Source organism: Anguilla anguilla, chromosome 7 (assembly GCF_013347855.1).
Source record: "Anguilla anguilla isolate fAngAng1 chromosome 7, fAngAng1.pri, whole genome shotgun sequence".
Taxonomy (NCBI): Eukaryota; Metazoa; Chordata; class Actinopteri; order Anguilliformes; family Anguillidae; genus Anguilla; species Anguilla anguilla.
In genome coordinates, this window is record NC_049207.1 from 35,322,353 (window position 1) to 35,394,441 (window position 72,089).

The 72,089-nt window shown below is 40.2% G+C and overlaps 2 protein-coding genes across 3 annotated transcripts in view; both read right to left on the reverse strand.

Moving 5' to 3' along the window:
- Window positions 1–1,245: 1,245 nt before the first annotated feature.
- slbp (stem-loop binding protein) lies at window positions 1,246–22,045 on the reverse strand. 2 transcript variants are annotated; one of them, XM_035427692.1, is made up of 8 exons: window positions 21,836–22,044; window positions 20,263–20,409; window positions 14,310–14,414; window positions 12,186–12,248; window positions 10,149–10,280; window positions 8,372–8,521; window positions 6,560–6,677; window positions 1,246–1,810 (listed from the first exon to the last, which is right to left on the reverse strand). In XM_035427692.1, exons 1-8 carry the CDS (start codon window positions 21,889–21,891, stop codon window positions 1,703–1,705), a joined length of 879 nt encoding a protein of 292 aa, XP_035283583.1. In that variant the 5' UTR covers window positions 21,892–22,044; the 3' UTR covers window positions 1,246–1,702. The 2 variants fall into 2 exon arrangements, with proteins under 2 accessions (XP_035283583.1, XP_035283584.1); XM_035427693.1 differs by lacking the exon at window positions 12,186–12,248 and having other exon boundaries at window positions 21,836–22,045.
- A 41,806-nt stretch (window positions 22,046–63,851) lies between these two features.
- Window positions 63,852–72,089, reverse strand: part of tmem129 (transmembrane protein 129, E3 ubiquitin protein ligase) — an 18,239-nt gene continuing 10,001 nt past the window's right edge. The window contains exon 4 of the mRNA XM_035427266.1: window positions 63,852–66,513. Coding sequence (XP_035283157.1) covers window positions 66,259–66,513 — 255 coding nt within the window. The 3' untranslated portion in view covers window positions 63,852–66,258. The remainder of the gene's footprint in view (window positions 66,514–72,089) is intronic.

Here is a 72,089-nt window from a genome sequence, read left to right on the forward strand (position 1 = left end):
ACTTGCGCATCTGTTACCATGGCAATCGGTGTATTGCGCATGCGCAATCGGTTTAGCGTTCTCATGTGGACGGAGATATTTTTTTAAATGACGGTCATGTGGATGGGATTTTTTTTAACGGAGGGGGAAAAGAAAAATCCATATACGTGTGGACAGGGCCTTAGAATAAAGCTATCATATTTAGACCCAGACCATTTTAACATACATTTTGTAATGGCAAGCTCAGCATCACACCATGTGTGTTCATTGAGTGGTATCCTTTTCTGTTCACAAAATCATTCTCATCAGTTTCAGCATCTTGTTTCTGTGTGTGCCATCAGCACAGGAAAGTACATCAGGAAAGCTAGTGAGAACTGCGTTTATTGTTCAGGCCATGAAGGGGACTTCACATATGTCAGTGTAATAACACAACTACTCTTACAGTTCTGCACACAGTACTTCTACACTTGAATTGAGTCACCTGCCAACTTTGAAATTACCCTGTTACAGTATCTCAGTGGCAGACACTTGTGCAGGACTCAGAGTCCCATTTCTTTTGGTATCAGGTTGCAAGTCAACGGCCAGAAGGTAGGTTATTTCCTGCATCTCTGCTCAGCTAATACAAAAGCGTGAGTGCATGTTAATAGACTACATCCCTTTGATATGTATGACTATTGCAGAGAATGCATTGCTGGTGTATACTGCACTGACTTATATGCTCCAGATCCTCTAGCAAGCTTTCCCATCTTTTCAATCAATGTGCCCCATCAACAGCTGATTTAGGAATGACTTTACACCTCGTAGGGAGTATTCTACCTTGTATCTTAACTCTACGTCTGAAATCAGTTGGTGCACCAATTTTTAAGTAAGTTATTGTGTAACTGAATTTTTTTTATTTTCAAACTAGTCTACATTTGAACATAAGTTATACTGGTGGCAACAGGCTGCAGTGGTTCCTGAGCCCTCAGGAAACCAAGTAAGGAAGAGGCTTCAGAGCTGCAATAATCAAAACAATCCTTCCACTTAGTTGCTGCAGCCAACTCACCTGCAATCATATTTTTTTGGATATTTTTTCAAAATTCATGTTGAATTTTGAAAAAAAGTTCTGTCATTTGAACGGACATCATCAGAAAAGCATTTAAGAACATAAAACTGATGTTGTGGCTTGCTGAAAACAAAAGACTGGCATGCTGGCCCCAATTTATCTTGTCATCTCATTTCATAATTTGCAAACAACGTCATACAAACAAAACAATTTATTGCGGCTTAATTTTTTAATACACTTTATTTTCTTTTTCTTTAAACAGAGTGCAGATAAAATTCCTGTCATAATCACAACATGCCCCCAGGGCTAAAAAAAAAAAAAAGAAACAAGGAACATTCACACAGAACACTTTATAGCATTTATGAAAAGTAAAAAGTTACCATTTTAAAAAACTTACATAAAAATGTACACAACCCAGTCAAACTTTTTGTGAAATATGCACTGAACTAATAGGGCATGTAACAAATGTGTTAAGGAACATCTCATCAGAAAAAAAATCTTACTGAAGCATAAAGCAGACGCTAATCTTGCGCGTCTGGTTTCTTGTGTCGTTGTGGAAAAGAATGTCCTTTCAATGGCTAGCTTGTGCTGCCGTCTGCTGGCCATTTTCCCCACCTAAACTCCAGCAGCGGAGGGGCTTCACAGGCCCACCCCATGCACAAAAGTCTTCAAAATTCATCACAAGCTGAGCCATTTGCTTTCACCGTCCCCTTCATTTAGACACATTTCCAGGTCGAAAGACAGCTCAGTTTTCATGACCTTACTGGGGGTCCCTGAGCAGGAGTCCTAAAGCACAAGGAAGTTATTTAAGACGGTTTTCTTTTTGAAAAAAGGTCTGGAATCCAAAGAGAATCATAACTGCAGGATGTGATTAAACCACAAATTAGCAAGACTGCTGTAGCCAGTTCCCTGCTTGATTGATACACAAGTTTTCTGGATCCAATTCTGAATGAAACTGTAAACCAGTAGCAGTTTTCAGGGCAATTAAAATACTTAATGCAGAATTCAAGAACGTTTGAGGTATGTTCATGGACATATTTTACAAAGTTTACCATATTTGTAAAGTGAAGACAACATAGCTAGAGAGAGAGAGACCGCTAGGTAGCTAGCTAGGCTAGCGAGAGAGATAGACATATCATTAGCTAGCAAGCAAGATGGTAGTAACAAATAATAATTATGAGTGTAATGACATAACTAGAAACTCAAGGAATTGGCTATATGGCAAATATACATCTTCATATACATCTAGACCGGATTAGTTCCACTAAGGGAGGTCAGGTAACGTAATTTTTACCTGTGCAATCCTGTAATGTTATTCATGCCCAGAAGACCATGTCAGCAGTTTTCACCACGCAGGCAAATAATTACGGCTGAAAAAACCTACTTTTTCAGCAAACTCTGAGGTCCAATGATAAATCTATTCTACCTAATCTATAGTCAACTATTTTTTGATGGTACATTTTTAGAATACTGGAAATCTGGGAACAGCCAAAGACATGCTCCTTCAGTAATTTTGGGAAGCAATAAAGGGAAAGGCTTTTTCCATGCAGATCTGCCATTGAAACCACTAATGTGCAATGACAAGGCATTTAATACACTGTGTAATGCCATGTGCAATCAAAAATCTGTAGCTGCACAAGACCACAAAGAGAACACAGCTGGAAGCTGATGCCCCTCCCTCAGCCTAGTACACTCAAGTCAACTGAATAGCTCACAGTGTGAATGCAGGGTATTTTTGTAGCAGAAGTCACAAATCTGTATAATGGAATCATGGAAATTGTCCTTCAGACATTTATTATTGCTAAATCTGTAAATAGGTTCACAAACATTTTTCCAACAGATTTGTGAAACCATTTAGATTTACAGATATGTGAATCCATTCTACAGATTTGTGAATCCATTCTACACTTCACTATCATATATGACTGAAGGACAATCTCAATGATTTGCATCAAAATGCATACCATGGCTGAAACTGCATCAGTGACAATGACAAATGGTTGTACTACCCATCTCTGGCTCCAGACAAAAATGTCTATCACTGTATTCATAGCAATTTTGGTTCTCTCCATGCAGTGAATGTACATAAATGTACATCCATAAATCATTTTTAAAACTCCAGAAATTACAGGCAGTAGCACGTTGAATTTTTTGTACAACATCAAGCACTTGTATGTTTTCTGGAATCTGCAGAACCTTGATGTTTTGTTGGAAGGTTCCTTTTTTTCTCTTTTTCTTGTCCAAGATCTAAAGGAGAGTAATGGCTCTGGTAATGGGCCACAACTAGGGTTGCAAAGGGTTGGAATATTTCCGGTAAATTTCCGGAAATTTTGGAAGGGAAATTAAGTTCGGGAATTTTGCACAATTTCAATATAAAAATCTTACCTTCTAATAGTGAACTTATTTGGGGGGGAATGCACATAAAAAGCAACACTAGGTCTTATGGCATGTTTTGGTTAAAAGGATTCCCATTTAATTGAATTGTTACCATGCACTGCATTCAGCAGCGCACTCTTCCATCACATGTACTGATAATTTGCCAGCATCCCTTTAAAGGTGCAGTGTGTAGAATTTAGTGGCATCTAGCGGAACGGACTTGGCAGAAATGTAATGTAATATTCATAAGTATGTTTTAATTAGTGTATAATCCCATGAAAATAAGAATTGTTGCGTTTTCAGTACCAGAGAATGAGCCGTTTATATCTACATAGGGAGCGGGTCCTCTTCCACAGAGGCCGCCATGTTGCACCGCCATGTTTCTACAGTAGCCCAGAACAGACAAACGGCTCTAGAGAGGGTGCATTTGTGATGCCTGGGTACCTTCCAAAATAGCTGTGTGTAATACCACACGTGTTGTTTACGGCGTTGTGGTCGTTTTTAGTACAGTCTGGCTTGACTGACAATCCATTTATTCAGTAGGTGAGAGTAAAAGCTTTCTAACGATGTGTAACATGTCTAAATTTTCTTTTGGAATAGCGTTTCATTGGTCAGCGTAATCGAAAGTTTTGTTATCGCATTCACTTGCGCATTCACTCTGTGGTAGCAGTAAAATATGCTGCACCTAACGAAACGTTGTTAACGCTTTTTCGTAATTTCTTGGAAAATACTATTATTATTGAGGACTTCTGGGCATAGCTAAGCCATATGTTTGATTATGGACAAAGCTGACATCGTTTTCTGGTGTAAGACAGAAGCGGATAGAAATATATCATTGATTTACTCTGTCTCTGTCTCTATCTATTGAAAACAGATAATATTTCATCGTTGCTATGTAAGTATTACTGCTCAAAATATTTAGGTTATATACGTTATTTTTGAAATTGAGTGTCTTTACATAGGTTAGTGGTATTTTATAATGAGGATATTTCACACTGAAATGTAAGTGTTAGTTAGTAGTGTAATAGTTTTTGCGACGCATCATGTCTTTCTATGATTTACCATGCAAAGCTGCTAACGTTAGCAATAAAACGCTACCACAATTCGGAACAATTGACAATCATAATCGCTATCTTACTTGTAAGTTATGACCTATAGTTTTACAGACTAAATAACTAAATACAATTTATAAATCTATCAAGGAACCTCATCACTTGACACTTGGCTACTCGATGCTGTCGTAGACGATGACATCATTTTTAGAACTTACAGGCCTCCGTAGCTTCTCCTACGTCATTGGAAAGGGAGGGGTGAGTATTCAGTTGGTTGCAATCTGCAACCTCACCGCTAGATGCCACTAAATTCTACGCACTGCACCTTTAAATAGGAATTCAGTAAAATTACAACCCTGTGCATGCACTGCATTCTCCCATCATGTGTGCAGCCCACATTACTGCCAACACTACCGCACTGTCTGAGCCAAAGGACTACATGCTTTCAGGTAAGTTTTGATTATATTAATGGAGTGAATATATTTTATATTTTTTATGATATTTCAGTTAACCGGCAGATAGTAGCCTAATGCAAAGTACACAGTTTATACCTTGTTAATACCTTCTGCTAGCTAGCTGTTACCATGTGATGTAGCTTGATTGAGCATGCTAATTGAGGAGTTTTAATTAATCTATTTCCATTCATTCGTTATTGTAAAACATTTATTTTATAAATATTATTAAACCCTAAGGCATATTCTGAATTGTTATTTCATTATGTTTTGTTTTTGTTATGGAAAAAGGGGTCGTAAGGAATATTTTTCGTTGACTAAAATAACGCTGTCTGGTAAGTAGGATATTTTTATCGCTGTGAAGCGGCATGGAGACGTCATATAAATATTGGTACTTTTGGACAAGCAGTTAAGGCCAAATCATGGTCCGGACGTAGCATATGCGGACCGGACTCCGCGCGGTCAAAATGACGAAATAGCGGACCTCAGCGTATGTCCGCCTTGGCATGTCCGCACGAAGCTCAATTTTTGTGACCGCGCGTACCTAGCGTACGCATACCTGTGTAACACAAATCATGGCTCGGTATGAAACTGTTTCACATCGACATGCATTTCATGTGGCACTGGAAACACGCGGTGATGCGGAATACACAAAATAGACATGGAGTGGACATTTGAAGAGAGACTGGCTGAAGAGGTGAGAAGGTACAGGCACCTATGCGATTCATCCCAACGGGATTATAAAGATTTTCAGAAGAACAACAATTCATAGAGAGAAATAAGCACAACGCTGGGCAAGGACGAGTCCATGTTGTTTACAGTCTAACTTCCGGCAGAAAAGGAAAACGACGCGCAAAGATTGTGGGAAATGTAGGGCTTGGGTATGCGGTGGTACGACTGGAGTATGAAAGGGCGAACGACTGCGGACTGTCCGTCCGCACAGCGTATGCGCCCTGTACTTATAGACTGTGTAAAAGCCTTCAGCCTCTCTTCAAAACTTCCCGTCTTTGGTCATGTAGTGTGCTGCCGACGTCACTTGCCACTACTCACGGTATGCTGCTCATCACTAGAACCACCGGGTCAACTGACCCCTTGCGCAGTAAAATGGGATGTATTTTGTTAATGTTTATTCCACATGTCTGTCATTCCTTGACTTTTTCTAAAAACTTGCGCTTCAAATATCTATGTAAATAGAATTCTAAAACAACACTCGGAAGACTGTTTTTGGAGGTTTTTTAGGTGTTAAGAGAAAAGTCTTTTTTTTTTGGAGGGGGGTCATAGGGAATCTTTGCAATTATGTCTGCTTATGATATGGTAAAAGGTTTGTTTCTATTTGCATATGACATGGTAAATGCAGCCTGAGCTAATAGGGCTATATTTCAATTTTATTCCCGTTATTTCCCACTAATTCCCATAAATTCCTGTTAATTCCCATGGAAAGTTTCCATCCTTGAATATTCCCGGAATTTTGCAACCCTAGCCACAACATTAAATGTTTTGGACAGAACTGCTCTTGACAGTCTGGATGCTCGATGAGCACCAAGCCACAGCAAAACAAGGTTAAAGTAAGACCTACAATGAGAATCTTTACTCCCAGAAATGCTGCTACAATGTACATACAAATCTATTAGAAGGTGAAAAGCTGGAATAGTTACCTCTGGAACAGATGCTGAAGTTTTGCAGACTTTAGGTTGCTGAGTATTAGCCCCAGACTCTGAAGGGTTGGTCATCCCAGATTCAGTCTCCATGATGTCATCCAGGTCTATCTCCTCTCTGGAGTAGTTTAAGAAAGAAGGAAAAAAGCCAACCGAATAATTATTACAGGTTCCAGGATTCTGTGGCTGCAAATTTCAGACAACATCGGTGTTTTGTAAAAGCCACATTACATCACACTTAAAAAGACTGCACACTTTCAAGGGAAGCAAAGGACAAACCCACATTTATTCCTAAAAATGAAACAAAATTTAAGTGTTTTATTATATACAGTTGAGGCCAAATGTTTACATGCACCTAGGCTAAAGACATTCAAACTCAATTTTTCACAACTCCACACATTTCATGCATGTCCTGTGTTAAGTCAGTTAGCATATCTACTTTATTTCCATAAGCGGTCATTTCAAAATAATGGCTAAAAGACCGATTTATTTCAGCTTTCATGTACTATATCACATTTTCAGTGGGTCAAAAGTTTACATACACTTTGTTAGTATTTGGTGGCATTGCCTTTTAATTGCTTAACTTAAAATGCTTGGAGTAGCCTTCCACAATCTTCTCCCAATACTTTGCTGGAAGTTTTGCCCATTCCTCCTGACAGAACTGGTGGAACTCAGTCAGGTTTGTGGGCCTCCTTGCTCAGACATGCTTTTTCAGTTCAGTCCAAATTTTCTATGGCATTCAGGTCAGGGCTTTGTGATGGCCACTCCAATACTTTCACTTTTTTGTCACTTGTTTTGTTTTTTCCCTCCATACATAGCTCTGATCATTATGGCCAAACAGTTCCATTTTTGTTTCATATCACCAAAGAACACTCCAAAAGGCTAAGTCTTCGTCCTGGTGATCACCTGCAAACTACATTCTGGCTTTTTAAAAAATGATTTTCTGAACTTTTTGGCCATAATGATCAGCGCTATGTATGGAGGAAAAAGGGTGAGGCGTTTCATCTGAAGAACACCATCCCGACTGTGAAGCATGGGGGTGGCAGCATCATGTTGTGGGGGGTTTTGCTGGAAAAGGGACTGGTGCACTTCAGAAAATAGATGGCATCATGAGGAAGGAGGATTATCTAAAAATACTGAAGCAATACCTCAAGACATCAGCTAGAAAGTTAAAATTTGGTCGCAACTGGGACTTCCAACAGGACAATGATCCTAAGTGTACCTCCAAACTTGTAACAAAATGGTTTAAAGACAACAAATTGAAAGTACAGGAGTGCCAATCACAAAGCCTGGACTGAACTGAAAAAGCATGTCCGATCAAGGTGGCCCACAAACCTGAAGTATTGTGAGGAGCTTGTGGAAGGCTACCCCAAGCATTTGATTCAAGTTAAGCAATTAAAAGGCAATGCCACAAAATACTAACAAAGTGTATGTAAACTTTTGACCCACTGAAAATGTGATATAGTACATAAAAGTTGAAATAAATCTGTCTCTTAGCTATTATTATGAAATAACCTCTTATGGAAATAAAGTTGTGAAAATTGAGTTTGAATGTCTTTAGCCTAGGTGTATGTAAATTTTTGGCCTCAACTGTACAGTACATGCACATATATACATACAAATATCGTTTACACAGAAATGTATGCTCCACATACTCCACAAATGATTTTAATGGAAATGATTGTGAAATACTTCACTGCTTGTAGTGGCATACTATGTTTTTGTATTCCCGATGCACATGATTTCTATACAGAGAATGCAGATGAGCTTTACAGTGCCTAGGCTGCGGGGGTCTGTAAGCGGGGTTCATACATGGCTTGCAGGTCACTGCCTTCCTGGGCCGGGGGGTCCCATGCATGGAGCTTCACCCTCCACAGTTTAATCTGCTGGTCCCAGGACCGCCGGCTGTATTTCTTAAACTTGTTTGGTGTCCTCGGATGTATGCCTGGCTGGCGCAGGTGCCTGAAACAACCACACCAAAAAAAAAAAAAAAAACATTCAACATTGGCGTAACAATCAACTGCAATTTGGATGGCTGGTATGTTATCTCCCAAGTTACATTTGGCGGGGTATGCCCCATACCTATACACCACTCTACAGAGTTTGGCACTTTTCAAGGTTTCCTACAGAAATAACAAGAATGATTCTCAGCCCTCAAGAACATTAACATCTGTACATTCGGACCTCATGTGAACACAGAATTCAGATGCAACTTCACATATCCACACAATGATATTATACAAGTTGTTTTGCAATTTCTCCTTTTTTCCTGCCGATTTTACCATCATGAATGCTCCAGTCCCACAATCAATAATTCTCCAAACTGGACATTTAGCTACACCTACAAACAATGAAATCTCAAAGCAGTCTGATGAAAGTAGCCAATTGTAGGATACTCAGATATTCTGGCAAAATGGGCATATAAGGAAGTGCACATGATGCTAGAACACTTTTTTTTTTAAGTTTGTGGTTGTCATTGTTTTGTGTAAAACTTGCTTTCAAGCTTGCTTGCAAACTAATAATTGACAAAAAATGTAAGCTGTATAATCCTTGTGGGAAACAGTTATATTTTGGAAATGCATTCCCCATCATTTGACATGCAAACCCACATAATATCGTTGCATGGCTGGGTAGGTTTTTTTTAGACTAACTTTTGAACTGGTACGATGTCAACCTTCTTTAAAATAACGAGCAAACGGCAACATTAAAAAACGTCATCTCTTAACAGTTTCGCTTTTGTCATTTTGACCAAGTTTAACATTAGCTAGCTTGCTAACGGTACTTGCTGTCACTAAGTGAGTCGACAGAGCAAGTGTAATGTTAGTGAGGAAGACAGAATCAATAAACCACCAAAATCTATGTTGCAATTTGATCCGGTAGGTAGGCCTACCGGTCATGTGAGAACTGGTGCCATACTGTTACCAGGTTTCACTACCCTACTCATGATCAGACTAGTGACTAGTTAGGCCCTAAAACTTCAGACAACTATTGCAGGGTTTGTCCAGCCACAGGCTTGATCTGCAGGCCTGTAATCTGGGTACTATTGCAGTCCTTTTGTGAAGCGCAGCAATCTAAATGCACAAGCATACAGGCAAGATAAATGACGGTCAATTTGACCATTCATGGCCATTTAGGTAAGTTATCATAACTTAATTTCCTTACACAAGAATGAAATTCAAATTATATCAGAACAAACAACGAAAACTTGTAATGTGGCAGCACTGTTTTCAGCTTAACAGTGAGGATTTATGGTGACTTTTTCCACATGACTGCAAAGAAACCTGTTGATTTTGAGCACTTTAACTTCATAGACTAGCATAAGTCTCATCTGCGTTTAGAGGAGCTGGAGATGCCAGGAATGCAGTGTAAGTATTTATTTTTTTATACATGTGGGCATGTGCTTAACTTGCCATTTGCATTTTCTAAGTTGTGCCTCCCAATATCAGATTGCCAAAAATGTGAGGAGGGATGATGGGACCTGAGGTCCAATGCTTGGACTGTTTTAGGAGCTTCAGAATTCTGCTCATGAATATGCAGGGAAGGTTTTGCCCATAGAGAGCAGCATTTGCAATTCTTTTGTTGTACTCACTTGGGCACTTCCCGGATGTAGCGGTCATAGGCAAGGGTGTTCTTCCCATAGTTAATCTGCTTCTGTCTCCTTAACAAAACCACCTCATCAGTCTCCATTTCAGCAGGGATGGGAGAATCCCTGGAATCCGAGCTGGAGAGAGACACAAAGGAACAGGAAATATAAATGCGCGCACACACACACCATGCACGCACGCACGCACACACACACACAGCAAAAAAACTAAACCTTAAGTACAGCATTATCAACTTGGCTGAATTAAGTAACTCTTAGTTTTCTAATTTTAAGTTAAGTCACTATCTATCGCTGAATTAGGTAACACAATGGTGATTGAGCCCATTATTATATTAATTTATATTATTATTATAATAATTTATGATTAAAGAACTGGGTGTCTGTGGCGACATTCAAGCGGCGCATAGTTAGTGACGCATTTTCCATCACTCATCAGTGGTTGGTCCGCCAGAGAGGGTAGGCGGAGCTAACACAACAGGCTCGCTCTTTAACTCACTTGTGTGTGAGCGGCGTACTGTTTTTTTTCTGGTGTCTGCTAGCGTTACAGAGAAAGGGGGGGAGATTATGGAACCCTAATAAGTTTTTGTGTAACATGAGAGGTCATATTATTTGTTGATGTAGTTTTCGTATTACATTTGATGACAATGTAACATTACTAAATTACATAGCTATTTGCACAGCTAACGCTAGCTACCGGACCATGTCAAGAAAGGCAACATTAGTTTAGACAATGTTGCGCACAGTATCCATCTCTCATATCAGGTAACGTTGCGTTAGCTAGCTAGCTAATGTAATTAACGCAATCTAGTCAGCTAACAATTAGAAAAAACGCTAGCTAACGCTACCGACCGGTACCGACCTCGTAAACCGTCTATCGAATGCAATGCTACCTTGTTGCAACCTTGCAATGTAGCTAACTAAAGGCCAGTTCAGATCAATGATTCGCAACGAGACTGGATGCAACCTGCAAAATTCCAAGACGTCTGATTGTAAACGTTCTAAAACTGCACTTAGCGATTTGACAAGGTGGGTCTTTTGAGACCCCAGGCAACAGCTTCAGACGCTCTGCAACTAACCAGTTCACACCGCTGCAATTTCATCTGCAACATTCTAAAACCGTTTCGTCTCGTTGCGAATCATTGATCTGAACTGGCCTTAACGTTATCGTTATTTACATTGCCATCAAGTTCATCAATATATTGATCGGAATAAAGCCGGGGTATAGGTGGAGCAGAGCGGGTCTGATTTCTGTGTAAAGATGTCAAGCTGGAGAAAACTAAATAAAAGAATATGGCAGTATGGATTAGCTTTATTATTTTATTACGCTTCCTCATACGTTCCTTCAGCCTTGATGCCCTTTTTTGATGAAATCTCCTTTGTTTTTGTTTTATTCTTCTTGTTCTGATTGCTAATTTAACACCCAGCTCAGCTTTATTCTCAAACAGTTTAGCTAGCAAAACCAGAAACAACAAGGCAGTTGTTTCAAAAATATCACACAACAATCATTCACGAAAAAGATTGTTTATTGTGCACGAGATACATAATTGCACGAACCACAGCGAATCCCACAAATTCTTCTCTGCAGTGTAAAGATGTTCATACCGAGCAAAATGTGGATAAAGAACGTTTGTGGAAATTGATCATCACTAATTCTACCCCAGGTCTGCTACAGCATTTTAACCCGGCTCGGCAGTGTAAAGACAGCTTAAGTTAGCCTAATGTTAGACAATGAATGAGTATGTACATAACGTTACTTGTATAACAACCATTTTTTATTAAGTAAATAATAAATGTAATAGTTGGCGTGGCCCAGTTGCCAACTGACTGACGTCACACAGGCGACACTGGTTGGATCCGGTTGGATCTATGGGAAGTGAGGTCCAAAAACACACCTGCAATTACCGCTTCTCGCCATTGGTACCGCCAAAGAGAACGAAACGGAAATCTTCGAGATTGTAACTTTAATATAATGCTGGTTTCATAAGACATATATAGTGTGTGCACATGCACGCAAGCACAAACCTTCCTGATGAAGTTTTTCTTTCTCTTTCATTGAAGTCATTTGCCAAAATTCTCCTCCTGTATCTGAAAAGGGAGAAGCGGAACATTTTTCTCTGACACACCTTCAGACATGTGCATCAGGCCTGGTCTGAGCCAACCCACAATATGGGGCCACAGGAAACTGGACATATGGGGTTTGGGTATTGGTCACTCCCTCACTACTGCTGCTTGGCTTCAGCAAAATTATGTATTTATTTATTTAATCAGCTATGACTGTATGCATACACTTAACACAACATTTAAGAGACTTTCAACCACCACTAAGGGATGTTTACATTGGGGTCTGCAAACTAGTTTTTCAATAAAGATGACAATTAAAATAACATTAATAAGGACTTTAAAATTAACCAAAAACATATTAGTGAATGCAAGTGTATAGACAATGAACTACTCGTAATAAAGAGTACAGTAGTGTAACTGAAAATACTGCAGCGTTTTCAGAAGAAATTTAGCTAATAATGAATTTACTAGAGCCCGACCGATATATCGGTGTGGCCGATATATCGGCCATTATTTGACTTATTTGACAACATCGGGATCGGCAGTTATGCCGCTGATGTGTCCCGATGTTTTAATAAGTATAATAAACAAAAAAACAATGATTATTTATCTGTACTTGTCTGTTCGAACGTCGTAATTGCTATTTACTAGAATTATCCAGTAGAGGGAGCTCTAATACAAGCGTGAACTGCAGCAGCTGACGCGCTACTTCTCTAATAAGAAGTGTCACTCGTGCCTCATCCAATATTCTCCACTGCAAGACTTGTCTGCACAGATTCGATTGCCGCAATAAAGGTATGTATATTTAGTGAAAGTTTTTTAATTAAATGCGTTTATACGACCACTATGTTTATCAATCCTCATTATCAAGCGAGCGAGCTAGCTAACATATTTGGTTCACTTTAGCAAGCTAGCTGGCTAGCAAGCCTTTATGAAGTGGCAGTGAGCACATAAGCAGCGTAGGATCTACATTTCCAGAGGACATCGCTGTATCTCAAATATATAACCAGCCAAAATAAAATGGTGATTGAATGCATCACACATTTGTTTTTTTATGAGATGATATTAGCTACTATATGATGCTGTGTCAATGGCCAATGCGTTATTGCAAGCGAGTGTGTCATCTAGTCACGCGTCATCGTAGTAAGCTAACCAGACAGTAAAAACGCAGATAAAACACTTCTAACATGGATCATTTTAAGCCATGTTATCTCGCTTTGTCGTGATAACATGAGAGAAGGATTGCTGTTGGACAAGTGAATCAACCAACAGTTAGCACGGGTAACCTGCATGAAAGCGCATTGTAGTTTTTTTCACATATTTCATCCAGTCAATTTAATTTCATCTAACGTTACACTTGATTCACTCTTTAGCTCCGCTAGATAGTCTTACTCTTTGAGATCATGTAGTAGGAATAAAATAAGAAAATATAATTAATGTACTGAGAATAGATGCTAAGAAATAATAACAAATTATTATTATTAATAATAATAATAATAATAATAATAACAACAACAATAATATTCATAAAAATACATGTTTGAAACTGGAAAACAGATTTTTTTTAATTAATTTTTTTATAGATGGCTGGAAAAGAAAGGAGTAAAAGCAAGGTGTGGGGTTATTTTGATTTCACACACTTAAAGATGGTGTTAATATATATATATATTTAATTTAATATCATCTTTTACTTTTTTTATCTAAAAAGTTCTTTGTGTGTTTATTTTTATTTTTATTTGTTTGCTTATAAGTTAAATGTTCTTAAATATAGAAACTTTAATAACATATAATAAAAAACGTTTTTCAAATTGATTTGAAAATGTTGCACTTTTTGACAAAATATCGGTCAAAACAGTGGTAATCGGTGGGCTAGGACTCTCCAAAATCGGGATCGGCATCGGACCCAAAAATCTGGCATCGTTCGGGCTCTAGAATTTACTGTGACATACTTCTTGATACTTAGATGAGGATAAATTAGCTTTTGTCCTATCTATTGTCTGTTTGATAATGTACACAAGCTCACAGTCCCGATTTAACATAACAGCAAGCTTTCATGCAAATGGGTAGAATACGACAACTACTAACCTTTGCATGTCACGAAGGACGCCTGAACGCATCTCCTCTTCCTCCACCTCACTGCCCCAGTCAGCACATCTTGACACCGGGCCCCCGCTTTCAGGAGTGGTAAAGCTAAAAGAAGTAACAGATGTAAGAGGTCGAAGGAAAGTAAGGCAGTTTTCAGAGACATGGGGTAGGGGGAGACTTCTGGGAAAAATTTGTATACTTTAGAGGTCCCTGCTAAAAAGTAGTAATAGAGGGCGACATCATATTATAATTTCCACAGGGCAGCCAACTCTCAAGCAATTTGTAAGACCCCCACGTAGGCAGGAGATTGATATGACAAATAACTAACTTTGCAGCTTTAAAATAAACTTGAGCATTACTATTAGTATTAGCACAGCACAGTGTATTGTTGAAGACGTTATGAATGTGATGACAGAACTTTAGGTAAACGATGCTCTTCTGGAGACAAACATTTGTCAAATAAATAACCTGTTAAGTCCATTATGTGCCCTCATCAACCAGCATAAAGTAAATACCTTTTTCTGGCGAAGAACCTAGAATAGGCTTGAAAAATAGCCTAACATTGCAGTCTAAGGCTGTAGCCTAGGATTCGCTATTAGTCTATGCCTATTTAACTTACCACCACATTTGTTACTAATTGGTATTTTGTTATCATTTGAGAAGCCTACTTTATTCTATTTAGCAGACAGATGTTTGAGAATTAATGTCCTGTCCAGGAGTGGGACTTTTAAACATTAACCCCTTGGCGCACATGCCAAATCTTGCCAATCCTTGCCCATTTAGGGGGTACCCTATTTAAAGCCTTATAACTCCAGATATGAACACCACAGAGACTTGAAAAATGGCTTAAATGAATCAAGGCATGTGTACAATTTACAATACTAACGCAGATTAGTTTATATTCATCATTTTGGAAGAAATAAAGTGCCACAAATGCAATTGTCTAGACAAAAAATCAAAAATGAATTTGCACTTTTTTAGTTTGCAATTAAATACTGAGAGATTGCATATATACAGCAGGTTAAACTATACATGTGCTGGATCAAAGACTTCTTGACCACAAGTTCATAAAATCTAAGGGTGGCTATGTAGAACTACTATAGGTTTATGAAGCAAAAACTAAGCAGTGTACCCAGTGTCTCCAAATCTATCCAAAATGTCTAAATTATGCATTGCTGTAAATCACAACATATTCACGTATTTCACTGCAAATCAACTGTTTTGTCTAAAGAAACTCACTGTTGCATCATTTTCAAGTGAGAATTACAAGTTTTCCGTCAGTACAGGGGTATAAAATATCTATGGGTCCAGAAACATATCCAAAATCTCTCCAAAAATGAAGAAAATTATTTTTGTCCATTATAAAGCATATAAACGAGCCCCTTCTGAAGGTTTATGATGGAATATTGCTATGACATTAAAAAATAATGCAAAATTATTGTCACACAATGCGGTACAGTACCTAAATGTGTAATAATTAACTCTTGTATGTATTTATATACTCTGTACTCTCGTATGTTTTCTTGTATGGGGATGGGACTACATGAAAACAATTTTCAACCGTCCACCACGTTTTGGCAATGTTCCAAATCTCACGTCATCACTGTTGCATGCTTCACAAAAATTATTACACTACTAACGCTTACATTACAGTGTGAAATATCCACATTATATAATACCACTAACCGATTTAAAGATACTCAATTACCAAAATAACGTATATAACCAAAGTATTTTGAGCAGTAATACTTACATAGCAATGATGAAATCTTATCTATGTTCAGTAGATGGAGACAGAGACAGTAATATACTGTTCTATTCGCTTCAGTTTTGCTCCAGAAAACAATGTCAGCTAGGTCTATCAGCAAACATATGGCTTAGATATGCCCAGAAGTCCTCAATAATAATTGTATTTTCCGAGAAATTATGAAAAATCATTGACCACGTTTTGTTAGGAGTAGCGTCTTTTACTGCTACCAGAAAGTGAATGCGTAAGTGATAAGAAATTTTTCGGTTACGCTGACCTAAAAAAACGCTATTCCAAAAGAAAAATTAGACATGTTATACATCGTTAGAAAGCTTATACTCCCACCTACTGAATAAACAAATTGTCAATCAAGCCGGACTATACTAAAAAGGGCGACAACGCCATAAACAACACGTGTGGTATTACGCACAGCTATTTTGGAAGATACCCAGGCATCACAAATGCGCGTATATTTCACAAACGGATTGTCGAAGACAATGTATGACCACTCAGTCTCAAAAGGGACATATCTATGCGTAAAACCCACGGTAAGGTTGTATATTTATTCCATATTTAGTCCCAGATATTGACCGTAGAATGACATGGTATCATTTTTTTAAACTTTTTCTCGTTTATTTCGTTATGCAGTGAGCAGCGTTTTCACTGCTGTATTGGTATATCTTAGGACTACTGTCGGGTTTATCTTGTTGCTATGATGGAATACGATTTTTTAGTGGTGAAAGAATATTTTTTTGAATGCCAAGATAGAAAATATTGTCCATTATGTCATGGGTGGGAGGTGTAGTTGTAAATGAGACTGTAGGGAGGGGGGCGTGTTAAATGAACGACCAGAGCGACAATGGTGGTGCTGCGAAACTCCGTATTCGGCATCGTTGTCGTGTATCGTCTACTTATGAAAATAAAACAACGCGTTTCTGTTTTTAACTCGTACTTTATTTGCAGTAGCACTGAATGTCTGAGTTCAGTAATCTGGGCACGCCGTCATGCCGACCACTAGGGGGCTTGCACGAAGGGGTTAAATTGCTGAAAATTTAAAAATACATTTTTTTAAATCGCCAAAGTTAATAAAATAACTTATAACAGTTTGCATTTAGTGTCCTATTCTCACTGTGAATGTCGTAGGCTTGTGTTTTCAAGTATTAATGCTGATCAGGTGTCGGTTTTGACATTTGAGAGGTTGTGATCCGGACATGGGAAAAATGGTCCTTGATCAGCTCTCAAGTGATAACCTAGGCATCTGCTAGCGTGCCCTGCAAAAATCTAATTGACATTCCTTGAAATGATTCGCAAAGAACAGAACAGAAAAGGTGCCATCTGGGCTCACTTTGAACAGACAAGAAAATAAAGTCAAACGCAAACTGCAACACCAAGACAACATACTCCAACAGCACTGGAACGATACAAAATTATGTAAAATCTAAACACTGGACAGTGACTGTGAGTAACGTGCTATTTGCTTGAGGGCAACCGCATCTAATTCTCAGCAAATGTTAATGAGAGCTGTCACTTTGAAGAAGGTGGACAAAACTAGGCAAAAAAAAAAAAAAAACCGTGACTAGCAGTGTTCCTGTTCTTATTAAAGGAAAGCCTCCTTAACTTTTTCTTTGTGGTCACTTAAGTAGGCAGTATACTTCGTAAGAAGTAGAACTTTTTGAGCAAAAAGACGCAATGGGAACAACTGAAGAACAAAAAGACGTGGTGTTGTGGGTTCTCACGGTGCAGTGTGCGACGGCCTCCAGGGAGAACTTTTAGAAAATGTCTTCCTTGTTCTCCGACCTCCCCCTCTCAGCTATTGGTCCAAATATCACATGGTTGGTCACGTCACGGTTCTGAGGGCAGACTTCACGTGCTTATGTACGGAGAGTCAACGCCAATCTCTCTTCTGTAGAGATGGGAATTCTGTAAGTTCTCACGTTTGATGAATGGTGCTACTTGTTTCAGTAAGTCATCAAAACGCCTAGCACACATGCGGAAATAAGAGAAAGTGGACCCCCCTCATCTAAACTTTGCCCAATGTACAGACAAAACTCTCCATTCTCTGTCCTACTCCGATTTAGAGGGCGAATCTCCTTCACCTTTTTTTTCTTCTTTTGCATAGCTAGATAAACTAAAGCCACTTTAAACTTTTTGTTTTGTGTTGTGATCTCACGTAGCCCTTCCCTTTATACATCCATGGCGTAGCCGCGAGACGCAGGTCTGAGCGAGATTCCAGCCCTGGTTAATAGCTGGCTCGTAATTATTCACGCCCCAGCGGCGTGGAGTGACTTTAAACGGTGCGGTGTTCTCACTGAGTATACCGACAACAGTGTTCGTGGACATGTTCGCCGGTGGTTCTCAATCCTAAAGTTCTTTCTTCTTACCGAGTATACCGCCAGCTTGAAATAAAACATTCATTTAAAATTTTGCTTGTTTTTTATTTAGTAGAATTTAGATTCACATTAATGAATAAATATTCAGTAAACCCAATACTTTATCACCATTGTATCCGCAACACATTTGTAGCTGTCCATTCTGTACTAACCATAGTATGGCTGCTTTAATGCAATTTGTAAGTTGTAATTATACAGGCAGGCCGCATTTGCTTTTGAAGTACACTGTGGCTGCTTTTGCAACATTTTAATTAATAGCACATCTTGTCTATAGTCGGGGAGTGCGACAGTTTAAATTGAAATGCAGATTTTAAAAAGTTCCCCCCACCCCCCGAACCTTGTTATTTAAATGTGCAAAAAATTGTGCACTATGTAGCCGCTTAGCAATTTTTGGAGTTTTTCCCCATCCCTAGTCCTGCCCTTTCACTATTTTTTTCATTTTTATTTTGGCTACAGAAAGCTACCAGCTGTCTTTGCACTCAAGTTACACATCTGCCGTTAATAAATGTTGTGACTGAAACACCGGTAGCTAGCTAACGTTATTATATACAGCTGAGTTGGCATCTGGTAATATTTTGATATCAATAATTTTGTATAAAGACAGATTTTCATGACTTGTGTAAAAAAAAAAAAAAAAAAAATTAAATTAAAAAAAATTCACATGTAGTTTATATATTGTAGGGTTTTTAAAAACATTTTTGCTAAAACATACTTATTCCTTCCATTGATACCTGCATTTTTCTGTAGTACTTCTGCAAAACCTACTGTCTTTTGTGTCATTTTAACAGAAAATGTGTATGCAAATTTTGTGAGTATATCAATTTGTAAATAAACTAATTGTAAGTAAATAATTGTAATTGTAAAATTGTAAATAAAAACAAACTTGAAACACAGTATGTATGCTCATCTTATGTGATCATACATGGGATGACCACTGACTAACTTAGCAATCGGAAAGTTGATAAAATAACCATTTCACCCATTTTACTCCAGAGTGATATTAATTTTTGCGTAAAAATCTGCCTAGAGCCACTAAACATTTTCATTGTTCGCACTAGATATTTATGTCTCTGCTGTGCGTGTGCGAGCAAGTCTGCTCTCCCACTCTTAAAGTCTTATAGTGACACTCAGAGACAACATTCTCCGCTAGAAAATTTGGACAAGACCAGCAGTGGGTTGTTCGCAAACAAGTCTGATCTTTGAGCCGGGGTAACTACACACTCTGTGTCCCCTGCACCATTGGCAAACCCCTATTTGGGGTTCCATTGCAACTGTAATGTGTCAACCTCTTACTGAGTACAACACTATCACATGATTGTGCTGGTCTACTTGTTAATGTAATTTATAGGTCAAACTATTGCTATCTATGGCCTATTTTGTAAAACCGGGAACGTTACTGAACAAAGCCATTTGGGAGCCAAAAGAGCCAGCCCCCAGCACTGCAGGCTAATCATGATGGATCATACATCACAGCCTGTTGTTATAGCTAGGCTACATAAGATGAAATGTACAACAGACATTTTTCAGGACGAAATCACCTTGCATAAGGCCTACAGTGCCTGCTCCACCTGTGATTCCCAAGCCTGAGATAATATCAGACTCAGATGATGAGCTTTAACAGTTATTCCTGCTTTAACAGTTATTTGCACATGCTCTGACTACAGTAAATGTGATGGTACAGGAAATTGGCAGAGTTAAATACCCTTTTGTGTGGAGCTGCAGCAAATATTTTGTGCCATCAAATTTTATGCTGTGCTAACAACTGAAAAGGTTACTGCCACAAATATAAATATTTAGGCTGGACCCCAAATTTTACCTTGCAGGCCTGCTATCGGTGCATCTGCGTCCTTTCCCTCTTTTCTCCGCATCATCGAACACTGTGGAGTCCGGGTCACCCTGTGGCCTCAGATTGCCGTCTGCGCCGCGTTTCCGGCAATGGGACCAGCGCGAAGGACCCCTACTCCTGTGAAGCACAGATACAGACCCTGAATCTGGAGGGAGACTGTGAAAAAAAAATGTAATAAATCTAGCAAGCTAGAAATTGGCGCATTAAAAGGCAAAAATACTGGTTACACCAGCTAGAACAGTGGCTCTCAACCTTGGTCTTGGGGGCCCACTGTGTACACTGCTTTTTGTTCCACCCACAATTGCATTTCATGTTTAGATGGATTACTCACCCTCTAAAGCCACATTGCCAGAAATTGCAATGCATGCCATGAAGATTATAATTCCCACTGCATTTGTTGTGTTATCTTGCAAACAATTACACAAATTATATAATTACATTACATTACAGGCATTTAGCAGACGCTCTTATCCAGAGCGACGTACAACAAGTGCATTCGTACAATCGTTTAATAATTACAATCGTGGTTGGAACGAAAACCTGCAGTGGGCCCCAAGACCGAGGTATAGACCCACTGAGCTAGAACTTAAAAGCATAACGTCAGTTAGACTAATGTCAGCCATAACTAAATATCTAAATAAACCAGGAGCGAATATGCTGCTTTTCGGGATACACATACTGCAAGTACAATGGCATAGGTTACAACGTGGTCATTATTATAGCTGGCTAATATTAGCAAGTTCGCATAGCTGACTAGCAAGCAAACAAATGCCACGTTAAGCTTGGTAGCAGCAGCAGAGTCAAAACAATGTTCATTTCACTGATATAGCCAGGTGACCCACTTGTTAACTTACACTAACTACCATTCAAAGTTCGCGCCAAACCGCCATTTTAGACCACACGGATCATAACATCGCTAAGTTTTGAGTAACAAAAACTAGTTTGCTCGCCAATTCTTTTTATTTGCTACCGATTCATTTATAAATCCTAGACGAATGTGATTAACTTGCTCACTTTATGCAGATTAACGTTAATTCACTGCCTACCTAGATCGAACTCCATACCCATTCAGCTGTCAGACGCACATTCGGCTAACGTTAGCACACTAACGTTAACATTTGTTAGCATCAAGAATTTTTGCTAACTAATATTTAGCTAGCCAGCCTACTAGTCTTATCTAGATTGTCGTCTAAACTTAAATTATTGTTCACTGTCAAATCTCCTTAGAATACAACGAACTGCCGAGTTGCAGTAGCACTAGTCTAGCTATCACAGCTAGTCCAAATAGACGAGCTGTAGTGTAGCTAGCCAGTTAAAACCTAAACATTTCGCTCGGTTTACTAGAGTGCCACGGTAAACATAAATGCAAGTTGCAATCTATTGTTTAGCAAAGTAGGCTAGTGGCGATAATGGAAATTCTGGTGAGCAAATTTGAGTTAATGCTAATTCTGACGAAAACGAAACAAAGAAAGAAACCCGCCATCTAGCTAGCTGTAACTAAACTAATCTATAGCTCGCTTCAGATAAAGCCAAGTCACCTCACCTGCTCTCATCTGTCCTCCGATCATCGTAGTGTCTTGAACTGAGTGTAAAAGACATTGTTTTCTGTAAGGTATTGCGATTAAACCTAGTTGAACAGCACCCGGAACAATTCTGTTGGGAGTATCGACTAGGCAGCAACCTGATAACCAATGCGGAGAAACAATTTTAATACAACGCGCCAAGGAGATGGCGTTCGGACAGTACCAATGCAACACGTCACATAGGGGGAGGTCCGAACTATAGACATTTATTATGTCTATGGTCCGAACCCCCATGTCTGATGTCTTGATTGTAAATAGCTCGCTAAGATCCTGTCTAAATTCGTAAGGAGTGTAAAATAAGAGGCGACAACTTTAAACAAGTAACTTATTCACTAAACTTTCCTTGTATGGAAAAGGGAAATTACTGAAAGACGCAAATGGGACAATCGCGATGTTAATTTTCTACCTTCTTGGTGACGGTCATGACTGTTCATTTTTAGAATCTTTGTGATTAAGTGGTATTTTTAAGAAGCGTGAGATAGCTTATTGTTTCACCAAAACTGTTGTTACTGAGATCATCAAATTAATATGAAAAGGATCACCTCAAAGAAAGAGGAACCGGAAGATCGAAATACCACACAAAGATTGTGGATGACGGGACAAAATTTTGCGGAGAACGCTGTTTGCAAATTGTAGTTAGTAGTTATTGGATTTGCATTGAAACCAAATGAGCTACAGATTATTCAGGTAGACTATGAATGATGCAGAAATATTTCACAGGCCTTGCAAAATGGAACTCAATTTATCAAAACGTTTATTTATCATTTATTTCGTTAGAATGATACTATTTTGAATGAAGTTCATCCATAATTATGTCTGATTTATTTTTAAAAACCTTGGCTATTGTTAAAAACGAGACTTGTGTGATTTTTAATTGGCTTAAGTAAACAAACTAACAGTATGCTCGAGCATTGCAGGTGCCAATGTGCAGAAATGGAAAATAAAACGTTGGAGGGTAAAACTATTAGGACTATACTTACCAATGAGCTACCTGTCTTTAACAGGGCTTACTGTAAATGCTTTACCTTGGAGGTATTCTGTACCACAAAAAGTAACATACACCACTGCTCAATGACATTCAGGTTTTATAGGCTATTAGGTATGGCAGGTGAAATTCACACTGACTGAGTAGTTGCCTACTCCATACAGAAAGGTCAGGATTCAAACCCTGGACCTTCTGGACTACGATACAGTGCTACCCACACTCCACAGCATTGCAGTGTCACAAGGGCCTCTTTTTTTTCAACCAGAAAAGGCTTATCAGTTGCAGAAAACAGGCAATTTCACGTCATCTCTGAATGCTGCTGTTCACCTTGAGCAAGACACCTAATCCCTAATTGCTCCCAACGAGCTGATTGGAACCTTGCATGGCAGCCTTTCACCGTTGTGTCTGAATGGGTGAATGAGAGGCATCAATTGTAAAGTGCTACAGTAGATGTCAATAAATATGTTCTAAAGTTTGTTTTGCAGTCAAGTGTCATTTTATTTCATATTTTTAAATGACCTATTGATGTTCACTCTGATGCGGTCGGCACGCGCGCACCACCTAGGTACAACAAAACCCTTTCCCCCCGCTGCTGAAAAAAATCCTGAAGGAAACACTGTTAGGTCCAGCCATATACTAGGTTTTAACCTGGTCTTGTTCCTATGTATGCTCTATGAGTGCAATGCCGTTTTTTTTTGTCTTTAGTTTGCACAGAACACTAATGCAGTAGTTAACAGAGTGGTATACAATTAAAACCAATTTTTCAGAATTTATCATTTAACCTCCCTAACATGATCTGGAGAAAGAAGCTGTGTGTTCACCTGCCAATACATTATTTAGATTGTTGGCACACTTGTTAATCAATTAATGAAACAGTGATCAATTTAAACAATGTTTTAAAGGGATGTAACCCTAGTGTGGTGTCAAAATTGTAACACCGTGAAAAGCCTACATTAATGATTCAGTCATGTCACATCTTTACTCACAAATCTGGGAATTTTACCAGTTCTTTATGTATGTTAATTAGGTGAGTCCAGCAGCACACTGTTTCTTCTAGATTAAGAGAATCTGTTAAATGAATCGAGTGTAAAGATAGGCCAAATGGCCTTCTTTCTACCATCTTTTTGGTAACGTAATAATAATATGTACCACAGCTGAAGAATACAATGGTATGCATTTGACTTTCATTGTTACAACTCCCTCTTTTTTTGTTGAGGCCAAATGCCACAGGTGAATTTGGGGTTTTGGGTTCCATATGTCAATTTTGAGATATTTTGACATTTTACTGCTATTACTACCTTTGTTTCATAAAATGTACAAAATAATAATGAATAATAATTGTAATTTGTTATTTTAAATTATTATTTTCCACCTCTGCTATCTACAGAAAGCACAAAATTATCTTTAACAGCCATTTTCTCGAGATTTTATATTCACCTTATACCAGACAGTTAATCTCAATTTTAAAAATAGGTACAGCCACAAAATCTCACATACAACTTCATAAGAAATATCTGAAAAGTTAAGGTTTTTAAAAAATCATTATATGTGGTATTATATCTGTAAAAAAAGGCAAAAATGCATTTTTGATATGTTTGTATTGGTTTTTGATATTTATGTTAAAAAACTGTAAAATGGTTCTGCAGATTATCAACTATTGAGTTATCACATTAAAACAAGAAAAATAACTCATCCACTCAGTCCAAAATGTGATTGACGTAATGTGCAAATTAACATATATTTAATGATATTGTTCCCAATTTTCTTACCTGATTTATTTGACTTTAAACCAAAAAATCTAATGTCGCAAAATGCAAATAGCTTGTATTTTAGCATACATTCAACTGGCAAAATTTCTTTCTGATAGGACAAAAGGAATTTTTTCCTATTCACTCGTGGTACCTTTCCTTAAATAGGCTAATTTAGGCTGCTTCCAGCGAGTTATTTTGTTTATGATAAATCTGTATTAAGGAACCATGCAAGCAAGGGTGATTTGGAGATGCATGATATTATACCGGTATGAAGAATGGCGGATCCATTTCAAGATTTTATGCCAACTTCTGCTTTCATTTATTTAATGAGCTCAAGCATACCTTGATCTGAAATTTGTGTAAGCACCAGCTACTGCCATAGACTGCAAAGTGTATCTTAAAGTGCTCAAGTGGAGCAAACCATCTTATTTTCTACAGCAGCCACAAAACTAAAATTAAGGTAATTGGTTGGAACAAAAACCAGCAAACAGACCAACTCTCCATGGACTAGAGTTGTGCATCCCTGGACTAGATAATTTGGTTAAATATATTTTCCAATTGTAGCAGTTGCTAACGTTCTAACCTGTTTTTAATCTTTATGTAAATTAAACTACAAATAGAGGGTTCTGTTTTGGCTAGTTCATACAAAGTTAAATTGAAGGGGTCTGGTCTTTGCAATGTAACAGGCAAGGGTATAATTTATGGGTGGGGGGATAGGGGGTCGCAGGCTAATTTATATATAAGCTACTCATCGATAAGGCTGGGTGTTTGTCATGTAAGTTGTAGGTACCACGGATTCTGCAACTTTCCAAATTTTTTTCCATTTCCATAATTTCCACATTTTTAGTGCTTTGCATGATTTTTCAGCAGTTTTGGTTGGTAACTGTCTGTATTTGCATAGGCCTATGCATTTTACATAAGACTCAAACACATTGTACTAAAACAAAATTTCAATAAATAAAAACAGATGGTAGACAAAATCGTGTTTTATTTTAGTAATGCGATTTAAGCTCTAGTTCTAAGAATGTTCTGTTAAATTAAATGCAAAAAAGCATGTTCTTTCTTTTCACGATGGACCGAATTAAGTGAGTAAATGCACCAGATTATCAATGTATTTCACTTGTAGGCTATCCCAAGCAGGTGGCAACTGCCCGTTGATTTATTTGAAACTTCGAGCATTTGTTATTGTCGCTACAGTTGTGCATGTTTTTTAAATCTTTTCCCACTGCTGCGCATGATATCAATTAATTCATGTAATGAATTAATGTTTTTTTAAAACTGTGATTTATGTTTTTTTATTTTTTATTTTTTGTGCTCTGCAACTTCAGCCAATTCTTTCCATGACAAACACAGCAGCCTTACTGTTCAGTAATCTGTAGTATTTTCCCCATAGAATTCACCAGAAATATATATTTTCTATTTAAAAGAACAGTTGTTCTTTTAAAAAAATTCTCCCAAGGGGGCATGCACTCTGACCACCCTAGCCAATTGCCGTTCTCAGGGTCTATGTATTTCAACCCCCCCAATATTCAGACTAAAGTCATGCCCTTGGTCGATACAGAGCTTATAGCTGCACCTGGTGGGCTTATAAACACAATGAAAATACAGCCACAACACTAGACAAATCCTGGTTCAAATTTCATGACAATGCCTTGTTGTTTTCAGAACTATGTCTAGGCAGGTTTACAAAAAGGCAATTTGGCGACTCCAAAAAGACACTTGGCACCCAAATGATATTTATGGGTTTTTATAGGTATAAAATTGTATATATTGTATACTATATACTCATGGAGGAAGTATGCTTAAAAGTAGCATGCTTCATCCCCGCCTGTCACCCTCCCCTCCTTCTCCATCTCCTCCCCCCCTCTCCACTGACCTCTCTTTGCTCTCCTCTTGTAACCTGTGGCAGCAGTAGGTCTTGATAATTGTAGAAAATACATTAGCTATCTAGTTTACTAATCCATTGATTGTGGTCCATTGATTGGGATGGTAGGTATGCCATCCCACCAAATTAGGGCTTGGTGGGGACGGCATGCCACATACCTTTACAGCATTGAGTTTGGCACTCTTCAGGATTGCCTACAGAAATAACCACAATGACCACAGACTCTCAGCCCTTTAAAAAATTAATTTCTGTACCATCTGACCGCATTTCAACAGACAGAATTCACATGACCACACAATAAAGCCCCAAATTTAGCATTTTTCTCCTTCTTTTTCCTGCCTGATTACATTACATCATCACAAATGCTCCAGGCCCACAAAGAATATGTCTCCCAATTGAACATTTAGGTACATCAGCCAATAAAAAACATTGGATACAGACACAAAATGGACACACACACACACACACACACAAGCAAACTTCTAACACATTGCACTGTCTTGCTGAATAATTAAACAATACAACTTTGCGAGATAATAATTTATATTTCTGAAATCCAAATAAAATACACCCACACTTTAGACAGTTCTACTTTTGGCATTTTCAGTGAGTTTAACATAAGCTGCCTTGCTAGCAAGAGGACAGACTGAGTGTATAACGTCAGCACAGATACAGACCTGAAATTAAGATCCAAAATCTGCATTGCTATTCAGTCGGTTAGGTAACGTTACTGGTCGTATAGAAATGGTGCAAGATAATGACTTCTTCATCCCAAGTATATTGATTTTTTTAAAAGTCAAAAATGGTTCACATTCATCACAGCACCTGTAAGGCTAGGCTACTGTAGCTACCCTGCAATGCCACATTTTTAAAATTAATGTTAGCTACCCCTATAGATCTTCTACTGGCATACAAACAATTGTGTACAACGGCCCATTAAAAACACTTCCATTTAAAAAAATTGCACTTTCATTTATTTGTCATTCATGGTAAAGGAAAAATGACTGAATCCATGCCTATGTGTTTCTTTCAGAATGAAGGCAGTGTTTGCATGCATTTACAGTGCCTTTGGAAATTATTCAGACCCCTTCACTTTTTACACATTTTATTGTTACAGTCTTATTCTAAAATTGATTAAATTCATTTTTATTCTCATCAATCTACACACAATACCCCATTATGACAAAGCGAAAACAGGTTTTTAGGAATTTTTGCAAATTTATTAAAAATCAAAAACTGAAATATCACATTTACATAAGTATTCAGACCCTTTGCTATGGCACGCAAAATTGATTGCTATGGCCTGGCCAAACTGAGCAATCAAGGGTAAAGGGCCTTGGTCAGGGAGGTGACCAAGAACCCGATGGCCACTCTGACAAAGGTACAGAGTCCTTCTGTGGAGATGGGAGAACCTTCCAGAAGGACAGCCATCTCTGCAGCACTCCAACAATCAGGCCTTTATGGTAGAGTGGCCAGACAGAAGCCATTCCTCAGTAAAAGGCATATGATTCTCTGGTCTGATTAAACCAAGATTGAACTCTTTAACCACAATGCCAAGCGCCATGTCTGGAGGAAACCAGGCACCGATCTTTACCTGGCCAATACCATCCCTACTGTGAAGCATTGTGGTGGCAGCATCATGCGTCAGCGTCACACGGCGACAAATTGTGTTCTGTTATACCTGTGTTTATTGTGGATATATTATCTTTTGTATGTATGCGTGTTCACTGTTTTATATTTTCAGTTTCTGGACGGCACAATTGAGAGTGATCCCTCACTAGTGTCTAAATGATGAACAGGTGTTTGGAGTTTTCTGATTGGAGGGGCAGGACACTAAATGGTCTATGGAGGATTATTAAGCTGGAGCCATGCCGAACAGAGGGGAGTTTGGGTGCATCGGTTTGGAAGCGAGCTCGGCGAAAGTTGTTTGTTCTGGTTCACGCGAGTGACAAACTACAATAGCACTGTGCTGAGAACTGGTTGCGCATCCTATGTCCATGACAAGGCGAAACGAAGTGGGAAATCGCAAAGAAGGAGAACCTGAGTTGCCGAGAGCTAAGCGACGCCGGTTTCTTGCTGCCCAGTGTGCTGGTTTGTAACATTAGAGGGGCTACGGCGTGGACTGTGAACATTCGCCTCATTTGCTGCAGAGTACTCTTTAAGAAGATTGTGTCTATTTTATTCTACACGTGTGGCCCAGCGGAGGCATCTGAACTCTGTTTCTTTTGGATCCCATTTATTTTAAATGTTGTAAACGGATGTTTGCTAATTAGCATTAATATTTGGGTTGTTTTAGATATTTATCTTACTCACCAGTTTGGGCAGAAGCCCTGGGGGAAACCTCAATACGAAATTGACTGTTTGTCTAAGGGGTGGGGGGTCTGTGGAAATTAACGTGGATCTTGTGGTTGCCTGCTGGTATTGTGTTTTGACTGTTTGGAGTAGCAAGAATGACTGCTGTTATGCCATATGCTACTGTGTGCGAACATTTGTTAACCAGTATCTCGCTTGTTAATTGGACCTTTTTTTTTATACAGGAGGAGTGCACTGTAGAATGTAGGTGCACTCTAGCCTTCAATCTGTTAAATTTTTTTGTGTGTAGGAATTTTGCGGTGTCACTAACTTCTCTTTGGTAGCACTTGTAGCAAGTGGGTGTTCATTCCCATCCCCGTATTTGGTGATTGCCGCCTACATTGATTTTATTTATTTCTTATTGTGTGTGTGTGTGTGTGTTTTATTGTGTAGAGCAGGCTGCCGTAAACGCTTTTTTCCCCTTTGCTCTCTGCCAAATTTTACTGTTTAAAGATTTGTTTCTTTCTTGCCTTCGACATGTTCTACTCAGAGCATAGTTAAAACAGAACAGTCCGCCTGAATTTTATAGACTGTAGGTACTGCCCCCTGGGGAGGAATGTCGATATTTGTGGGGTGTTTTTTTTTCTTTTTTCTTTTAAACATTTGTAATAAACGGTGTGCTTGATTTAATATTCCCATTCTCCTGTGTGGTGGATCTGTCTGGTGTTGGCTCCCCTCCAGTTGTCCAAACCTTCCTATTTGATGGTAGACATTAGGTGTCTGCGGGCAGGGGGTAGCTTGCCCGCTGTCACATCAGAGTGGGGCGACGGTTCACCTCCCAACAGGACAACGACCCTAAGCATACAGCCAAGACAATGCACGAGTGGATTCGGGACAGGGAAGTCTGTGAATGTCCTCAAGTCGCCCAGCCAGAGCCTGGACTTGAACCCGATCAAACATCTCTGAAGAGGCCTGAAAATAGCTGTGCAGCAGCGCTCCCCATCCAACCTGACAGAGCTTGAGCGATTCTGCAGAGAAGAATGGGAGAAATACCCCAAATACGGGTGTGCCAAGCTTGTAGCATCATACCCAAGAAGACTCGAGGCTGTAATCACTGTCAAAGGTGCCTCAACAAAGTACTGAGTACAGGGTCTGAATACTTATTTAATGTGATATTTCAGTACTTTTTTAAATTGCAAAAATTTCTAAACCTGTTTTCACTGTCATTATGGGGTACTATGTGTAGATTGGTGAGAATAAAAATGAATCTAATCCATTTTATAATAAGGCTGTAATGTAACAAAAGAAAAAGTGAAGGGGTCTGAATACTTTCTGAAGGCACTGTATGTGTATGCATGTCTGTTATAGCCTGCATTTATATATGAATTACTATTGCCACTTTACCACTTACTAATAACAAATATAGTACAAAAAGAAATTATGAAAAACACATTTTCAATGCACAAAAATGCCAAGTTACTCACATGTACAAAGCACCATCTATAAGTCATTCATTCAAACTGGAAAAATCTAGGCCTGCCGTTAAAGATATTGATATCAAAATTATGCCAAGTTACAAGAAAAAATATTGGCTTATCTCACACAAATGAAACAATTTGTATTCTAAAGTAATGCTACCCAATGTTTCCTAAATTGTTTCAAGAAACTTAGCATTTTTGTATATTGAAAACGTGTTTTTCATCAAATTGAAGTACACCACCACCACCAACATATCAAAATATTCTCAAAATATATTTTTATTATTCAGTATGTGTACTCCTTATTTACAGTATAAGAGTACTGAATAATAATAAAACAACTTTGAGACTATATTTAGATGCTCAGATATAATGGGATCAAGTCCTTCATTGCCCTCTGCTGTGGACTCAAAGCTGAAACTATCTGTGTACAATTAATGGAGTTCATTGACAGCAAATGGTAAAACCTACATTGTGTTAAGTTTAACCGCACGACTATGGCAGAACTTAAACTCATTTTCAGCAATCTTAATTGATCAAGAGATAAGCTTTGACAAAAACCAGCATACACAATGGGTGTCCCAGGGTTGAGAAATACTTTCCTAAATGACCATGCAGTTCAATCAGATGTGAAAAGCACACCAACAGATGCATCTCTTCATGTTGAGGTAATTGTGTAAATACATATGCTGAAGTGAAAAAAACTATGCCTGCATTTCCCCTAAATTCACCATCAAATAAAAGCTGACCTTGTATGTCAAGCATCATTCTTAAATTGCTGACCCCTGTGAAATTGTGGTTCAAACAGAGTTGGTATGGTTTCTGTCATGGTTCACTGTGGCTTTTTGTGCAGAGCTCACCAAGAGATATACATGAAAGTCATTTTTTGTGAAGCATCATAGAGAAGATTTTTATATATCATTAAGCATTTAATGAAAAGCAAAGCTTACTACTCCTGCAACGGGTCACATGGAAAACAGACAAAGAACAAAAATGTACACAATAAATAGTCGCTATATATTCTCATAGAGTTCCTCAGCTGTTAGCTGCTTCCCTCTCGCCTGTCGGCATTTCTTCTGGCGTGTGCAATGTTGTTTTGCCTGAGTTGGAACAACTACAGAAAAGAAAGAGAATCATTATGAAAGAAGTACAATAATTCTACATATGGCAAAATATCCTATTTGTACATTGAAGGGTCAAGATAAGCATGTTGGCCACTTTCTGAGGCCTCACCATGTTAGCTAATGATGATGGACATGGACATTTCTTTGAACATGCTTAAGAACAGAGTTCACATGTCTGATGTGAGGTTACTCTGTTAAGTTAACTGAAGATGTGAGAATGATGCTTAATGAATGTCGAAGTATGTGGAACTATACACCTTATGTATTAGGAGATGGACAAATTTGAACAAATCAGCATTTGGCTACAGAGAGAGACCCTTTGAACAGAACTTTTGAGTTCAATTTCAAATGATACAGGAATCATACAATGTCCATGCTACTCAGTGCATACATGGAATGCAGTGGAATTCTATGAGGAATTTACAGGTGGCTAGGGGACGCAAACTGCCTCCTCACCTTCTGAACCAACAATCAACCCAGGAAGCTAGAATTACAACCTAGCTGGCAAGCTAGCTGTGTTAAAATCAGAATAATAAGGGAAAATATGGATTTCCTGAATGAAATAGGGTGGGTTAAGAGAGCTAAGGCTATGCATGTGCAAATATGTGTTGGAACTTGGCTCTACTGGGACAAAATGTTATCTGTGAGTTCAATCAACACTGTTAGAGTTGAATGAACACTGCACATTCTAATGCACAACTGTAAATTATATTCAAAACAGAGGCTAATTCTATAAACAGTCAAACTATAACAAGACTAGCTACTCTCTATGCAGTCATTCATGGACATCAAGCTGACACTGTTGCAAGTATGACATTGTAACTGTTGGCTTGCTTGCTCTAAAAAAATTCCAGCGGGATAATGCACCATGTCACAAAGCATGCAACATCTCAAGCTGGTTCCATGAACATAACAGTGACTTCAGCTTACTGGCCTGCACAGTCCCCAGATCCCAATTTAATAGGGCAGCTTTGGGATGGGGTGGAATGGCACATTTGCAGCATGAATGTGTTGTTGAAAAATCTGCAGGCCATGTCTGATGCTATTGGGTCATCATGGGCCAAAATCCTTAAGGAATGTTTCCAACACTTTGTTGAATCCATGCCGCAAAGAATTCAGGCTGTTCTGAAGGCAAAAATGTCTTATCAGATAGATATAACTAATAAAGTGCCACTGAGAGTATAACGTCAGTGCTCCCCATACTTATGAATGTAGTGAACACTTGAAGTTCCTGTAATCTCAGGGTACCAGCCTCAAACCCATGAGGTGAGTTCAGACTTTACCTTGACTCCTATGTGGCTGTTACAGTGACAGGGGGCAAATATTAATACACTGGATGTTCTCCAAATGTGATGTTTTCCACACTATGTGAATAGTAATTGCATTCCCTCAGGGTTTTTAGCTCCAGAAAAGAACAGATGTTAGTCTGGCATAACTAGTCTTGTTAAATGGTAGCAGAAATCAGGAGTTCCTAATGATTGGTGTTATTAACAACACCACCAGATTGCATGTGCTTTTGGAAATTGACTTACACTGGAAAAGTAATAAACCTGCCTGGTAGAGGACACAAGTGCAACTTGTCCCCATTCAGTGAGCTAGATGATTTGGGAATCCACGGCCCACATAAAAAAGCTGCATATTGGGGAAAGAAGTCTCCAGATCTACCATCAGATGCCACATCCATGCCAATAGGCTATTTGGAAGTACCAATGACCAATCAACAAAAATAACCATCTGAAGTTTGCTAAATGACACTGCGGATGTTTGACTGAAAGCAGATGTTATGGTCACAAGTAAATTTAAGCTTATTTTGCCAAGCATGACAGCAGTGGGTTTAGTGTTTGAAGAAAGGTGCTTATATTGAAAGGAACATTATACCTATGGTGAAATAGTTGTGGATTTTGATAATATTGGAAATTTTTTGCATATACTGGTCCTGGGGTTCTAGTTAAAGTCAATGGAATCATAAACTCCAGAAAGTACCAATACATTTTGGCCAAATAAAAAGAGGCAGGAGGGAAACTTGACCATAAATGGATCTTTCAGCAAGAGAGTGATCCTAAGCAAGTCTTAAAACCACAAAATCCCTGACCACAATTGCTGCCATGGCAAAATATGAGTCTCCAGAGTTGAACCCAGTCAAAGGTATAAGCATTGGCAAGCAGTCTCCAAGTGCAGACCAGAGGATCTGAAGGGTGTTTGTGGATGAATTTAAAATACTGTCTTTTCTCTTGTGGAGAATTACAAAGAAGACTTCTTTCAAGGGTATTTCTTTATGTCTAGTGCTTTATGTTAGTTTGCGAGCTGCCCAACATATAGTTTGGGCATGCTGTCAAATATGTAACCACCCATGTACAATCAGTTCCCTTAGAGAAATATTTATTGTTGTTCTTTATCTCTTTGCAAAAGCTGTAAGCTTCTCTGTCTGTCTAGAAGGTATAAAACTTGGTATAAAAGGTATAAAAGCTGAGTAAACTGCCGATCTTCAGAGAACTACACAGAACCTCAGACTCTGTGTTTCTCTCCATGATATCATGTATTAAAGCTTCTCGACCTTGATTGAAGTCTCCGTGTGGAACTGAGTTATTCCTCGACAGTGTTGAGTGATTCTCTATGGAGGAATTGTCATAGCTCCCCTCCTATATTTTCACCAATCTCAAAGACATTATAGAAGATGACTCCATAGATTTATCCTTGTGCAGGAAGGATGCACAATTATGTCATTCTGGTTCATCCATTCGAATGAGGATATTTTTCACATGTTTAAGAATTAAAATATAGTTCTGTACTTGTATTGATTATTTTGGAGTGTTGCTTGTCCATGTTTATCAAGGGTGAGAGGGCACTGCATATGTACGACAAATCAATTTGGTATCAAGTGCGATGGACATACATTAGTGCTGAAAATGTTTGACTCTGAAAAGCCATTTTGAAATAAGTTCCATTGAGTCTGGGTCCTTGTCCAATTCCTGTGCACTCGTGTCGTATTTTATCGATTCTGCCAAGCCCCCTCTACAGGAATTCTTAGTGATGTGACATGCTATTGCCAATCTCTGAACACTAGGTGGAAGCAATGCATAATTTTAAGGAACACAGTAGACAACTGACATACTGTAGGTTTCTACAAAGAATTACAATTATATGCCAGAGCACTTCAGATTTCCCCCATTTCACTAGTAATGTCAGAAACAAGTACTGAGTTGGCTGGAGTAAATTAATTTAAACCACTCTGTTGTTTGCAGTGGCTGCATAGTTCATTATTTTTAGCATCGACCTGGCCATAGTGTTTCTATAATAACATTTGAATGATTATTCGTATATTTGTACTGTAAACAGCAAGGCTTCAAATGGTTATTCTTATTACATACTGTATATAGTATATGGTGCAGTATTGGTGGAATGCGGTCTCTTTAGTTTTTATTTATTTGTTTGTTGACACAAGTCATCTCCTGATTTGTGAAGGTCAAAAACCGTTTGTCTTGTTTTTGACAGTCTTTTGGTTAATGGTTTCATTTCAAATCATATGTGCTGAAGTCCTGAGCCAAAACAACAAAAATTGTGTCACTGCCAAAATATTATGGACTGAACGGTAGTTCCCAAAGATTGAGATGAACATAAAAGTACCATGTTAATGCAAATTTTATTTGATTGTATTTTATAAAATAAAGTCATTATTGGGGGTGTGAATAATTGGAATACATTAGTATATTAAATAAGATTAGTATATTAAATTCAAGATTACAAATACTTACTTTACAAAAGTACAGTTTGCATTTCTGACAGCAATAGTGCTTCAGTGTGTGATTCATGTGATTTTTTACTTTCTTGCATTTTCATTTTTGTGAACAGATTTCAACTGTGGAAATGTTTTTGAATTTACTGTATTAGAAAACAATAGGTAATTTACTGACAGCTGTGATTGTATCAGAATAAGCGCTGTATTGTAGTTCTAACCATAGTATTTCTAAAAAATAAATTTAAACTGTATTTGCAATGCCAATAATAAAACAATAACAATTATTACATACAGACCACATTTATTAAAATAGGGTTAAGACTGTGGTATATCCGTGTATCTGTGCCAAACAAGAAATTATTTTGGTGTAAATAAATGGAGCTACTTAGCTCCAGGGGATACATCATAATCTGTTTTAACCCAATTTTAATAACTATGAAACAGACAGTACAGCAGAGGTCCTCAATCTTTTCCAGAAAGGGCCGGTGTGCGTGCAGGCTTTTGTTCCAACCAAGCAGTAACACACCTGATTCCACTAATCAACCACAAGAATCTCTGCTAAGGATTTTGATTAGTGGAATCAGGTGTGTAACCGCTTGGTTGGAATGAAAGCCTGCATCCACACTGGCCCTTTCTGGATAAGATTGAGGACCCCTGCAGTACAGGAATAAAATTACAAGTAATTCTTATCCATAAGATTCTGCTCAGGCAAACAACTGAAAGAATGTTTTATTGCAAATCTATTAGAATGAAAATGATGACAAGGTTACTCTACTTACCATGTTGAGTCTGAGACTGCTTTTTGAGTTCTCGGCTGTTAATGTACAAATGAAAGCTGACACAGAGACAGATACACACACACACGGACACACATGCCATACACCACATATTCCCATGCCACCGACCCACACACACACACACACACACACACACAATTAGAATATTACATCTCCAAATCACTAAATGACCAGTACAAGAAAAAGGTTTTCATTCATATTTCATAAAGTATTACTCTTGCGGTACGATTACAGTCATTTAAATGTCCAAAAGTAGTACAATAATGCCTTCACCCCATAGCACCTCTCACTCTTGAATATTAAATGAAAACTATCAAATGAAAATATAAAATGAAAGATGTCACTTGGAACTGAAAAAGCAAAGCAATAAATCTAACTGTAAATGTGAGGCACTGGCATGATGTTGAATTATTTGTAAAACCTGAATGTGCAAACCTTCTCTTTCTCTTGAAATTTCCATTTCCACTTCTGTTGGGGTTTTCATCACCTTTGAAAAAGTAGGCTGTGAAGAATGACTTTAAGTGAACATGTACAAAATGGTAAAACTGGTAATGGTAAAACACCCTAATAACACAGCATATGTCAAATAAAATACTAACATAAATTGTACATAACACCAGTATGCAAGAGAAACTCAAAAAGCATTTGGATGATTATATACCAAGCATTTAATATAAGCAAATTTGTATTGACTTGGTTGGACATTCTGAGCATGCCCCATTTACATTTTATGCTTTTATTTTCAAAGCATTTACTGAATCATTCATTAAAGCTTTTAAATTAATTTCACACTCTGATTAGACATACATGTTAAATGATACATGTTGATTTATTCACCATGCTCAGTAAATGACCAATGGGCTTTTTAAATTCTTACAAAGTTGATTTTTCATTCAGTCTCAGTCCGAACATAACTTAAGAGCAGTAGTTGCTAAACATTGTTGCAAGTCTTTTGCAAGGCACAATCTGATGTTGGTTGACTGGAAGTACTCCTGATGTGTTCATTTTTATACAGTGGATTTGTTCCAAGGAGACGTGAGAATTGTAAAAGCCCTATTCGCCCAATGGAACCGATGATTGTAAATAGCATATCAGAGCAGAAACTGTCAACTGTGCTATATTTATTTAACACGTCTTTTAACAGGATGCAAAATAGATACATTTGTTCCCACTCTTGTTTACTTTTTCTCAGTTCTGAATAGTCAACCAGGTTATCAAAATTCTCTTCATAACAGTATATAATTGGTTTCATACCAGTGACTGAATCCATTAGTATTAATCAGCATAATAATTATTATACAATCTGTTCTTGTATTTGAATTTGAAGATGTAGAATCAGAGGTAACAGTCCTTACTGACTGAGTCAGATAACTCTGTTAAATGAAAAAGGTTTCTATATAACCTCATGACATTCTGTTAACTTTAAAAATCTGAAAACACTGAAAGTTTGAAACCACATTGCACGGTAATTGTACAAAAAATGTTTACGCTCTGAAAGTCTTCTGTGCACAGTGACTTGTTATAAAATAAGCAGTAGGAAGCAAACCAAGGGATCACTAACCTCGTTTTACTTTAAGCTTCTTCCGAGCTTCAGCAATGTCCTCCCTGCTCACTTGAAACAGCTTCCTATATAAAATAAAGCAGCCACATGTGTTTAGAATTGCAACATTTTATTCTGCTATGAAACACTCAGCTCATGTGATAAAAAGTTCTCACTAAGAAGCCCTAGTCGTTTTAACACAACATACAGTAACGTAATGAAGAGAACAGGCCATTCAGCCCAAAAATATCCATCCAACTAAGCACACATTTTGCACCACTGTGTATTACCCTTATTGAACACACTGTACAAGAAACTACATTAATTCTGACCTGGCATTCCTCTTTGACTCTTACTGCACACCTAGCAGTTTTAAGGTCTTAACACACACATAAAACTCAAGATATCTGCACACCATAGTCACTCACCTATACACTATTGTCGTAGCAAGATACACAAATGCGTTTAAGCAGGCACATCCTAAGCCTAAGGCACATCCGCGTCAACCAAGATAGCAAGCAATCCATCCAGAGCCACACTACTGGCAGAAATCAGTCTCCTTCTTCTATGTAAAACTGTTAGCACAGTGGAAAGGTTAAAACACAATTTTGGAGTCAGGTATCATTAAATGAATCCCGATCCAGTAGCACCGGGTAAGACTACATGTGCTCCTTCGCCACTCAGATACCTCCACTGTTTGCTGAATCTGAGCGGTTTCTTCCAGTATTGTATAAGATAACTTCCTTTGATTTATACTCAATACTTTTGTATATATATCCCAGCATCCTGTCTGTCTTTTTTTACTGCTACAGTACAGTGCCTAAACCAGAAAAGTTCTGATCAACTGTTACTCCCAAGTCTTTTCAGATTGAGCACATTCTGATTTTGTTCCTTCGATAAAGTAGTCCTGTCTTATGTTTTTATTTCCCACATGTAAAAGTACATTACATTTAGCTATATTTCATTTTATTTGCCAGGTTTCCACCCAGTGCTGGATTCTGTATAAATCTTCTTGGAGTACTTTAGTAGATTCCAAACCGTTAGCTTAAGCTCCCAATCAAAGTCCCTAAGGTAATTTATATAAATAAAACAGCAGTGGTCCCAGCACAGATCCTTGTGGGACTCCACTTCCCACAGTACCCTAATCAGATAAGATCCCTCAAACTACTACTCTTTGTGTTCTGCCCTCTAGCCAGTTTCGAACCCATGCTGAAATACCTCCTGTAATTCCTACTTCATTTTGTCTCATGTGGTACCTTATCAAATTCTTTTTGGAAAATGTAACTATATAATATCATAAGCCTTGCTACAATCAAAACACTTTGTAGCTTCCTCAAAGAACGGGAAAAGATTTCTCAGGCATGACCTCCCCTTGTCGTTATTTTCAAGAAATAATAGACCTAGCTGACATTGTTTTCTGGAACAAAACATAAGCGGATTAAACTGTATCGTTGATTTACTGTCTCTGTCTACTGAACATAGATTTCATCATTGCTATGTAAGTAGGCTATTATTCTCAAAATACTTTGGTTATATACGTTATTTTTGAAATTGAGTGTCTTTAAATAGGTTAGTGGTATTATATAATGTGGATATTTCACACTGTAATGTAAGCATTAGTTAGTAGTGTAATAGCTTTTGTGAAGCATGCAACAGTGATGACCTGAGAGCTGGAACATTGCTAAAACGTGGTGGACGTTGAAAATTGTTTTCATGTGGTCCCATCCCCATACAAAAAAACATACCGGAGAGTTTTAGTGTTGTCTTTGTTAACATAACGTTTGTTTACGCCAAACCGGAATTTGTGCACATATTCCGGGCAAGGCAGCATCGGACTTTTGAATATTGTGGATATTTTTTTAAATTTTATTTTATGTTATCGCTAAAAGACGAGATGCGAGTTGCATCCTAGGATGGGCCTAGGCAAGAAGTGGGTGGGCCTAGGCCCAGCCAGGCCCACCCGTAGGTACGCCCCTGTATAAGAGGTATCTCCTGAATCATCTAATTGTAACATTTTATAAATATTGGATATGTGCTTTCTTTCCATCAAATTATTTTCTATCATGTTAATAAAGTACCGTTCCATGCCTGTTGGAGGTCACTTAATTGCTTCCCACTCTCTGTGCATAATGCCTTATTTGAAAGTATCTAAACAGGTCTTTCGAAGGCAACCCAAAACATTGCTGTAGCTGAGCAAAAGATTTCAAATGATTATTCCATTAATTGCCCATTAATTGATTAATGGTAACCAGGCCAGAGTCCACCCACCTTTTAAAGCCACCATCACACAAAGATGGACGAAAATATGTATTATCTGCTATTGGCATGGCCCTTGATGTTGAACTTGGTCCTCCCCCACTTTCCCTTACATTTTCCCACACATTCAGTGTATTTTGTATCCGAATGTTTCCAATCTTCATTTTTTTCCAATGTGCTTTACCCAAGAATATTATTAATCGGAGAGGGGTCTCTGGAATTGAATTTTGTTCAATCTGTACCCATCCTGTATCCAAGTCATTTTTAATCCAGTGCATCAATATCCATAGTTGGGCTGCCCAATAGTAGTTTTTAAGATTTGGCAGGCCAAGACAACCCTTGTGTTTTGGTAAAAGGAGTGTTTTGAGCCTAACTCTGGGTCTTTTCTTCTGCCAGATATATTTCGATAAGAGTTTATCTAACATCTTGAAGGTAGTAGCAGGTACTGGTATGGGCAAAGAGTGAAAAAGAAAAAGAAATCTGGGTAGCACATTCATTCGAATTGATCCTATTCTTCCCAATAAAGGGAGAGGTAATATTTCCCATCTAACCATGTCTGATCTGATTTGTAAAATCAGCTTCTCGTAATTTGCTTGATATAACTGATTCATCCTGGGAGTCAGAATAATTCCTAAATACCTAAATCCCTCTTTAGCCCAATGGAAGGGTGCTATACTGTTCAAATGAGGTGGCCAAATTCCCACTATCATCATAGCTTCTGATTTAGTCTCATTTATCTTATAGCCCGACAACTCTCCATAATTTCTTAAACCATTCTTTATGATTGGAATTGAGTCAAAGGGGTTTGTGATGTAACATAAGATGTCATCTGCGAATAACAAAATCTTGTGTGTAATACCCTTTTGGTCATCTATTCCCTGTATCTGAGGGTTTGATCTAATCATCTCCGTTAGCAGCTCTATGTTAATTGCAAATAGTGATGGAGACAAAACGTCCCTTTGACGTGTCCCTCTCTGTATCCAAAAGAACTGAGAGCAGTGGCCATTGACTCTGACTCTAGATTTAGGATTTTTATATATAATTTTTATCCAATCAATAAATATGTTGTTAAATCCCATACATTTCAATGTTAGTTCCAGATACAGCCAATCAGCTGTGTCAAATGCTTTCTCGGCATCTAGGCTGAGAAGCATTGACGGTTCCTTTCTGGATCCAGCCACTGATTGCAGATTTAAAGTTCTTCTAATGTTGTTTGTACCCTGGCGTCCAGGAATAAATCCTGTCTGATCTGGATGAATGAGAGTCGCAATATATTTCTGTATTCTTTTATTAAGTATAGACGTCAATATTTTAAAGTCGTTACAGAGGAGACTTATAGGCCTATAGGCACTGCATCGCATGGGGTCTCTACCACCTTCAATTATTGATAAGTGAGTTTCTTGAATAAATGCTATGGAACATTGCATTTTCTTTAATTGTCCATTCCACATTTTCTTAATTGGATTATTAAGACCCTTTATATTATAACTAATACAGTTTAAGCTTGTCATATTGTCACTGTTGATATATTGGTCCTAGTTTGTGTAAGTCTTATATAAAACATAGATCTATCTTCCATAATATATGAGCTTGGAACATTTGTCAAGGAATATAAAACACATAACAAAACAAACCTGAACAGTTCCCTATTCACTTGTAAGGGCGAACATAGAGCTTCCAACTCTCCAGCAGGCTGTCTAACATAAATTACCATTGCAACCTGTTCCCGGTGTTTTATGGGCAGAGAGGTGTAGCTGTCACTCTCAGGGAGCACAGTTAACCACGAAAGTATCATCACCTTTTGGGAAAGCCTTTGCCTTAAAACACAGGCTATGTGTGATCCACCTATGGCCTAGACTCTGATCACAAAACCCACTGCATATACAATCAAATAGATTCAAAATATTTCAATTTACCAACAACTCAATATGTTACTCAAAACAGCGCATAATCAGCAGCGTAACAATTATTTCTCATGTTCAACATGCTGTAAACATTAAGTGAGTCTGTACCTAACTGGTTTACTCATCTTCATCATTCATGAGTGCACTCAAATCCATGCCGGATAGTGACATCATGGTTTTTTTCTTTCGCTGGTCACGCCCGCTTCCTTGAATTCGCCATCTATCTCTTGTCAGTTCTCTCTGTAGTCTCTCTCTCTCTTCGATTTGGACATTAATTCCCAGTTCTTTTAGTGTGGGAATTGCATCCACCAGGGTTTCAAACACTATCTCTCCTGAATCCGTAGTCATCCTGAGTTGTGCTGGGTAGGGACACTTGGCACGTATCCCCTTTCCCCCAACCTGACGTACCTATCCCCTCTTCTTTTGCAGGTCTGGGGAGTAGTCATGGTCAAAGTAGATCTGTTTCCTCTGAAATGTGACTTGTTGTCCCCATGCAAGCTGCAACACATGTTCTTTGACACTGAAGTCCAGAAAGCGCACAATGATAGAGCGTGGGGGGGGGGGGCGCTCTTTCTATCTTAATATCCAGTTCAGGTCATACTTTTTCTATCAAAAGCTCCTTCACAAACTCTTTAGTATCCTTAGCCTCACTACCTTCAGACACTTGCTAAATCCGGATATTGTTGCGCCTGAGTCTGTTTTGCAAATCCTTGCATCTTGCTGTTATCTCTGCATCTCTTTTTACAAGGTATCGGAGCGCCCTCTCATGTCTCAGACCTCTGTCATCAATTTTGCTTATTTCTGACTCAATTTCCTTAATTCTTCTTTCTGCTTTCTCAATCCATTCCTTTACCTGGGACATGGACTTTTCAAGTTTGTTCACTGATGACTGAGTGGCATTATGAGCTTCTTGATTCTCTTTCCTTAGATCTTTTAACTCTTTTAGAATCGCGGAATGCTCTCTCTCGGCTTCCTTGTTGGAGTGGGTAGAGCTAGCTTGATTAGTCTGAGCCGCTAGCGTGGATTCTTTCTTATCTCTTCCAGAATCGGCTTTAGATGCATTTTTACCGGCTCTTCCCAACGAACTCAACTTTAGACTTCTTACAGTCACCCTCTCGTTAAGCGCTGCTGAATAGTTCTGTAGTTGTTGGAAAATTGTTTCAAGGGTTCTGCAGAGCAGGAGACTCAAGCTGCTACCTCGTACATCACACAACCGGAAGTCATTCAAAATGATTTTATTTGTGTTCTCACTATTATAGGTAGCCTTGACAGCTTCCATCTGGACAGTCTGCACCTCTCAACTTTTTTCACTCCCTAACCTCCTGCCTTCCAAGTCCTTAGTTTAAATAATCCTGTGCTACCCTAAGCATACACTAGCCCAGTGCAGCAGTACCCCTCCGATTCAGGTGCAGCTCATCATGCTTGTACAGATCACCTCTGTCACAAAAGGAGTCCTAGTGCCTCAGAAACCTGTACCCCTCCTTCCTACAACAGGATTATAGCCAGATTAAACCTCCACATAAAGCTTTGCTTCCCTCTGCTTGCATGTGGTACCAGTAGAATTCCAGAGAATACTACCGAGAATACTACTTCTGCTCCTAATCTTTTCCGCTAACTCCACAAATTTGGCCTGCAGAACCTCAAACCTATCCTTACCTATGTCATTTGCTCCAACATGGACCATGACCACTGGATCCCTCCCCGCTCTGGCCAGGAGCTTGTCCACATGCTCTAGGAGATCTCTTACCAGGGCACCAAGCAGCCATACCACCACGCACTCTGCTCCTGCCGACTGTTAGTACTTGGATGGGAGACCACCAGGGAATACTGAGTTGCTGCTGGAAATGGTGTTGGTGGGCCAGCAGGGGGCAATCTTCCCTCTGGTCAAATAAACCCCAATGCCCCAATGCAGGGACACTGTACTGTAGGAGATGCCATATTCGGATGAGATGTTAAACCGAGGTCCTGACTCACTGTGGTCATTAAAGATCCCATGACACTTATCACAAAGAGTAGGGGGTTCCCTGGTGTCCTGGCTAAAATCCCAGATCTGGCTCTTGCAAAAAAAAACTTGCCATCTAATCATCCCCTAATTTAATTGGCTAAAAAATGTTCTCTCCCTCCAGTGGATCTGCTCAGTAGCCAACAATAGAGGATTGTGGTTGTACTGGGCAGCTCCCAGGTGTGAATGCATATGAGTGTGAAGTAAGGCGTTGCTGCAAAATAGCATCCGGGCTCAGCGAACCTACCCTGGGTAAATAAAGGTTAAAAAAATAAAATAATTTATGACACTCCCTTGTCATGTGAACTACCTATGATGTCTACATTCCTAACAATTGAGTCCTCTACTATCACCAACACCCTTTTCCTGGAGGATATGGCCATCTGGGTGTGCTGAGGTTCATCAGACCTCCCACTCCCAGGGTCAAGGGCCAGGTCCAATTCCTGCAATGGCAGGATTTTAATTGACTGATTGATTTATTGCTGATTTTATTTTGGGGTTAAAATATGTACAGCCCAGAGGATAGCTTGTTTGTTGTTGACGTGTTCAACACTTGTTTCCAGCATGGTCCTTGATAGAATATTAAAAATACCACAACCCCAACACCACAACCTCTAGAGATGCCATCCATGTGTGGTGTTCATGCCCTTTTCTGTGCTAGTGCAGTAGGGTGTACTGTCACCCAACTCTCTCTCCCTGCCAGCTCTGGAGTCTGCTCTGCACACCAGTCCTTTAAAGGATCTTGCTCTCAAGGTGCTCAATAAGCTATCAATGGTGGCAGACAAACTCACCCTGTTCAAATTACTTTCCAGAAGTATAAACATCCTGAAACCCTCAAAGCATTGGCCACATTGTAACCCCCTAGCTATCTCCCTATCTTTCCCTAAGTCTAGATACAGTAAGTTACTGCTGAAATGGAGACACCAAGAACACTTAAAAATGCACAAGGTAGCTCTGAACAGTTAGAAGCAGAAACCAGGGAGGAAAAACAAGGCACTTTAAACTATCTAATATTAATCATCTAATTAGCAAGAAGGATTTAACATGAAAAGGTTTGGAATCAAACAGGTTATAATCAATTAATGTTAACTTAGCTAGCTTTTAGTAAATGGCAGTAACATTAACTGAAAAAAATAACCCTTGTACAAAGTAATGTTTTATTTATATCTCAGGACAAAATATAGCCAAAATGTATCAGAATCAGATTATAATAAACTACAGTTAACTTTAGCAACGGAAGAAGACTATCTAACAAGTTAGTATTGCTCCTGAGAGGGAAAAACCACAAAAAAACCCTCATATCACCAAGTAGGTGGCCAAAATATCTAACTGGCTAGTTTGCTAGCCAATGAAGGAAATGGAGAATAAAGTGGAAAATTCCACCTCTGGCCTTGTCTTTAGGAGCAAAACGCCCTTACCTTATAATATGGGTTTTAAAAACTTATAAAACTTAAATAATAATATCAAATACACACTCGAAAGCACAATAAAATCCATCAACAAACTTTTTAAAACTCCTTCCATACTATCTTTCTACCACCAAACAGGACGTGGACGTCAGGCACAAGCAATTTACCGAAAGCAATCAGCAGTCCAGAGTTAGATTTCTAGTTTTGATAGCACTTCTCTACCATAAAATATCAGTAATCACAACAGTTTTCTAAAATCAGCACTTTAAAAAAGCTTTCTTGATTTAGCAGTTCATAGCCATAGTGATGTTATTTTGGGTGACCCTTGTTGTTTCAAGTCTGTGTACCGTACCATAAACAGTTAGATAGAAATTAAGCTAAAAAACAAAAACTTCTAAAAATCTTACTTAGGTTAAGATATTGACATTACTTCCTTATAAAAAACACACCAGCAAGAGTGTCAGCTAAAATGTTTAGCCCAAGCTGGTGCAAATACACCACAAATATTCCTTTCAGAGCCAAAGAGACATCATGACCTGTAAGCCCTTTTTCGGTGACAGTGTGCAAATTCTTTTTTTAAACAGCTGTGTTAGACCGATTCTGTGGTGTTTCCACTGTGGAACATTTGCTTCTTCCACCCACACATTTTCAGACTTCCTTTGGGGCTTCCTCATACAGGCTCCCCCAGACACAATGATCAGCACTGCCAGCTATACCTATTCTCACAAAACTAGTTGAATTGCACAGAACTGAATGGCATCAGTCATAATTTTACACTGAATTGTATGATAGCCAGTATTTTGGCTGTGTTCTTTGTAACTTTTATTGTTAAATATAATTTGACATATTTTGCTAACTGAGCACTATTGTGGCAGTGAGATTTATTTTTGATGTACCTGTAATCATAGGTTTGGCCTATTTGGAAGACAAATTAAGCCTATATCATATTCACTTGGAATTTTTACATCAGCTTGGAATTGCTGGTAACAAAATTCCATCTGCACAGACAAAACACAGAATACAAAATCTCATCTACACAGACAAAACATGGAATACAAAACAAAATGGGACTCAGAAAGCATTAAGCATACCTAAGATCATCAGAACCTGTCTCGCTCTCTGTCATATTGACTTTGTTCTTCTTTTGTTCAGCATCTTTTATGTCCTTGTTTTCTTCTTCCTCAGTTTGGCTATGTGGCCTATTAGAGGACAACAATTTGAACTTTTGATGGACTCCCCATTACAGAAACATATATATTAGACCTATGTCACAATACATGAAAAAATGTAATGTAATGAAAACATATACAGTACTTTCGAACATTGTTATACTGTGAAACTTCAACATATCCATATAAATTATAGATACTTTTATTCATGGCAAATATTGGAAAATACAGTTTACAATGTTACCTATGTAATTTTACACCTATATTGTGCAATATATTGTCCAAATTTACACATATATTGTGCAATATACAGTTTAGGCCAAACATTTACATACACCTAGGCTAAAGGCATTCAAACTCAATTTTTCACAACACATTTCATGTAATCATGCATTCCCAGTGTTAAGTCACCAGGTGACACCATCAGAAGGGGGTGACACCGAAATGACCAGTGCAGTGCAGTGTTTTGTGTAGTGACGAGTTGAAACAGCTAATTTCTCCGATGCAGTTTACTGCCGGTTGATTAAATTTGTGGTATTAATGTGACGAGAAGCGCTTTGTCATTTGAATGCATAACACGCAATTCTTGCGCCCACACCGGCCAGCACCCCCCCGCCCGTCGACAACATCGGGTGACACCAATGGTAGACCGCACGGGGTGTCACCAACCCTAGTGACGCCACTGGTTTTCACCCAGTGAAATTCTGGTGAATTAAAATTGAAATAAATCTGTCTCTAATTGATTGTTTTAAAATTACCTCTGATGTGAACAAAGCAGATGCCCTAATTGACGTGCCAAAAGAAATCTATGGTAACATGAAATGTTCAGAGTTGTGAAAAACTGAGTTTGAATATCTTTAGCCTAAGTGTATGTAAACTTTTGGCCTCAACTGTAGGTGTTAGTAGCCAGTATATTAGGTACACCTATGTAGCACTGGATAGCAACCCCATTTGCCTCCAAAACAGCCCGAATTCTTCACAGCATGGATTTAGCAAGGTGCTGGAAACATCTTAGGGATTTTGGTCAATGCTGACCTAATAGCATCATGCACTTGGAATCTTGGAAGCGCAGCACCACTCTTAGAATAGAATAGAAAATGCGTGCACACATAACTATGAGCATCAGTAAGCAAACTGTCCCTCATTCATCCACATTAGACATTATACAATGAAAAAACATCTATTCAGACTACATTTTCTTGTGGGAAAAAATGCTGGCTTCGTATTTTGACTGTATTGTTACCACTGACTTACACTGAAACGGGTGGGTGGAACACCTATACTGAAGCCAAAAACAATGGTGCTAGTGAGCAATGTCTCTCAACAAGACAAGGAAGTGAGCTACATTTTTGGGTGCTGGGTCTGACTCGATAAAGTGGAAATTTTTAAGACCAATGAAGCCAACAGTAACAATATCATACTTGCAACAGTGTCACCTTGATGTCCATGAATGACTGCATAGAGAGTAGTTGGTCTTGTTATAGCTTGACTATGTTTATAGTTTTAGCCTCTGTTTTGAACATAATTCAATAGTTGTTCTGTAAAATGTCCAGTGTTAATTAAACTCTAACAGTATTAATTCAAACCTCACAGATAACATTTGGTCTGAATGAATCCAAGTGTGGCGGAGTGGGGAATTAGGAAGACCAGACGCGACAGAACAAGTTTCAAAAAGCTATTCCCCACAAAGAGAATAACCACCAAGTCTCTAAGAGAGACACAGGGATATAGGAGGGGAAAAAAAAGAAAAGAAAAGGGCTTCACTCCACGGGAGACTATCCCAAATAAATAAGGCAATCCGCTAAACCGGAAAATGCCGAACTGAGGAGAAGGAGTAAATGAAAGCCTATAGAAAACAAACAGAAAGCAAATGCACCCGAAGGTGAACTAAGCGACAGTTCCACTCACAAGAACTGAAACTAAGAGACCTCGAGACAGCTAACATAGAGCTAGGGCGAAACTACACCCGCAATTCTCTCTCTCAAATAATACCTCCTGAGACCAACCCGGATATATGGAGTTTGTTCAGTACCAGTACCGGCTCTCGTGTATAGGCGACACTAAAGTGTTGTTTCTCTGTGAACACAGACCTTAAGTAAGATTCGACAGGTGCGACTGCGAACGCACTAAACACGCCTGCAGATCTCTAACCAATGAGCGCAGGAGGACTTGCAAGCAGAGCAAAATCTGCATGTGTAAGACCCATTTAGCTAAACTGATGTGGCACACTCGAATTAGTGAAGCAGGAGAGGAAAGGAATCGAGCTGGGTGATACATCCACCCAAAGCCATGACACCAAGTTCCAACACATACCTGTACATTGTGGCGCCCCGATCCCTTATCGGTGCTCCCCACGAGACCACCAGGACGGCCGAGCCTATCGACACCGGCGGCTGCTGGGAAAAGTGGTGAGTGGGCGGTACCTAGCAAACCCCTGTCTAGAGACATTCAGGACCCTGGACAGCCCCCGGCAGACCAACTGAGGCGACAACCGGCAGCACCATGGACAGGGCTGCAGCAGAGGGAAGGTAGGTGGAATTTTCCACTCTGCCACACACCTGAAGCTGCTTGCGGGATTGGCTGCCGGCGCCCACCTGAAGCTGCTTGTACTAACGAGCAGGCAGGCTTATATAGAGCAGCACAACCCAAGGAAGAAGAGAGTTGCTGGGGCTTCCGTCGTAGCCACGCCGGACGACTCTACCCCGGGAACAGACTGGAAGCGGCTGTGGGCCAACTCGCTTGAAACGGAGGATCACCAGCCGGCAGCCGGAGCAAGGAACCGGAACCGGACCCGGATCGGGCTGACCACGCCCTGTCCCCCCCTTAACCCACTTCTTTTTTCGTTTCTCTCCAGAAGAGGCTGTGAAGACCTGGAGCGGAGCACTGATACCCCGACCGGGAAGACTTTTTAGTTGTTTTTGGCTCCCCCTACCCCTACCCCCACTCATTACAATTATTAAAGACCTTTTTTGTTAAACACTACCTCTGCCTCACCGTGCTGGTTCTTCCGTCACTCAACCCCCCGTTGGCTGAGAGAGTTCACACATGGTGGAGGATGCGGGCATGCTAACTCCACGCTACGGGGTGACGGAACCAGACAGAAACCAGCTCTAAAAAAAAAAATTAAAAAAATTTTTTTTTTTTTTTTAAATGGAGGAGGCCATTAAGGCTGTGCTGCAGACGCAGAAGACGCTGGAGGCAGCCATGGCGGCCCTGGTCACCCGGCCGTCAGAGAACAAACTGACGCCGCGGGATGTACTGACAAAAATGACTCCTGAGGATGACGTAGAAGCCTACCTCGAGTTGTTTGAACGTACCGCCCACCGAGAAGGCTGGGCCCGGGGAGACTGGGGGGGCATCTTGGCGCCGTTTCTGATCGGGGAGGCCCAGAAAGCCTGCCGGGACCTGACCGATGCAGAGGCCGCCAACTACAACCACCTCAAAGCAGCCATTCTGGCGCAGTATGGCTATAGCTTGCCAGCTAAAGCCCAGCGGTTCCACCAGTGGGCCTATAGCCCCAGCCAGCCAGCGAGAGCCCAAGTGACAGCCCTGAGCCGCATCACCCGGAGCTGGCTGGTGGAAGGAGATGGTCCCGCCCTATTGGATCGAGTGGTGCTGGACCGGTGCATCCGGGCCCTGCCCCCGGATGCGAAGAGGTATGTTGCCCAACAGGGCCCCCGAACACTAGAACTATTAATTGCCCTGTTGGAGAATCACCAGGTCACGCAGGAGATGCTGCGGACCAGCCGACCCGACACGGTAAGAGGGACAGCCGGGGGATACAGGCTGGAGAAAGGCCCCGCCCGGAGAATGGCTGAACCCCTGGAGCCGCGACCGCTTGGGCGCCCTACAGCGCCCCCAAGGGGACCCCCGGAAAGACGCAGGTGCTATACCTGTGGAAGAGAAGGTCACCTTGCCCGGGATTGCCCCGACCGGGATGAGCCCATGCCCACCGCAGATACGTCGGAGCCCCCGGTGTTCCCGTGCCGATACATCACCACCTGCTGGGCACATGAGGGAGCCAGAGCCCCAACATTTCCGGTAACAATCGGCGGACGGGATACCGAGGCCCTACTTGACTCGGGCAGTATGGTGACCCTCATCCGGCCGGAGTTTGCGGGGGACTCCCGAGGTAAGGCAATTGCCGTGGCCTGTATTCACGGGGACACTAAGCAGTATTTCACGGCTGACATTATGATGACCACCCCCCGAGGCTCGGTGGCCGTCCGGGCAGGAGTCGTGGAGAACCTGCCCGTCCCTGTACTGGTGGGCCGGGACTGTGCTGTATTTGGTAGGTACTGGAAGGAGTCTCCAGCGAACCTCGAACCAGAGGGCAGGCGCAGACCCCAGAAGAGGCGACCCCAGCACACCGAAGGGGGTACTCAACCGGCCTGGGCTGGCCTCTCGGGGGACAACCAGGCAGGACCGACGGATGCTGCGGGTGAGGGGAGGCCGCAAACCGGCCGTACTAAGGAGACCACCGCCACCGCATCAGAGGCCGTAGCCGAGAACCCCGTCGGCCTGGAGGAGGTAGGCTCGGATGAGACCTTCACTGAGTTTGCACCACAGCCAGGGAGCCAGACCGGGGAGCAGGGTCGCTTTGGAACCGCGCAGCTGCAGGATCCCAACCTGACACAGGCCTGGAGGGACGTCCAGAAGATCGATGGGCAGTTACTCCCGGGAGTAAGTGAAACAACCTACCCATATTTTATGAGTGAGCAGGGGTTGTTATATAGAGTATCCCAGGTCAAGGAAGAGATGGTTAACCAGCTGTTAGTCCCCAAGACTTACATTTCAAAGGTCCTGTACCTCGCCCACACCCACCTCCTGGGGGTCCACTTGGGAGCGGAGAAGACATATGAGCGCATAATCGCACGGTTCTACTGGCCCGGAGTGAAGAGGGCCGTCGAGGAGTACTGTCGCCACTGTGCTGAGTGCCAGCTCCACAGCCCCAAGGTGAAGTATAAAAACCCCCTGATCCCTCTACCCATCATAGAGGTCCCCTTCCACCGCATCGCCATGGACATCGTGGGCCCCCTTCCAAGGTCCAGCCGGGGGCACAAATATATCCTGGTCATCATGGACTACGCTACCCGGTTCCCAGAAGCCATTCCGTTGCGGACGGCCACCGGGAAAGCTGTAGCCCGAGAACTGTTCCTGCTGTTCAGCCGGGTGGGTATCGCGTCGGAGATACTCACCGACCAGGGGTCCTGCTTCATGTCCACCGTAATGAAGGCGATGTGCCACCTGCTGAAGGTGAAGCAGGTGAGGACTTCCGTCTATCACCCGCAGACCGACGGGTTGGTAGAGCGGTTTAACCATACCTTGAAACAGATGATGAGAAAAATGATCGAAATAGATGGTAAAGACTGGGACCAACTGTTACCATACCTCATGTTTGCCATTCGTGAAGTACCTCAGGCGTCTACAGGGTTTTCACCATTTGAGCTGCTGTATGGGCGGCGACCCCGAGGATTGTTGGACCTGGCCAAGGAAACATGGGAGCGCCAACCTTCACGACATAGCACGGTCATCGAGCACGTGGAGCAGATGCACCGACGGATGGCCCAGATCTGGCCCATGGTCCGGGAAAACATGCAGCAGGCACAGCAGGCCCAGGCCCGGGTATACAATCGCGGAGCTCAGGTGAGAGAATTCCAGCCGGGCGATAAAGTGATGGTCTTAGTCCCCACCCACGAGTGTAAATTTTTGGCTAAATGGCACGGGCCATACGAAGTGGTTGAGAGAACCGGGCCTGTCAACTATAAAGTCAGCCAACCGGGACGCCGCCGTCACACCCAAATATACCACATAAACTTGTTAAAACGTTGGTATGAAACTGAACAACCGCCGGCACAGGCCCTCTCTGCTCACGTCTCCCCACAGGGCACCCCTGAGGTAACGATGGGAAAGCAGCTGACGGGCCACCAGATCCAAGATCTCCGAGAACTTCTGGAACGGAATCGGGATGTGTTCTCGAAGCTCCCAGGCCGGACCTCCATCATAGCCCACCACATCACCACAGAACCCGGAAAGAAGGTTAGGCTGAGGCCGTACCGGATCCCTGAGGCCCAGCGTGATACCATCCGGGAAGAGGTCAGGCAAATGTTAGAGATGGGGATCATTGAAGAGTCCCGCAGCTCGTGGAGCAGCCCAATAGTCATTGTACCCAAACCCGACGGGAGCCTGCGGTTTTGCAATGACTTCAGGAAGCTAAATGAGATCTCACGTTTTGACGCTTACCCCATGCCCAGGGTCGATGAGCTGATCGAGAGGCTGGGACCCGCTCGATTCCTCAGCACGTTGGATCTCACCCGTGGGTATTGGCAAGTTCCCCTTTCCCCCCAGGCCAAGGAGAAGACGGCCTTTGTGACGCCGGATGGTCTCTTCCAGTACCGGGTCCTACCGTTTGGGATCCACGGAGCCCCGGCAACCTTCCAGCGGCTCATGGATCAGATCCTCCGGCCTCATCAGGAGTATGCGGCGGCGTACCTGGACGACATCGTGGTCCACAGTGCAGATTGGAGAACCCACTTGGGCAGGCTAGAGGCGGTGCTGGGGGCCTTCCGGGAGGCCGGCCTGACGGCCAACGCAACCAAATGCCGCCTGGGATTGGAGGAGGCGGATTACTTGGGATACACCGTCGGAAGAGGGTGTGTGAAACCCCAATCCACCAAGGTGGAAGCCATCGCGACGTGGCCCAAGCCCCAGACGCAAAAGCAGGTGAGAACCTTCCTGGGCTTAGTTGGGTATTACCGTCAATTCATTCCAAATTTTGCCGCCATAGCAGCCCCCCTGCATGACTTGACTTCCAAGAGTCGAAGCAACCGAGTCGGCTGGACGGAGGAAGCTGACGGTGCCTTCGAAACCCTGCGACAAGCCCTCTGCAGCGAACCGGTTCTGGTGACTCCGGTCTTCGATCAAACCTTCGTACTCCAAACGGACGCTTCCATTGTGGGGATAGGAGCCGTTCTCTCACAGATCCGGGAGGGGGCCGAGCATCCGGTAACGTACATCAGCCGTAAGCTCTTAAAACATGAGCGTAACTATGCCACAGTTGAAAAAGAATGTTTAGCTGTCAAATGGGCGATGGACAAGTTACGGTACTACTTACTGGGTAGGGAGTTTGTACTGATCACTGACCATGCCCCACTCAAATGGATGGCAGTGAATAAAGATAGTAACGCCCGTATTACTAGGTGGTTTCTGGGGCTACAGTCTTTCCGCTTCAGGGTGGAACATCGAGCCGGGAAGCTCCACGGGAATGCTGATGCCCTGTCCAGACGGGAGGAATGCCTATGGACGGGCGCTCCAGGGAACGGCATGGAGCTGAGGGAAGGGGTATGTGGCGCCCCGATCCCTTATCGGTGCTCCCCACGAGACCACCAGGACGGCCGAGCCCATCGACACCGGCGGCCGCTGGGAAAAGTGGTGAGTGGGCGGTACCTAGCAAACCCCTGTCTAGAGACGTTCAGGACCCTGGACAGCCCCCGGCAGACCAACTGAGGCGACAACCGGCAGCACCATGGACAGGGCTGCAGCAGAGGGAAGGTAGGTGGAATTTTCCACTCTGCCACACACCTGAAGCTGCTTGCGGGATTGGCTGCCGGCGCCCACCTGAAGCTGCTTGTACTAACGAGCAGGCAGGCTTATATAGAGCAGCACAACCCAAGGAAGAAGAGAGTTGCTGGGGCTTCCGTCGTAGCCACGCCGGACGACTCTACCCCGGGAACAGACTGGAAGCGGCCGTGGGCCAACTCGCTTGAAACGGAGGATCACCAGCCGGCAGCCGGAGCAAGGAACCGGAACCGGACCCGGATCGGGCTGACCACGCCCTGTCCCCCCCTTAACCCACTTCTTTTTTCGTTTCTCTCCAGAAGAGGCTGTGAAGACCTGGAGCGGAGCACTGATACCCCGACCGGGAAGACTTTTTAGTTGTTTTTGGCTCCCCCTACCCCTACCCCCACTCATTACAATTATTAAAGACCTTTTTTGTTAAACACTACCTCTGCCTCACCGTGCTGGTTCTTCCGTCACTCAACCCCCCGTTGGCTGAGAGAGTTCACAACATACATAGCCTTTTTGAGAAAAAAAGATCTATTAGGCACATATCCGGCAAGTAACCGATCCATTACACGTACCCATCCCTATCTGAGAGGATGCCTGTTTTGTGACATGGTGCATTATCCTGCTGGAAGTATCCATTTTAAAAAGGGGAGAATGTGGCCATAAAGGGATAAGCATGGTCAGCAACAATGTTTTGGTATGCTGTAGCATTGAAATGATGTTCAGTTGGTATTAAGGGACCTGATGTGTGCCATGGAAACATTCCCCACACCATTACACAGCCACAACCATCAGCCGGCACTATTGACAGTGATAAGGATGTATCTATGCATTCATACTGATTACACCCAATTCTCACCCTACCATTGCTATGTTGTAGCAGAAATCAAGATTCGTCAGAAGAGGTGACATTTTTCCAATCACATGCCCACTGTGGCCTAATCTTCCTGTTTTGAGCGACAAGAATGGACCCAGTGTGATCAAATCACCACATCTGGCACCAACAACCATACCACAGTAAAAGTAATTTAGATCACACATCTTGCCCATTCTAATGTTTGATTGAACAGGACTAAACCTCTTCACTATGTCTGCATGCTTTATAAATTGAGTTGTGGCCACATGATTCACTGTTTGGAAGAGCAGGCTATTTGCATTATCGAGCAGGTGTACTTAATAAAGTGGCAACTGAGTGAATAGGCAATGGCTATATTTCGTAATTTATTAAGTATGCTTTTAACGTTGTAAACTGATTTCTTAATTTGTGAATATTTTTTTCAGCATACTTTGCTGTCTGTGGAATTTGCAATACATTTTTAACATAACAAATATTTTCAAACAATTACCTTTTACGTTTGTCCACATACCCTGTTGAAAAAAAAAGAAAAAAGTTGGGTTTTAGGATTTGGTAAGAACCGCATTTACCCCAAACATTATCACTTTAACTTTCCAGGAAACATTTTTCTCTACTAAACACCTCTGCCTTGTGGATTTTAATGACAAATGTTAGCAAATGTTACTCTATTCACTGTGCACATAAAATTATTAACACAGAAATGGTATGAGAAATAACATGCTCCTCCTTGTGATATTCAGACATATACATTTTGGCAATATTTTAACTCACTGCTGAGCTAATGTACCAAAGTAAAATATTTCACAAAAATATACTGTTATTACGAAAACTGTTCCCTACAATCTTTTAGATAAGTCACACTGAATGCCTTCTGTGTCTGAAATGTTTTGGTAAGGTATATTTAATTAATTAATTGAGAGTTATACTATGCATTAAAGCTTGTTTGTATTAACTGAGTCTTCACATTCAAAAAATTAGTCATGGCAACTTTATCCAAAATGATCATGGATTGCACAATACAATGGAAACAGCAAGAGTGCAACAATTTTGGAACATTTTAGTGATTCAGTGGATAATTAAGTAGGCTAAGTTTTGGGACTGTTGCAGTTTCATTGGTTGTCCAATTCACTTGATTTATTTTACATTTTACATATTTTTATAGCTTGGATTAATTTAGTTACTGCATTCTACCTTCTGAGGTGTTTGCATAGGTATGTTGGGCCAATCTTCTGTGTCTGACAGACTTCCACTGACATACACACAGGGAAACCAAGAAAATTATCAGAGTACCACCACACACTGCGCCAATCAAGACTGACTGAGGAATCAAAGTTGTTTTTGCCACTGAGCCTGTGAAAGACCAAGGGAGGGTGAGAAAAATGACATAAACAAGAAACACATTAATTATAGCCACAAGGCATACATAGTCAATGGTCATTATTTGTCTTTTCCTGATGAAATTTGAAGCTGCAATTGGCATTACAAAATGAAATACATAAATAATACATAGGCTGTAACACATTTTAGGTTACACTTTACATCACAGAATCCCCATTATGAGTAGCATTGCTAGTATGCTCATAGTAGACAGGCACTAGTTTTACTCAGATAAATCTATACAGGCATTCTCACAACAGGTGCACTTTGTCGCATTCATTTCCATACTGAACAATTACCATTGTGTGATATTTTATTTTTTCCAAATAAGGAGCAAAATGCAGAACTTGCCATCAACAGTCAGGATGGTTCCATTTCCATCACACCCTTCCAGCACTGGGATGACCACTTTTATTTTACATATGTACACCCCGGTGTCATTTGCCTTAATGTTAGTGAAGTTAAATGCAGTGGTCCCATTTCTCACTTGCCCGTCGACTGTCTGGAATGGTTGAAGCCTTTCTCCATCTTTCGACCACTCAATTGTTACTCTTTCAGCTTTGCAGTCATAGTTCCATGCACAGAATAGCTTGATATTAGCTCCAGCCGTGACAGTGATTTCTGCTGGAGACTGTATCACGCTCAGAGGAATACATTGGTCTGGATAAAGAAGAAAGTTTATCTATCTTTAAACACAAAAACAATCACAGAAATAACAACCAGTAAGATAGATTTCTTCTGTAAATATGATTCAACTTTAACATATGTAGAACTGACACTGTGAATACAATAAGAAGCTTTAGTACTTTAGCACAATAAATGATGACATAAATTCAGCAATTTGGGCTCTGACATGTCAAAAATACCCCTGGTCTATGGGTCAACCCCTATGATTGTGACATTTATGAGAAGGTTTCTATCCATATTAAAACATAAGCTTTGTTTTTTGTTAAGCATCTGAAAAGGGATAGGTGAGAATTTTCATTATGAGCTTGCATGCACAATGGTTGAGAAAAGTATCAAGATAGAATTATTGCATTTTCACTGCATATTTCATTAACAGTAACTGCATGGGTAATCGTGATAGCAATAATTGATTCTCTGTCTCCATAGTAAATGGTTGCATTTGTTTGATGAGTTTGGAGAACGTAGCCACTTCTAAAAAGGTATAACAAACTCATAAAAACTCACCTGTGCCAAGTGCAGTTATCAGAAGCATACTAGTGATATTCCAAAATACTGTTAGATTAACTAACCTTTTGGTATTCATTCCAGCTGAAATTTACACTGACACACAAAAACTGAATAAACTCTTTCAGTAATTCCACAAGCAGTTATGTCTTTGACAGTTCTGCTTCTCCTTCTTGCAACACATTCTCAATGACCCACTTGTTGAATCATAACCACATGTCAAATCATAACCTGGGGCTGTGATATGTGATATGAGAGCACAGTCACTTCATTGAACAGGTATCTGATTCCACAGACATACTGATAAAAACTCCTTAAAGGGCACGAGAATTGGTGATGGTCGCACCATCCACCTCTACTCGCAAATGTAAAAAATCATACCTGTGATTTAAACATTGAATTTCATGGGATTCCACATTTCATGCAAGGTTTTGACAACAGGTTTCATAACAGTTCAAAAAAAATGTAGTACTCAAACTGAAGAATTAGTCCCATCCTTACTTTGACAATCAGATACTGACATCTGACAGGTCAGAAGGTTAAGTTCCATCAACTTTTTAGACATTCCCAACCTCAGCCATACAATTCATGTGGGAAAACCTTTTGTTGGTTATGTAGTGTTATTATTAGTCCTTGTTTTCTAAAATAAAAGTTGACAATGTTATGATAAATATGTGCCAATGAGCTGTAAGTAAACAACCCTAAAATCCACAAAGCCTAGATTTGTTTTACTGCTTTCATCCCATTTAAAGAGTGTCTGGAATTTTCAGTGAATGGCAAGCATGTTCTCAAAAGCTGTGAGGAGCTGGGCATCACTGCACTTTGCATTTCCTTTGCCAGTGGATTTCAATAAGCTCTCTGTGCACCTTAACAAACCCTGTTCCCATGGTCAGAGCTACTGCGAAGTTAGCAAAGAGGTTGAGGTCTCTTCTGCAGAAGACCTTGTGATGTGGTCCCTACTTTGTGTGAGTGGAAAGACTGATGTAGAGAGCATTACACAAGAATGTTTCTGCTGCGGCTGAGCACGTTTGCAGCGGAAAGCCCCCCAGCTGCTGCACAGGAAGTACTAGTGAGCATACAGAATTGTACAATGACTGTAACAATGGAATGAGTTTAATGATATGCACTTTTTAAGGGCTGGAGGATTTGACTTACTATAATACCTGCCTTTTCAAACTAAGAGCTCTGTTATGGTTGCATATTTTCAAAGTTGATAAATTCAGTTGAATGTTCTCTGTAGTACAGTAAGACATCAAGCTATGGGGAAAACATTTCGCCTACTTCAAGATTACTTTCTACCATCTTGGTAATGTAATAAATTACTAAGGAGTAAATGCATTCATTTTCTTTAATTGGTTTCATTTAATTGCTTAAAAGTCAGCAGCACAAGGTCAACTTGGCTTGGATGTTGAATAAGGCAGTGCTCTCAGCCACGGTCCAGGGGGACCACTGTGTATGCTGGTTTGAGGTTGCTGGATTATGGGCCTAACAGATTCAGAGAAACTAATTTACTTGAACACTTGGACAGTAAATAGCAGCTTTAGTGAGCCATATGAATGAGGATTACTACAGGCTACATGTCAAGGCCTAACTTCCTTGATGCACTAGTTTCAATGGGCCACATTCACCAACTGTTCTTAAGAAGAATTTTCTTCTTAAAACACACTTACGAAGTTTTCACGAAGATTCTGACATTCACCAATGTTTTCTTATTTGGGATTTGTTCTTAGGTAAGAACAGAATCTACGTACATTCAAGAGCACACTTACGCACATTTGAGTGCTGATACGTTTGTGCAAAATAATTGGTTATTGCGTTTTCTTCAATTCTACAGTTGTATAATATTATAGGATTTAAATTACAATAATATTTTTATCATTTATAATATTTTTAAATAATTCTTTTCATTATTTTACAAAGCATTAAGGTGCCAGGTTCCGCCTCAGAGGGTGGTTGCCTCAGCGGGAGTTCATCTGTAAATAAATTATAAAAATCAAACCATTGTAGTGACCTTTTATTTTGGGGGGTTTCAATTATGCAATGTTTGGTATATACTACAAAAGCAAATGTTTAAATTTTGAATACAAACTAAGCACTTAGGTAACACTTTTTAAACACATGGACATGTTGAAGAAGAGAACACTTATTCAGAGTCGTCACTAGGGGGATGACACCAAAATGACTGGCAATACATTTTTTGTGCAGTGTTTTGTGCAGCGACAGGTTTACTCCGATGCAGTTTACTGTCGGTTGATTTAATTAGCGGTAGGCCTTAATATGACTTAGTCAAGCACAGCAATCTAGAAGGGGTGTAAAGCAAACCCAACAGCATGCAGATAGACAAGCCCCTCAAATTAATGGCAGGCAAAGCACAAAGAATAGTCAAAGCAAGACTGGGTTAGCTGATTGAGTTAGGGCGGGGGAGAATGGCTAACATGAAAACAAAAAACAATTAAACAAAAAGAAATGTTCAAGCTAGCCGACCAGCTCCGCGCACTAGCTGATCAACACAAGGCCAGATCCTATGAGCGGAAGCAAGCTCACTCACGGTAGCTGGGCAGCGGATGGCTCTCAATGGCTGTATGCGGTAAGGTCAGTCAACACTGGCCACGTCATCTCGAACCGTGGCTTCTCCAGCTTACATACAGTACATGCACTCCCGGATAGGCAAAACAACGGTCCTAACACGGGACCGGCACAAACCATTTATCAGCGCCGCACACAAACGTTCCACTCACAACTCTTAGGCTGAAGCCACACTATACGCGGCCCCGCCGCGCGGCGGCGCCGCCTCCATTCATTTTGAATGAGAGGTGGTGGCCAGACCCCGCAAGGCATTTTGGGATTGCTGGCGGCGCGGCGGGAGCGGCGAGGCCGCAGTGGAGATGGCAAAAATTCAACTTTGACCCCCTCACCGCGTCGCGGTAACCAATCTGATTTGATATAATGATCCGTCAAGTATATTGTCCCTATTTTTTTCTAATTTTAGTTCCACATTCTATCGTTCCACAATGGAGGACCTAACTCCAAGGCTGAACAAACTTTGGTCCGAAAGGTTCAACTGAACCCCAAGACAACAACAAAGGAACTGATGAAGGAGTTGGAGGCATCAGGTACCAAAGTATCTACATCCACCATTAAGAGATTCCTACATCGCCATGGCCTGAAAGGCTGTCCTGCTAGGAAGAAACCCCTACTCCAAGACCGGTATAAAAAAGCCAGAATGAAGTTTGCAGGCGATCACTATGATGACCTATCCTTTTGGAGGAATGTTCTTTGGTCAGATGAAACAAAAATTGAACTGTTTGGCCATAATGATCAGCACTATGTATGGAGGAAAAAGGGTGAGGCTTTTAATCCGAAAAACACCATCCCAACTGTGAAGCATGGGGGTGGCAGCATCATGTTGTTGGGGTGTTTAGCTGGAAAAAGGACTGGTGCACTTCAGAAAATTTTGAGGAAGGAGTATTATCTAGAAATTCTGAAGCACCTCAAGACATCAGCTAGAAAGTTAAAACTTGGTCGCAACTGGGTCTTCCAGCAGGACAATGATCCTAAGCATACCTCCAAAGTTGTAACAAAATGGCTTAAAGACAACAAGGTGAAAGTATTGGAGTGGCCATCACAAAGCCCTGACCTGAATCCCATAGAAAATTTGTGGACTTAACTCAAAAAGCATGTCTGAGCAAGGAGGCCCACAAACCTGACAGAGTTACACCAGGTCTGTCAGGAGGAATAGGCAAAAAGTCCGGAAAAGTATTGTGAGAAGCTTGTGGAAGGCTACCCCAAGCGCTTGATTCAAGTTAAGCAATTAAAAGGCAATGCCACTAAATACTAACAAAGTGTAAACACTTTTGACCCACTGAAAATCTGATATAGTACATAAAAGCTTAAATAAATCCATCTCTTAGCTATTATTTAGAAATGACCTCTTATGGAAATAAAGTAGATACCCTAATTGACTTAACACAGGAAGTGTATGGTAACATGAAATGTGTGGAGTTGCGAAAAAATGAGCTTGAATGTCTTTAGCCTAGGTGTATGTAAACCTTTGGCCTCAACTGTCAGCAAAGGGTGTATACATTGGATGTACAAGGGGTGTAAAGTAATGTATGGATGAATGGTACAACAATTTTCAAGCCATAATTATTTATTGTATTTATTTATTTTTTGTCTTAATTGCAGTGTGCATATCTGGAGTTTAAACCTCAGGTTTAAACGTCTAGACCACAGAACTGTGTAAAACTGGAGAAGTCATCCAAAGTTGTGGAATATAGATTAGCTATTCCAGTTGAAATGCAGTTATGTGGTCTAGAGGTTTAAACCTGGGGTGTAAATTCCAGCTAAGTGCACAGCAATTGATACAAAGAGTTTCAAGGGTTAGTTGAATTCAAAACAACTTTTGATTTTATTGAGTTTCATATGCACTTAAACTGGCTTAGTGGGTTTGATTAAATCTAGTGGAAGGACAAGATTAGAAATAGCAAAAATAAACTAAGACAGTTAATATGTAAATATGTCTATGCCAACCAGGCATAAGCGTCATTCCAAATGTAACACTAGCAAATGTGGCTCCACATCAATTAGCAATCACACCATGTTGTAGCCACACCAACCAAATGTGAAAGTGCACACACACAAACACACACACGCACGCACGCACACACACACACACACACACACATAGATTCTGCTACAGCTTGTACTAAGGTAAAGGTTTTATAATTAGCCCTCTATCCGCAGCAGTAGGACACATTTAGCTTTGCCTTGTCAGAAGCAAACGGACTTAAAGAGCCAGGGCTCCTTGAAATACATCATGATTCGCCAGGCACCAGGTTACTCATTATAATCAGTGAAAGATCCACCCCTCTTCCAGTTGGCACTTATGCAAAGTGGAAAACAGCCATAGCTTGTGGCTGCAGTGACAACAGAACACAGTAATTGCTGGTTCCAGAAATTGTAGAAAATGGGGGATATTATGCATTTTCATTCTTCATATATTGTTTAGTAATACATTTGTGAGAATTATGTTATAATCTTGAATTCTGTTTGGTAACATGAATGATACATGTGATACATGTCAACTATGTTGCTACACGTTTGGCCCATCTCCCATGTTTGTACCTCTGATGCTATACTGTCACATTACAGGCAGATCCTGGCCTGTATTCTCATCCAATTTAGCCGATTCCCTTCCCTGGCTCTTCTTTTGATTGAGCTCTCTTGTGATGATGAAATTTGTAACATGCAACAAGTGAACTTAACAGGTGCTGTGCAAGGAAGGACCGAAATGGAACTGAACGACCCTCAAAACCTATATAGGAAGTGCTGTGCCCAATAGCAACATGTGCTCTGCAAGAGTTTTTTTTTTTTTTTTGTAGGATGAAATGTTCATTAAAATAATTGGAAACCTTTTTTTTGGCCTCATGCTGGCCATAACAGTTTTGCCTGTACCATATGCATCCTGACAATTGTACTGTTTATATATTAACTTTTTGCTGTATATAGTGCTTCTGAAATTAATGTTTTGGGAAATATTATGCAAATGCTTTATCTGAAAAAATATATCAAAGATAACTTTCCCTCTGATTAAAGACATGCAGTACCAATAGTTTAGTTATTCTTCAAGTGAACAGAGAAGATTTCTAATTGTACTTTTCTATAGGACAATAAAAAACAATTGAACAAGAGTGAGCTGCCTGACATGCAACCACTATTCAGATGTGTGGTTGCTTCCGAGAATCAGAAGCGAGCAACGAGAGGCCTGCTGCACGCCTGTGGTCAGACTTAAATCGTTGACCCACATAACCATCACTGATTAAGCCTTCTGTATGTATGTGAGGCAGCTCATGCTAAAACAGCCATTATGCACCATTTGGTGCACTGACTGTTAGAAATAAAGGAACAGTAGAGGCACATTTTTGGTTCTTTAGGGAACTAAAAGTTCAATAATGTTCTATTTGGGTACTAAGAAGTACCTTTTACAAGCAAGAAAGGTATAAATGAATTATGTATTACTAATGTTCTATCTTGGTACTAATAAGTACCTTTTACAAGCAAGAAAGGTATAAATTAATTATGTATTACTGGCTAGGGGTAAACAATTATATGTACCTATAGGGAACCATCCCAGTGACAAGCATTTGTACCATTATAAGCACTTTTAATTGTTTTTTTTCCAAGAGTGTTGAGTGCAATGCAAAGCATTCAATCCACTGGACAGCACAACTGTGACTCAAATAGGAATTAAAAATATGCCTTAAGCCCCCTTGTAATCTCTGCCAATGGGTACAACATTCTCTTTCACAAGGTACGTTGACAAATTTGTAACTACTTGAACAGGATATTTCCCAGTTATTGGGCTTGTTAACCAGCTAGGTTTAGCTGTCAGATAGCCTAACTAGAAGGGAAATGTGATTAGTCAGTGTTAGTTGAACAATCTCCAACATTCCCCTGGAATGCTCTCGTCAGTGGGCGCTCTCAACTAGAGGGCTCCTGGTCAGTAGGTGATATAGCGGCTGGGTGGAGTTTTCACTCCATTTAAGCCAGGCCTTTGTGCTTGGAGGCTGTCAACTTCCCACGCAGATGCGGCGATGACAAGTGCTGATACCAAAACAAGACCGCATGACACCAAACAAATACAAAATGTCACAACAACTAACAAGAAGCTTTTTTTTGTTGTTGCCCAAATGCAAATGTACATTTGCCCAGAGGTTCCCACAAATTTTCTGTCAGACCCCCTTCATTTTTTAAGGAAGTAAGCTCTAGATGCTTATTTTTGTTGCTTGTCCTCAATAGAGGCTTTTTTCTGACAACCCATTACATAAATCTTGTTGACATGGAAGTATCATCTGATGGTAGATTTGGAGACTTGGGTCCCCAAGATAAAACCAAGTTTTGTTGATCTCCAACTGCAGCACTTGAATTTTCCTTTTTCTTCCAAACAATCTACATCATTGTGCATAGGAGAAATATATATCTTCTTCCAGGTGTATTTACCACTGTTCCAGCAAGTACAGGGTAAACATGAGGAATTAATCTTTCATTAGTCCGATTAAAAAACATTATTAGCAGCAAAATACAGAACAGCTGGTATCAGGAATTTATGATTATAGAGGTGGTGCAAATGGGATAATTGTCTGAGAAGGGGCTTGACAAAGAGGCTATTGTGACCTCTGGGAGCCCTAGTCAGGAAGAATAAATGTTACATATTTGCAACCTAGGATCTTCAATATGGCAGATTCACTAATGTGTTATTTTCTGAAATGGTTGAGTCACAAAATATTTTTGGCACACGGGGGGCAGGGATGCCAGATTCACAGAGGTAGCAGAATGGAAAGGTCTGGTAGGTAGGTGTGTAGGGCTTTTTAAAGATATAATGGGGTTGTCCAGTTAGCTTCCTGATAGGCTAGCACCAAGGTTTTGAATTTGTTACAAGCCAATAGAGGTAGCCAGAGGACAGAGATGACAAGGGGAGTGACACGGCTGAGTCTGGGGAGGTTGTACATCAGTCAAGCAGCAGAATTCTGGATGAGCTGCAGAGATCTTATGGTAGAGACAGGGAGGCCACAGAATCCAGAGAGCCAAGAAGGCCTGAAGTAATGATTCCAAGCATATAAAGATCACTGCAACCAACAGGATTCAAATTAAATTGTTTAACACCTTTACATTTTTTCACAAATTTTTCTTAAACTTAACACAATACAGGTTAGGCCTATCATTCACTTTGTCTTTGAAATCTTCATTATCTACCTGATGGTTAGTTTTAATGACCACAATTTCACCAATTGGGCATCTACTGATTCACCTCAGTCTTTAATTTGATCAGTTAAATAATTCTGTCACTGCTTTTTATGTAACTGTTTGCAATATAGCACAATGAGATCACAATATCCTCGAAGTACTAAATTATAATGAGCTTTCAATAAACTGAACTGCAGCAATAGTGTGTAGTAAATAATGACTTCCAGATCATATCTGCCTTCATAAACACATTACTGCAAAGCCCCCTACTACAAAGCATCCTATGCTTAAGTTGTATAAGTAAAATTATAGTTGGTGGAATGTATAAGGCAATACTCTGATGCTTGCTCAAATCAGTGCCAGTAACATTAAAAAACGTTTTTTTGCATTTAATTTTTGTACAGTTAATTTTTTACCAAAAATAACTACTTGGCACTATGATCTAAAAACATATGGGAGCACGCTGGCTTTTCACACAAGTAATTATTTCATAATTCTGAAACATTTTGGGCAAAATCTTTTATTAGGTTTTAAAATTAAATTGTCGTCATAAATCTCCCAGATACCTTCTTTCACTGCTGAATTTTAAAGGAATAAAACACAGCCTTGCCACACAGGTTGTTTATTTATGATTGCATTTACAACTGATAATTAGAGATTAATAGAACTGAAGAAACATTTCCGCTTTCTCATTTTTCATTTTCTGCCTTTTCACTGAAATTTGTGTCTTTCAGAAATCACCTCTGAAGCCATAAAATACTGTAATTTTTGGTTCATTTGAGAGATCCCCCCCCCCCCCCGAAGAAATCAAACTACCCCAAATAAAAATATTTTAAATCTACTTTTTAATCACCAAGTAAGCCAGTTAAATTTTAATTAGCGCAGTTCCCTTAGCAATGAAATCATAATGGAGCATAACACAAATATGAAGGAGTAATAAAAAGATCATGTCATGGCTAGATGGAATCTCTACAGTGAAACCACCTGATAAAGAGTGACAGCCAGAGATCATCAAAATCCCGTATGTATAACCATCCTTACAGTAATGCCATAAGCAACACTATCATGGTAAGAGTGTCAAAATGTCCCTTGTCACCATTACTGGCTGGTGAAAAAAACCTTTAAGAGCACCTAGTGGCTATTACATGAATAAAACCCATAGTGTATATGGTTTACCAAGAATAAACTATACATTTTTGTGCAAAGTCTTATTATTGGTATGTTTGCTACGTCCAATGAAAATCTTTCCTGAGGAATATTTTCACATACTCAACCTTTTCAAAGTACACATCTCAGTCAATGGGAAAAGGCACACTAAAGGGTCACTGCACCAGACACACATCTAGAATGCAGAATTTGGCCCGGCACGTAGGGCAGGGCACCCTGCTGGCCAGCCAGGTCTCAGGGTGCTGCTGGTCCTGTCGGCTGGCAAACCACTTGCCTAGGCAGGTGAGGCACCACATGGGACGGCAGTAACACTGCTGGCATTCACCCTCGTACTGGCCGTCATCCTGGCACAGCCGCAGCAGCTTGGTGTTGGCGCAAACCTGCATGCAGCCAATGCAGGGCTCCAGCTCCTAGGGACAGAGGAGAAAGCTAGGTTCAATTGTCGTTGCAAGGGAACCAGTGCCACCTACAGGGTCAGCATATAACAGCTTGTCAACTGCTACTACTGTACCTACAGGGTCAACTGGCTACTGCAGGCTTGTCTGCTTCTCTGTCAGTAGAAGTTGAATACTGTAAAGCCCATAAATAGCTTCATAGCTAATAGCACAGATCTTACATGTGGTCAGCCCATTTAAGCTGCAAAACAGCTTGAAGTTTCAAGTACAAGTACTTGCAGATAGTGTATACAAACATGAGTCTGACATTGTGGTTTGTGTTGAGACACTAATAGCCTACATAATCAGCAACATTAAATCAAAGTAAACATCTTTAATTAACTGTTCAGAATCCCAATGTGTTTGATGTCTGAATATACACGAACACTAATTCACCTCATATACTACACTGTGACAGCCTACATTCTATCTGCTTGTTAAGTCTGACGTCACGCGTGATGTATTGCCATTTCCGGGTCCAAACGCCTTCAGATCCCGAACCTGTGAACCTTTTCACGATCACTTCCTTCTTTAGTGATGCACCATTGAGGGTTAAAAAGGGTCTTTCAACTCCAATAAAATCAATGCGCTACAAAATCCACCATTCTAAAGCAGTTAAAACAGCAACATTATTCTTTCAATTTTGAATTGTTGTTACGTCCCCTCCCCTTTTCAATGTCCAATTTCGCAGTAGATGGCAACGTTGAATCACGGTTCTAGTTACTTCATTTAGGGATGCCAACCATCCCGCAAAATACGGAATCGTCCCTTATTTGGACAGTAGAATAGGCGTTCCGTATTTAACTCATGGCTATGGGACGCATTTTCATCTGTATCTTTGTGAACAATGCAGTTTGTAGTAAGAAGGAATTATTTTTTCTTGATAGATTCGTTAGTTTCATAGAATTAACGACCTGAGGTTTTTGCTTAACAACGGTGCAAATAGTAGAACTACCATTATTTTCCAATAACAGGACAGCCCATCGTGGTTTATTCCTTACATATAATACCGTGGTAATGGTAGCAGGTGTACAGTAATGATAAACTGTAATGTAGACAGGTTGTGCACTAATGTAGATGCATAATGAGAACTGATAAGGACAGGTAAGAACAGGATGTAAACAGCTAGCTAACGTTAGTACCCACTGGCACTAAACTTTGTTTTTCTTCATTTGAGAAATTTAAGAATTGTAACTTAATTATCAACTGCAGCCATTTCCTCTTCTCTTTCTCATCGCAAGGAAAGTGGCAGAATGACAACTGAAGAGTTTTTTTGGACTCAGATCTATTAAAACAACAAAGGACACAGCACTGCGGCATGTTGAAAAGACGAGAGCCTCCGCCAACACAGTAGAGGCTTGGACCCGGAAACAGTATTATCGGAAGGTCGATACGTCATGGCTTAACAAGCGGATTGCCAGTTCATTGCATCTTACATAAGCCAATTCAGAAACATTTCTGTAGATTAGTGAAACGTATTTGTCGCTTCATATTATGGGAGTTATTGTTTCCCAATGTTCATATTATGGCAGTATTCACACTGAAAAACAATTTCCCGCTGTAACAAATTTGTTGGTAATAAATGCGCCCGTTGAGAACGGTTGGTTAAACAAATTCATGCATATTCACACACTGAAATAATGGTAGCTGCCATTCTTATTTAAGTTTAGGGACATGTTCATTTAAGCAACATCCATTCACAAACAAATAAATGAACCTGCTTCCCCCATCTTAAATGGCCAAATTTGTAAGATATGAGCCACAAAAACAAACTGCCATTTTGTTATCTCTTGTAGGCCTTCCAGTGAGATGCTATGCATGATAATACCTTACTGACGAACAAACAATTTTGACTAAATATCTTGCATTACTGGGGAAATTAAATTTCTCTGCCATTTCCACTTTCCATAAAAAACCAACATAGTATGATTTGGTTTCGTGACATGGAAGATATTACACCTGAAAGTGGAGATTGCAACTGGCGGGATTTAACAATTATTATCTACAAACATGTTGCTGGAGGCAGAGGTTTTTATTTTAGCTGAGCTACATTACCTCCTAATATAATCATATTTGGTGCCCTTATGATGGGTGTAAAACCAGGAATTGTAAAATAATAGTTTCAGAGTGTTTAGCCTGACTTAAAACCACATAAGCCAACTTTAATCCACCCTTCCACACCTCAGCCAATCAGCCAGGCTGCCCTCCCTCCCTCTCTCTGAACCATCACCGCCCGCCACCTTTTAGGAATATCTGGCTGTTTTCTAACTTTGATTTTGTATTTTCTGGAAGAAACAAGCTGTGGTTCAGCATTTTTCTTCATCCCTTTCTTTTGAGATGGTAACCTGTTCATGTCCGGTACAACTGTTATTTGTTAAGCTGATCTTCGTCTTTAGATTACACTTTATTTTTTGGTTTGTAATTTAATATATTTCTTCATTTTAATCTGGTTGTGAGTTGTACATATTGATACAAGGTGATCTAACAGGTTGCTCTGCCTATCAACAAATTCAGAGATTTAATTGAAAATTAATAAGTCTAAAAATAATTACCAAATTAAATCAAATAAATACAATTTATTTGTTGGATATGTGAAAAGCTTTAACTGTTGACACACCTGTGTTCAGCATTCAGTGCCAGATGCTGAAATGAGGGTGTTACCTGGTCAAAACCGTTGGATTCTGAACAAACATTTTACTTAATCCTCGCTGTTCCTACAATACTAAAACATTTGAATCATTTAGTGTGTGGCACAGTGGGTAAGGAACTGCGCTTGTAACCGAAAGGTCGCAGGTTCGAATCCCGGGTAAGGACACTGCCGTTGTACCCTTGAGCAAGGTACTTAACCTGCATTGCTTCGGTATATATCCAGCTGTATAAATGGATACAATGTAAAGTGCTAAGTAAAAAAGTTGTGTAAGTCGCTCTGGATAAGAGCGTCTGCTAAATGCCTGTAATGTAATGTAATGTAATTTATAGGAATGGTTGCTTACATGACTCTAGACGGGCATTTTTTTTTGCTAGAATCATATTTGTACTATAAATCTGTAGATATTTTGTAGTTATAAATCTTGAAAACAAATAATAAAGTGAGTGGTAAATAGGATCTCATTAAAACACTCATTTTTCATCTACACTGGCTTTCTGAATGACAGCCTACACAAACCTCAAACTCATATCACAATCTTTGGCCTTTTTTTGCAAACTGATTTTGTTCTGTCCTGTCAATTATTCAAACAGTTTACTTTCACACATTGTACTTTTTAACAATAGTGTCCAGATATGCCTATTCACAGGTGTGGGAAGGTAATGGGTGCTAAGAGTGTTGCAGCACCCCCTGCTGGTTGGTAGCCTACAGTAATGAGGGGTTGGCTTGTCGGTGACTGATTTGTAGCATTTCAGTTACACTCAAAAATGAGAGAATTTGAATTGTGGAAATTCTAATTTTCTGCCATCTCCACTTTCTAAAGTTTCTAGTGTCAGATTCTGTGGGATGGTCTTTCAATCTCTGCCAGAAATGTGATAAGACTTCCACGGTAGGACACATCGATATATACTTCACTGGGAGGTGATGAGTAGTTGAGTTTGAAAGCCACTTCACTTGTCCCTTCCAATATTGGGACACAAAGATTGGTCACCGGGGCATAGAGGAGACAAGGTGGTAGTGGAGAAAAGGAGGATGCATTTTTTGAGTATAAGTTACATTTGTGAGCCAAACAATTTGACTTGAAATGATTTTTAATCATTTATATTTAAAAAAATTGTTGCTGCCATAAAGCGACTACAAGGATTAATCCACATGAGATGTCAAATCTGCACCGATTCAATACGGCCTTATCTACGTTCAATAAATCACCAATCAGTGTTCTATTATCAGACTGTTCAAAGAAATGGACAAGTTAGCTGAAATAGTCTTGCTGTCTATCAGACTGCTCAAAGAAGTTAGTTGAACTTAAAAAACCTAGCTGTGGGACTTGACAACCGAAAGAAAACACACCTGGCTCTCTTACATGTGTACAGACAGTGACATTCTGGACAGATTGAACATTAAACTACTAATTAGAATTATACGCAACACACCAGAGTGAGAGGCCACATTTGGGTCTTTCTAAGTGTAGGTAACACACTTGGTTATTCACTACACTGCCGCTGTGCAGAATCAGTTTAACTGACAATGTTTTGCGATACAGAGATTGACTTGGCTGCTATGTAAAGTGGCAGATGTCAACAATGACAAGTAACCCAAACTGTGTGTGAATATTTATGCGTGTAATGATCACTTGAGGCAACAGATGTGATTGGTGTATTATTGTATAACTGGCCGTCAAATTAATGCATAGTGGTGTCAATACAAACAAAATTGTAGTTGCGTAATTCAGAGCTTGAACTTTTGAATCTTACAATTGACTTTAGACTTTGCTGTATGGGGTTATTATTATAGCAGAATTATTTGCAAATGTGTACATAAATCTGTAAATGCGCATACAAATCTGTAAATGCATACATATCTGTAAATGCGTGGACAGATCTGTAAATGCGTACATAAAACTGTAAATGCGTACACAGATCTGTAAATGCGTACATACTATTATCAATTTGTTACCTTGTGTTTATAAAAAAATTTTTTAAAACAACAAACGTTACTTACCCATGGGTTGTTCGAAGATCCAAACGGATGGCCTGTCTCATTGACAGCAGCATCATAACCCAGGTGAAACTATAGGTTCAGCTTTTTGTTACATACCCTTATTTTTAGACTTGATTTCCAAATTATGAGTATCCGTTACCCTTAAGTAGAAGAAATTAATTATTCAACCTCGAGTGCAGTTGACCACTCTGTTTTCAGTTTTCGCAACACCGTAAACTCTCTTGCCCGCAGTTACCGGCTCATGTTACAGAATTTTAAACTCGGCGATTGGACATTTCATGTCGAAGTGCACCATGGGAGTCATAGTTAACCTAGAAATCTCCACACACATTTGCAAATCGCCGCACGCATTTGCAGATCTCTGCCACAGCAGAAATGTAGCAAAAATCACGTGTAAAAAGACAGCCAATTGAGAGGCCCGCCTGAGTTGGAACTGATGCTATAGACATTTACAGATCTATGCACGCATTTACAGATCTGTGGACGCATTTACAGATCTATGTACGCATTTGCAAATAATTCTGTACGCATTTACAGATCTGTGTATGCATTTACAAATCTGTGTACGCATTTACAGATCTGTGTAAGCATTTATCAATCAATCAAATTTTATTTGTATAGCGTATTTTACAGCAGTTGTCACAATACGCTTTACAGACAACCCTGGCCTAAACCCCCACAGGAGCAAGCCTAAGGCAACAGTGGCAAGGAAAAACTCCCTGTGGCAGATGGGAAGAAACCTTGGAAGGAACCAGGCTCAAGGATCTGTGTACAGATCTGTGTACGCATTTACAGATTTATGTACGCATTTGCAAATAATTCTGTACACATTTACAGATCTGTGTATGCATTTACAAATCTGTGTACGCATTTACAGATTTATGTACGCATTTGCAAATAATTC

What these genes read in the sequence shown, in the direction of transcription:
- slbp (XM_035427692.1), bottom strand. Translation starts at nt 21,891, where the DNA reads ATGTCTTTTACACTCAGTTCAAGACACTACGATGATCGGAGGACAGAT. An exon ending in AGAAAAACTTCATCAGGAAG is followed by an intron (nt 10,281 to 12,185) that starts GTTTGTGCTTGC and finishes GTCTCTCTCCAG; the next exon opens with CTCGGATTCCAGGGATTCTC. An exon ending in CTTCAGCATCTGTTCCAGAG is followed by an intron (nt 1,811 to 6,559) that starts GTAACTATTCCA and finishes CTTGTGCTTTAG; the next exon opens with GACTCCTGCTCAGGGACCCC.